The sequence below is a fragment of the Zingiber officinale genome, chromosome 3A, assembly GCF_018446385.1.
Source record: "Zingiber officinale cultivar Zhangliang chromosome 3A, Zo_v1.1, whole genome shotgun sequence".
NCBI classification, from domain to species: Eukaryota; Viridiplantae; Streptophyta; class Magnoliopsida; order Zingiberales; family Zingiberaceae; genus Zingiber; species Zingiber officinale.
This window is the reverse complement of record NC_055990.1, coordinates 132536569-132608657: the sequence shown is the minus strand read 5'-3', so window position 1 is coordinate 132608657 and position 72089 is coordinate 132536569. Positions and strand designations below refer to the sequence as shown.

Below are 72089 nucleotides of genomic sequence, written 5' to 3'. Positions count from 1 at the left end.
GGGGAGTGCTGTTATGAAAGAGAGGGGCATGATAATTAAAGGTAAGGAAAGGCTCCCTCCACTTAGAAGGAAAAGTTAGAGTTTTCTTCTACTACCTTCCATGAGAAGATGGTTTTGCCTTCTTCCTTCATTTAGCATAAATAGGAAAAAGAGAAAGGGAATTTCATTTTTACCTCTCTTCCTCCTTCCTTCTCCCACCGAAATCCCAAGCCTCCTCTTCCTCATTGCCGAAATCAAACAAGAGGTCTTCTTCCTAGGAGAACTTCACAAGCAAGGTTACTTTTCATTATAAACCAAGCGAAAGGAGGTAAGTATCCCCTCACCTGCAGTACAAGTAGTTTAAGACGTTTCTATGCTTATAGGTTACTTGAAAACTAAGATCTTGCCATATGAGTTTCGGGCATGATGAGGTTAAGGGACTATCTATGGATGTTAAAAGTTTTTATGCTTCATGTTGTTGGAAAATTTGGAATCCTACTCATTTAAGGTTTCGGCCAAGATGTGACAAGAGGTCTAGAGAAAAGTTTGAAACCTAACTATGCTTGTTTTATGCTTCCACATGATGTATGATTTTCTATACCATGTTAGGTTAAATTTCCATGTCTTATGTTGCCTCAAAAACCTAGAAGCTTATCCTTAGGTTTCGGCCAAGGAAAGAAAAAGGAACTAGAGAAAGTTTTAAACCTAACTACGCTTGTTTTATGCTTCCACATGATGTATGATTTTCTATACCATGTTAGGTTAAATTTCCATGTCTTATGTTGCCTCAAAAACCTAGAAGCTTATCCTTAGGTTTCGGCCAAGGAAAGAAAAAGGAACTAGAGAAAGTTTTAAACCTAACTATGCTTGTTTTATGCTTCCACATGATGTATGATTTTCTATACCATGTTAGGTTAAATTTCCATGTCTTATGTTGCCTCAAAAACCTAGAAGCTTATCCTTAGGTTTCGGCCAAGGAAAGAAAAAGAAACTAGAGAAAGTTTTAAACCTAATTTATGCTTGTTTTATGCTTCCGCATGATGTATGATTTTCTATACCATGTTAGGGTAAATTTCCATGTCTTATGTTGCCTCAAAAACCTAGAAACCTTACCTTTAGGTTTCGGCCAAGGAAAGAAAAGGGGACTAGAGAAAGTTGTAAACCTAAACTATACTTGTTTTATACTTCCTTATGATGTATGATTTTCTATACAATGTTAGATTGAATTTCCATGTCTTAAGTTGCATGAAAAACCTAGAAACCTTACCTTTAGGTTTCGGCCAAGGAAAGAAACGGGGCCTAGAGAAAGTTGTAGACCTAAACTATGCTTGTTTTATGCTTCCTCATGATGTATGATTTCCTATACAATGTTAGGTTAAATTTCCATGTCTTATGTTGCATGAAAAACCTAGAAATCCTACTTTGAGGTTTCGGCCAAGGTTGAATGTTAGAGTTAGAACCTCACTTATGGTTACCAAGGGACTCACTTGCTATGCTATGTAGGTTGCAAAAGTTTCATGCTTTAAATTGATTAAAGAAAAATTTAAAACATGCCTTCATGTTTCGGCCAAGATAAGAAGAATGAGGTTAAGAAGCTACCTAGGGTTCCTAAGGTCTTACATGTTATGATTAATGATTATGAGGACTTAGGTAATTGATTTCATGTCTCCATGTTGTTTGAAAATCTATGATGTATGTTTATATGTTTCGGCCAAGCATGATTTAGGGCTTGTAAGAAGTTTCAAAACCTTAACCATGCATGATGTGGACTCTTATGATATGATATGAATTTTATGTCACCATGTTAATTGTTATATGCACTTATGTCATCATGTTATGAATTCCTATGAGATACTATATGTTATGTGCACTTCATGTTATCATGTTATGTTTTTTTATGAGATGCTATATAATGTGCACTTCATGTCATCATGTTATGTTTTTATGATATGCTATATGTTATGTGCACTTGGTGCCATCATGCTATGTTTATGCAAGGCTTATGTAAGATGAAAAGCCTAAGAGATGCTTCCCTTAAGTTGGGATCAAAAGCACTCTTCATGATATGACAAGAACATGAAATGTTATGATATGACAAGAACATGATATGTTATGATATGACATGATATGACATACTATTTTACTTTGTATGGCTTGTACCAGGGATGGGCTCCTAAGTGCCCATAGGTCGATGGCGAATGAAACGGGCCTAGTAAAAGAGATGGGCTCCTAAGTTGCCCTAGGTCGATGGTCTATGAAACGGGCCTAGTTCCTAGTAGGTTCAAGATTAGCTACCTTGGATCTACTTAGGATGCGCGCATTTATGTATGTATGTGGTACAAAGCCGGGCCCTCATGTTGAGATTATGTTTAAGTACTTATATGATATATGTTTTCAAAAGAACATCTTGCATATTCTCATTCTATATGTACATGTTTTCAAAAGAGCATCTTGCATCCACATATCTCATGCTATATGATTCCTTATGCTTTAGAAAAATGCTCTATAGAGATATTTTCATGTTATGTGATCTTTATGCTTAGAAAGATGCCCTTGAGATATGATTATGATGTATAGATGTATATGCTACTATTTTATGCTTATGCTCCCACATGTTATGCTATGATATGTCTTATGCTCTCACATATTATGATATGATTTACCTTATGCTCTCACATGATATGCTATGATTTCCCTTATGCTCTCACATGTTATGCTATGATATGTTTTATGCTCTCACATATTATGATATGATTTACCTTATGCTCTCACATGATATGCTATGATTTACCTTATGTTCTCACATGTTCTATTTATGATTTGCCATATGCTATGTTCATGATTTATGGATTTTGTGAGTAGGAAAGAAACTTACTAAGCCTATGTGCTTATAGTTTATATTTCCTTGTACTGCAGAAAAGGGTAAAGAATGGCTAAACTAAGGGGAGCAGCAGGAAAGACAATGATGATGTGTGTGGAAGTGGCATGGTGGAATAGATCCATTTATGTTTTAGAACCTATATATGTCTAAACTTGCATGTGAACCATGTTTTGATTTCATGTTGGTATGCCTATGCTTAAGTTATGGAATTATGAATCATGTTCAAGTATTATGCATGAATACTAGTATGTAGCATATCCATCATGTTATATGGTTATAAATTAGAAAATTTTAAATACACCTTCCGCTGCCATGAATTCATATGCATATGTATGTCACGTAGTCCAAGTAACACCCGTCCCTTCTTAGAGTAGTACTAGCATGGGAGGGATGGGTGTTACAGAAGAGGTTCGGCCAAGGAGAAGAAAGAAAAAGGAGAAGGGAGAATAAGAAGGGCCGACCACACCAGGGAAGAGAGGAGGAGAATAGAATAGAGTTGTGTAAGGTGAGACACCTCTACCCCCTCTTTTATATTCCTTGGTCTTAGAAAATAAGAAAAATTTAAATAAAATCTTCCTTATTTTCTTTCCATGAAAAGGAAAATTTTAATTGATTAAAACCAATTTCCTTTTCTTAAAACATCATGGTCGGCCACCTCATAGCTCCAAATAAGGAAAGTTTTAATAACACAAGAATTAAAACTTCCTAATTTGTTTCCAGAAATTTTTAATAAAAATTTATCTAATAATTTTTCTCTTCATGGTTGGTTATAAAAGGAAATTTTATAAATTAAAATCTCTCTATTAAAACATGTGGATGATTTCCAAAAAGGAAAGTTATCTCTAAAATTAAAATCTCCTTTCAATCTACAAATAAGGAAAGATATCTAATTTTTCTCTTAATCTTTTGTAGAAAACTATAAAAGGAAATATTTAATTTTTAAACTCTTCTTTTAAATCATCGCTTCCACATAAGGAAAGCTTTTAAACAAAATAAAAAATCCTTTTAATATGATATGGCCGGCCACACCAAGCTTGGGTTCAAGCTAGGGCCGGCCACACAATCTTGGCTCATCCTATTTACTTGGCCAGCCCAAGCTTGGGTTCCAAGCTTGCTTGGCCGACCCCATTAGGATGGGTAAGAATGTGGGTAAGGGTGGGTATAATACTCTTTATACAAGAGGCTACGATAGGGACCGAGAGGAGGAATTGGTTTTGGTCTCCCGATGAAATTAAGCTTCTCGTGTTCGCCCCGAACACCCAACTTAATTTCATCAATAATAATTCATACCACTAAAGAATTATTATTGAACTACCGCACCAATCCCAAATTATATTTTGGGTTCATTCTTATTATGAGTGTGTTAGTCTCCCTGTGTTTAAGATGTCAGATGTCCACTAATTAATTGAGTTACTGACAACTTATTTTAATTAATATCTCAGCCCAAGAGTAGTTCCACTCATCCTTATCATCATGTCGGACTAAGTCCACCTACAGGGTTTAACATGACAATCCTTATGAGCTCCTCTAGGAAAAATTATCAACCTAAATTACTAGGACACAGTTTCCTTCTATAATCAACAACACACACTATAAGTAATATCATTTCCCAACTTATCGGGCCTATTGATTTATCAAGCTAAATCTCACCCTTTGATAAGTTAAAGAACTGAATACTAAATATATGTGCTTGTTATTATATTAGGATTAAGAGCACACACTTTCATAATAACTAAGGTCTTATTCTTTTATTAAGTCAGCATAAAAAGAACTTACCTTAAATGGTCATGTTCAATATACTCAGAGTGTACTAGTGTGATTTATTAGTCAAGATAAACTAATACCTAATTACACTATGACTATTCCAATGGTTTGTTCCTATCCATCTTAGTCATGAGCTACTGTTTATAATTTATAAGAACCGATAATATAATCTTCTGTGTGTGAGACCACACACCATGTTATCTACAATATAAACTAATTGAACAACTACACTTAGCATATAAATGTAGACATTTTTGACCAATGTGATTCTTTATTTCAAAATAAATGTTTATAAAAGCTAGGCTTTTAGTATACACTCTAACAATCTCCCACTTATACTAAAAGACTAAGCTGTCATATCTGCTATCATACATCTGATTCACATCCCCTCCACATGTCGATCAAAAGCTTTCGCTGAAATGGCCTTAGTGAAAGGATCTGCCAGGTTATCTGCTGATCCAATCTTGGCGACAACAACTTCTCCTCGCTTTACGATGTCTCGTATCAGGTGATACTTGCGCTCTATATGTTTACTCGCCTTATGGGCTCGTGGTTCCTTGAAGTTTGCAACTGCACCGCTATTATCACAATAAATTATGATGATTTTGGGCAAACCAGGAATTACATCTAAGTTCATTAGGAAGTTCCTAAGCCATACAGCTTCTTTGGCTGCCTCAGAGGCTGCCACATACTCAGCTTCCATGGTTGAGTCTGATACGTATTTCTTCTTAACACTCCTCCGTGCAATTGCTCCACCTCCTAAAGTAAACACATAGCCTGATGTAGACTTACTATTGTCCCTATCTGATTGGAAGTCTGAATCCGTGTAACCCACAGGGAGCAAATCATTTGCTTGGTATACTAGCATATAATCTCTAGTCCTTCTCAGGTACTTTAATATATGCTTTACGATAGTCCAATGTCCTTGTCCAGGGTTACTTTGATATCTGCTAACCATGCCCACGGCAAAGCATATATCCGGTCTCGTACACAGCATTGCATACATTAGGCTCCCCACAGCCGAAGCATAAGGAACTGCCTTCATGTCCTCTATCTCCTTTGATGTCTTCAGAGACATCTCTTTAGATAAAGCTATTCCATGCCTAAAAGGTAAGAAACCTTTCTTGGAGTTTTACATGCTAAAACGAGCAAGGATTGTATCTATATATGAAGCTTGAGATAGGCACAACATCCTTTTCTTATGATCCCTTATGACTTTGATCCCAAGAATATGTGCACATTCTCCTAAGTCCTTCATATCGAATTGTTTAGACAATCATACCCTTACATCTAATAACACTTTGACATTGTTGCCAATTAACAAAATATCATCTACGTATAGTACAAGAAATACCACAACGTTTCCGTTACACTTCTTGTATACACAAGACTCATCCGGACACTGAATAAATCCATATGATTGGATTACTACATTAAATCGGATGTTCCAAGATCTTGAAGCTTGCTTCAGTACATAAATGGACCGATTGAGCTTGCACACTAGATGCTCTTTGCCTTTTTCAATGAACCCCTCTGGTTTCTTCATATGGATGTTTTCTTCAAGACTTCCGTTAAGGAAAGCTGTCCTGACATCCATTTACTAAACCTCATAATCCATATGAGCAGCAATGGATAAGAGTATCCGGATAGACTTAAGCATAGCTACCGGTGAAAGGGTCTCCTCATAATCGATTCCCTCTTTCTGAGTATACCCTTTCGCAATAAGCCTTGCTTTGAAGGTTTCTACCTTCCAATCTGTCTCTCTTTTCCTTTTGTAGATCCACTTACATCCAATGACTTTTATACCATTTGGTGGTTCTACTAGCTCCCAGACCTTATTAGAATACATAGATTCTATTTCAGAATTCATCGCTTTTTGCCAAGATGCTGCATCTTTATCTTGGAGTGCTTCATCATATGTCCGGGGATCAGGTTTATGTTTACCCGGGATCAAGTCCGAAGACTCTCCCAAAAACATGAATCTCTCAGGTTGCCTCACAACCCTCCCACTACGACGAGGCACTGTCTGTAACTGTGCATCATTTGTGACACGTGTTGCAATTTCTTATGGTACTTCATCTTGTACTGTTGGTACTGAAGTAGACGTGTCCTCTCTCATTTCTTCTAGAACAATTTTACTTCTAGGCTTGTGGTCCATTATATAGTCTTCTTCTAAAAACTGGGCATTGGTGCTAACAATGACCTTCTGGTCTTTAGGACTATAAAATAAACCACCTTTCGTCCTTCTAGGATAACCCACAAACACGCAAACTTCTGTATGAGATTCCAACTTATCAGCATCTGCTTTCAGCACATGTACTGGACTACCCCAAATCCGAATATGTCTCAAACTGGGCTTTCGCCCATTCCACAATTCTGTGGGAGTAGAGGGTACTAATTTAGAAGGTACCAAGTTCAGAATGTGCACAGCTGTTTCCAGAGCATATCCCCAAAATGAATTTGGTAATTCTGAATAACTCATCATCAATCTAATCATCTCCATAAGAGTCTTATTCCTTCATTCTGCCACACCATTCTGTTGGGGTGTACCAGGTGCGGATAATTGGGTTTGAATCCCGACCTCTGATAAGTAATTCCTAAACTCTCCTAAGAGGTATTCGCCACCACGATCAGACCGTAGTGTCTTGATACTTTTACCAAGACGTTTATCCACATCAGCCTTGTACTCTTTGAACTTATCAAAACACTCAGACTTGCAGCGCATCAAGTAAATGTATCCGTATCTCGAATAATCGTCTATAAAAGAGACAAAGTATTCGAAATCACCTCTTGCTTGGATAGACATAGGACCACACAAATCAGAATGAACCAGTTCTAACACATCTTTGGCTCTATACCCCTTGGCCTTAAAAAGTCTCTTGGTCATTTTACCTTCCAAGCAAGATTCACAGGTTGAAAAATTTTCCACCACTAATGAACCCAAGAGTCTATCAGCTATAAGACTTTGAATCCTACTTAAGTTAATATGACCAAGCCTTAGATGCCAAAGATATGTTTGGTTCATCTCCGAAGGTTCCTTTCTCTTATTGGAATTAGAAGATGTGTTATTAATTTCCATTTGTTGCTTTGTGGAAGAAATTGGATTTAAAATATATAAATTGTCAACCAATGCACCAGAATAGATAATAACCCTATTTCTCTTTATAACCATATTGTTATTAAAAGAAACAGAATATCCATCCAAATACAGTTTAGAAACTGAAATTAACGGTGATTTGAGGTGTTGGTTAATTTAAATAGTATTGTTTGAGGAATCAATATTATTCTAAATTTAGAGTATTGACCAAAGTTTATTTTGTGATTCTTATGATAACTTTCAACCCACTGTTCATTATACTGAAAGAGAACAAACTTACTAGTCCCAATTATATAGATTGGAAAAGAAACCTGGACATTGTCTTAACTGTTGAGGGCTATAAGTTTGTAATGTCAGAGGTTTGCCCTAATGTGCCTAATGGTGAATCTACCCAAGAGGAGATTGAGCATCATAGGAAATGGGTAAAGGCAGATGAGATGGAAATAATATTTAAAACTATAAAAGGAAATATTTAAATTTGCATTCTTAATTTTCAATTTTTCATTTTCAATTTTAATCTTGTAGAGATCTTCTAATCGACAAGATATGGCTAAGGTTGATTTTAAATCCTTATTTTCATTCTCTAATTTACAATAATTTTTCGATAATAGTTTTATAAATTCAAACATTTTATCTGGAGGTAGAGATTGTACTTGACTTACCTTATTGATCTCAGAATCTGATACTCCCCCTATAGAGCTGCTTTATTTTGATGTTTCTCCCCCTCCATCGATGTTTTCTTCCGAAGAACTCCCCCCCTTCATCAATGCTCATCTCAGACGAGCTTTCTTTTTCTTCAGGTAGGTACTCGACTATTAGAGCTATTCCGATAATTTCCTCGGTCTCAGATTCTCTTGACGATGACTCGATGTCCATCAAGGAGTCAAATTTATCTTTTTTAGGTTCTTCATAGAGTTCAAGAACTTTTCTCAAAGTTCTTTTGCACTCTGATATTTGCCAATTCTATCGAGATCTTGAGTAGGTAAAACACTTAGAAGGTGGAACTCATCCTTACCATTAGCCATGAAGTTGTTGTGCAGCTCTTCAATGAAGGATCGAAAGCGCTAGAAGGGGGGGGGGGGTGAATAGCGCTCGTGGCTATTTTAACAATTTAAAACTAAGAGTAGAAACGCAACGGAAAATAAATGCAAACACATAGAGATGCAAGTGGTTTACTTTGTTCGGAGCCTATCTCGACTCCTACTCGAAGGCCCGCGGTCCTTGACCACTTTCGGTGGGCAACAACTATATGTCGGAAAGATAATTACAAGTTGGAGTACAATTAGTGCAATAAAGGAACTATACCAATGAAAAAGAGAACAGAGAACTTTGGAGTGATTCGTTGGAGTAGCAGAGCGTTGTTGAGGCGTTAGCAGCAGCACATGGAATAGCAGAGTTTTCTGTTCGAAAATCGATGATCTAAGCTGCACCTCGAGGCCTCCTTTTATAGCTCTGCAAAGTCTGATTCAGATCCCCAAGCTTCGGGATCAAGTTTGAGCCGACGCGGATCAGTCGACCGATCCCAATGTTCGGTCGACCAATCAGGCGATCTTCTCCCATCCGATTCGCCCGATCCTCTCGCTCCGCTGGTCAAACTTTATTTGAGGTTCGGTCGACCGATCACCGTTTTCGGTCGACCGATCAGCTCTCCTGACTCTGTCAACCTGGCCTGATCTAGTCGACGCCCAACCCTGGTTCGGTCGACCTATCCCCTGGTCGAGCCTGGTTCAACCTCTGGAGATCTGATCTGCTGGCTTGTGGGTTCGGTCGACCGATCCCAAGGTTTGGTCGACCGATCCCAAGGTTCGGTCGACCGATCCTGGTCAGTCCTAACCCTACACAAAAAGATTAGTTTCCTGCAAAACAGAGTTAGAAAACAAAAGATAATATATAGAAATAACTTTGACAGTCTCCAGACTGTCCGGGTCTGACTTCGGGTTTCCGACCGGAAACCCTAGGTCGACCCGACGCCTACTGTTCCCTCTACGGGGAACGCGTCCTCACCTACTCCACTCAGGAGATTTACCTGATGTCAGTCCGGTCCTCCAGACCGACTGGACTTTCTGCCTAGGGTTACCACCCCCTAGGACCTAGGGTTACCGCCCCCTAGGGTTTTCCTCCACCTAGGGTTACCTCTCCCTAGGACCTATGGTTGCCGCCCCTTAGGGTTTTCCTCCACCTAGGGTTACCTCCCCCTAGGACCTAAGGTTACCACCCCCTAGGGTTTTCACCCGCCTAGCCACAACTAGGACTTTTGCCTAAGTATTACTTAGGACTTTCCTGCAATCTCCATGAACCTTGTTAGATAACACCACAACTTAACTTTGAGCCCTTTGCCATAATCAAAACTCAGGTTCGATCATCTGGTGCTCACTGCACCAACAATCTCTCCCTTTTTGATTATGGCAACTTCGGGTCAAAGTTAAGTAAAACATAACATTAAATAAAGGAATAAATAATGGAAGTTAACCATGAGCATGAATGCAATTTAAAGTTTATGCTTCCCCTTTCATTCTTGATTTCTTAACTTTGACTTATCACTCCCCCTTTGACATAAATCAAAAAAAGGAATTAACACAAGAGAGAAATCATCTCTTTAATTTTAAGCTCCCCCTAAATGGTAGCATAGTTTAAGTACTTAGACTTTGATAAAAAAATTTGGTTAAGTACTTTAATTTAAAAGGTTTTTTGAAAATAATAGTTTTCTTAAAAAGAATTTTCTTTTAAAAAAAATTGTTTTGAAAACCACTTAGCTAAATTTGAACTGCTTAGCTATGTTTTCAGCTTAAAAATGATTGAGTTGAGAAAGTATCTTGCCAAGTGGCTAAGTTTAGAAGATAATTTAACTCAGTTTAGTTAGAGAAAACTTAATTAAGTACTTAGCTTTAGCTTCTAGAGGAGTCATAATTTAAAAGTCAGGTTATGAATAACTTTAATTTTAAAGCTAAGTTAAAAAATAACCTGAATTTTTGAAGATAAGGAAAAATTAGTTTTTAATTTTTAAGTCAAGTCAAAGATAATTTTATTTTAAAAACCAAGAAAAAATTACTTTAAGACCAACCCAAAATCACTCCCCCTTAATTAATGCCTTAATAACTTTAAGTAAGGTTATTCATTCAAATTCAGTTGGTCCTTAAGTCCAAGCATGAGTCAATATGTTTCAGACTATTTACTTTTGAGAGGTATCAGAGCCCTAAAGTTCATGCCTAAGTGAACTCAAACTGGTTTAAATATCAAGCATGTTGTTTTGCGGCCACATGTCTAACCATTTAGCTACTAGCTGATTACCTAGAGGGCAATAGCTTTCACTTAGTTAGTCAAGTTAAGTCACTAAATCCAGTTAGATTTGACTAGTGCTGGAAGACTTAATTTGATTACTGTTGACTTGGTGTTTAACGCCCAGACTCATATTGATGCACAGATATTAACATTCTTGAGTCCAGGCTGTACCCTATGCATCTCACGTCATTCTATGTTTTTCAAACACAAGCAAGGTAAGTCTAGGTGTTTGTGAGATGCTCTGGCTGAAACTTAGGGGAGCATGATTTCTAAGGTTGAGCCTAGGTTAAATCCACATTTTGAAAATCTAGTAAAAGCTGGAATTTTAAAACCAATATTTTCCTAGAATTTTTAAAAGGAACAAGATGATTAAATAAGAGTTTTGAAGTAAGACCACGAATTTGAAAATCAACACCTATTCTACCCAACACATTCCTATTTGTCTTCTAAGTGAGCTGAACTCAAGTTCAGGTAAGGGCTTTGTAAAGATGTCAGCTAGGTTTGATTTTGACTCAACATAGTTGAGTTCAATATCATCCTTAGCTATGTGATCCCTTACAAAATGGTGCTTTACTTTTATATGTTTAGTCCTTGAGTGATGAATTGGGTTTTTTTGTTAAATTTATTGAGCTTATATTATCAATTGAAAATTTTGTTTTATGATACTCCAGTTGATCGTCTTTAAGGGTATGCATCATCCATAGCAACTGAGATGTGCATTCACCTAAGGCTATATATTCAGCTTCAGTGGTAGATAAAGCAACACAGTGTCGCTTTCTACTTGACCAACTTACTAGGCATTGTCCTAGAAATTGACAGCTACCACTTGTGCTTTTTTGTCTAGCTTGCATCCGGCATAGTCTGAGTCAGAGTAGCCGGTTAGGTCAAGGGTGCCAGATCTAAGGTACCATAGTCCTACATTTAGGATTCCCTTAACATACCTAAGGATTCTTTTGACAAGGGTTAAGTGAGACTCTTTTGCACAAGATTGGTATCGTGCACAGATACCTACTGCGAAAATAATGTCTAGTCGACTCGCAGTTAGGTACAGTAGACTTCCTATCGCATTTCGATAGTATTTCAAATCTACTGATTTATCTTCTAAGTCTGAGTCAATTTTAGCATTTGTAGCCATTGGTGTGTTAATTATTTTTGAGTTCTCCATGCCAAATTTTCTAACTAATTCCTTAGCATATTTAGTTTGATAAATATAAATTCCATCTTTAGTTTGCTTAATCTGTAAACCTAAAAAGAAATTAAGTTCTCCTACCAGACTTATTTCAAATTTATTTTCCATTAGTTTGGTGAATTCTTTTAGAAATTTAGAGTTTGTGGAATCGAAAATAATATCGTCGACGTAAATTTGGGCTATAAAAATGTCATTTTCTAAGGTTTTTACGAAAAGGGTTGGGTCTATTTGACCTTGGTTAAATCCTTTTGATATTAGATAATTGGACAGACGTTCATACTAAGCCATAGGTGCTTGTTTTAGTCCGTATAGAGCCTTTTTTAATCTAAAGACATAATTTAGTTGTTCTAAGTCCTCAAATCCTGGGGGTTGACCTACATATACTTCTTCTTTAATAAGTCCGTTTAAAAATGTGGATTTTACGTCCATTTGGAATAGCTTGAATCCTTTGTGTACTGCATAGGCTAGCAACATCCTAATGGATTCAAGTCTTGCTACAGGAGCATAGGTCTCATCATAGTCTAACCCTTCTACTTGACTGAAGCCTTTAGCTACTAACCTAGCTTTGTTTCTAACTATTTCACCTTGATCATTTAATTTGTTTCTAAAAACACATTTGGTGTCAATTACGGATTTATTAATGGGTTTAGGCACTAATTCCCAGACCTGATTTCTTTCAAATTGGGTCAATTTTTCTTGCATTGCTAGAGTCCAATTTGGGTCTGGTAGGGTTTCTTCTATGGTTTTGGGTTCGATTTTTGAAATCAGGGCTATTTAACTTTGGTTTCTATAGGATGACCTAGTTCTGACTCTTAAAGTTGGGTCACCCAAAATTTGGTCAGATGGGTGATTTGTGCTTGTTCTTGTTGGTCGTATACCATTTGAGTTGGTGATTTGTTCTTCAGATTCAATAGGTTCAGGTTGAATTTCGTCATCTTCTCTGTTTATTGGGTTAGCATTTTCTGTATTTTCATTTTCATTTATTGTGTTGGGTAATTTATTTTCTTCATCAAATATTATATTTATTGTTTCTTCTACTTTTAGGATATTTTTGTTATACACTCTATATGCTCTATTGGTTGTTGCATACCCTAAAAATATTCCCGGGGTTGTTTTTGATGTAAATTTCCCTAAGTAGTCTTTAGTGTTCAAAATGAAGACTTTACACCCAAACACTTTTAAATAGTTTAAGTTGGGAATTTTATTATAATAAATTTCATAGGGTGTTTTATTTTGAAATTTTTTAATTAAAATCTTATTTTGAATGTAACAGGTTGTATTAACTGCTTCAGCCCAGAATTGATTAGATAGTTTATATTCGTTCAACATGGTCCTAGCAGCTTCTTGTAGGGTTCTGTTTTTACGTTCTACTAAACCATTTTATTGAGGGGTCCTAGGGCAGGAGTATTCATGTTTGTACCCATTTATTTCACAAAATTCAGTAAAGTTGTGATTATCAAATTCTCCTCCATGGTCGCTTCTGATTCTTTTTATTTGAGTGTCTTTTTCATTTTCTATTAGTTTACAAAAATTACAAAAGACTTCAAAGGTTTCATCTTTTGTCTTTAGAAATTTTACACAGGTGAACCTGGAGTAGTCATCGATTATAACTAAGCAATACTGGTTCTTGCTTAGTGACTTGGCTCCATGTGAATCAAATAGGTCTAGGTGAAGGAGCTCAAGTTGACAAGTGGTTCTAAATAAATTGGTTGACTTGTGGGTTGACTTGGTTTGTTTTCCTTGTTGACATGCATTACAGATTGAGTTTTCAATAACTTTTAATTTGGGCAACCCTCTAACTAGTTCATTTTGACTCATTTTTGAAATGAGTCTAGTGTGAGTGTGACCTAATCTTCTGTGCCACAACTCAGTTTCCTCTTGTTGTGTTAGAAAGCACTTTATTGAGGATGTTGGTAGATAAATGGTGTAGACATTATCTTTCCTAGTGCCCTTAAGTATAATTTTTGGATTTTCAATATGTTTAACTATACATTCAGACTTGGTAAAATTAACTGAGTAACCAGTATCACATAATTGGCTTATACTTAATAAATTAAAATTGAGATTTTCAACTAATAAAACTTTTTGAATAATAAAATCGGAGTTAAGTTCGATATTACTTTTTCCGATTACCTTAAGTTTACTATCGTTGCCGAACGCAACCGATCCTAGGTTCTTTAGTTTGAGCTTAGTAAATTTCAATTTATCTCCAGTCATATGTATGAGCTTAGTAAATTTCAATTTATCTCCAGTCATATGTCTGGAGCATCAACTGTCCAGTATCCATTGATTTAATTCCTGCACATAAAATAGTTGAATTAGATTTTTTTTCTCTTTGATCAAAAGACAGCTTAATTGAGGTAAACTCCCTAATTTTCTATTTTACCTAATCTAGGTTAATTATCAGTTAATCCTATGGGGGATTGTTAGATGGTTTGAATAATTAAAACATTAATCTTAAGGGTTTTGGGTTAATTAAAAAAATTTAAGTTAATTGAATTTTGAAAAATATTTTAAGTTAATTAGTTTTTAAAAAAAAATATTTTAAGTTAATTTAATTTGAAAAATATAATATTAATTATGAATTTGAATTTGAATTAATTATGAATTTAATTTTGAATTTGAATTAATTATAATTATGAATTTAATTTTGAATTTCAATTTATTAGTCATCTCACCCGATCTAAATTTTCAATCAGGGACTCTTATAATTTTTGTGAGATGAATTGAGGTTCAATTTTAGGATTATGTTTAACTTTGTGTTAGATTCAGGTTTAGCTTTGGGTTCAATAAGTAAGCATTCTTTGGATAAACTTCTGGGCTATGGTGAGTCACAAGGAACTCATTAAAGTAACCATGCCTTCGAGGTTTTCCAAATAGTCCTACCCATTGAACTTAATACTAAACCTTGGTCTAACTAGTTATGATCCATTTCAGGGTAGCTTCGGTCAGTTCCACTTGGCCAAATGCACCAGGTCAAAGCCATATCTTCCTAGACATGCGATGCTCAAGCTTCCCTAACGTACTATCACCCAAAAACTTCACCAGTACCGTGGGTCAAGTTAAACCTAGCCTATTTTATCTAACCTTAATTACCCTGCCGGGTAATCTACTCTTGTTTACCCATTTCGGGTAGATTAAGTTTGGTTACCCAGTCGGGTAGTTTAGTTGCGGGTGCCAGCTATTCTGGATCCTCCTTCTATTTGTAATTGAATTTAGAATGTTAAATTTAATTTCGAATTTTGATTGAATTTTGAATTTAATTTCAAATTTTGATTGAATTTTGAATTTAATTTCGAATTTTTAATTGAATTTTGAATTTTAATTTTAAATTTTGATTGAATTTTGAATTTCAATTTAATTTCAAATTTTGATTGAATTTTGGATTTTGAATTTAATTTCGAATTTTTAATTGAATTTTGAATTTTAATTTAATTTTAATTTAATTTGAATTTAGTTTTATTTTAATCGTTTTTCTTCTAGCTCCCCCTGGATCATAGCCTCGATATGGTCTATCGAGGTAATGTATTTGATCCTTAGGAAGCCAATATTGTCTGAGTCCAACTTGATTGATCAGGTTGGACTTGGCAACCCATGCTTGGACCATTTTTCTATTTGTTCTTTGTATGAGAGATAAATATGACTTATACTTCTTTTTCGATTTGTATCCTAGTCCAGTTCGATTGTAGATTGCCCTTTGTGTTCTAAGAATCAAGTCAAGATTCTTGGATCCCAAGGAAAATCGTTCTAAAGTTGACTTCAAATCCTTGACTTGACTTTTTAGGTTGGAATTCTCTTCCTCAAGTTTTTGAACTTGAGTTGAGGTTCCAGCCTGAACTGGATCAGTCAAAGATTCGTTATTAGTTGTTTCTTTAAGGAGTGTTACCTCCTTCAGAAGCGACTTGATTCGAATTTTGGACTTAGCTACTTTATGCATTAAATAATTAATTAAGCCATATAAACGATTTTTACTTACAGAGGAGTTTGGCCCTTTGAAAACGAATGCGGATCCGTGGCTTCTCTCGGACTCGGCTTCCGATTCTTCCTAGCTTCCGGATTCGTTGGTGTAGTCTCGGGCTGTCAAAGCGAGAAAATTCGTCTGCTCGAGTTCTTCGTTGTCGGATTCCTCGGAAGAAGACTCGTCCCATGTTGCTTTCAAGGCCTTCTTCCTTTTTGGTTTCTTTGGATCCTTTTGGTTCGGGCAGTTTGCCTTGATGTGCCCCTTCTGATTGCACCCGTAGCAGGTCACTTCGAATTTGACCTTTGAGCTTGGTTGGGCTTCTTTGGACTGGATGACCTTTCTGACATCCTTTTTGTTGAAGCCCTTCTTTTTGCAGAGTTTCTTTACTAGGTTGACTATTTCGGTTGTAATCTCGTCGTCATCTTCCGAATCTGGTTCTTCTTCTGACTCTGGTTCAGTTCTGCGCTTTATCTTTGATTCGCGCATTCTCCCTGTTCCTGCAACCAAAGCCAACCCTTTCTCGGTCGGGCGTGCATTAGTCTGTTCATGAAGTTCGAATTCTGTAAAAAGTTCATCTAACTTAATGGTAGATAGGTCCTTAGAAACCTTGTAGGCATCTACCATGGATGCCCATAAGGTGTTCCTCGAAAAGGCGTTTAAAGAGTACCTTATGATGTTCCGGTTATCTACCTTCTGTCCAATTGCATGAAGACCGTTGAGCAGATCTTGAATCCGGGCGTGGGGTTGAGCAGCTGTCTCACCTTCCTGCAGTTTGATATTAAATAATTTATTGAAGATTAGGTCTCTTTGATTTACTTTGGTGTCGGACGTTCCTTCGTGAAGTTCAATGAGCTTCTCCCACAGCTCCTTGGCACTGTTGAAGGGGTCGATGCGGTTAAGTTCTTTTTTTGATAGGCCACATTGGAGGGTGCAGGTCGCCTTGGCATTAGCTTCCACCTTCTTAATCAGAGATGTGTCCCAGTCCTCGTATGGTAGTGGCTTGCCGGTGCTATCAGTTGGTAGTTGGAGTCCGGTTTTGACGATCATCCAGACTTCAAAATGAGTCTGGAGATATGCCTCCATCCGACCCTTCCAGTACCTGAAGTCGTCTCCGGTGAATAGCGGGGGGCGGGCTGTACTGTAGCCTTCTTGAAGGGCCATTTTAGATCAACTATGAAGAAAAATAAACAACAAGAAAATTCCAGGACTTGGTCCTGGATTAGTAGTGCGGGAAGTAAAAAAAAATTGAAAACGAACTCGGGTGGTGTTGCACCAACCTCGAGCAAAAAACCGATTCGAGAAAAGAATTAGAATATAGCTATAAAGCTAAATTCTAATTGACTCCGAAATATTTGAAAATACCACGAAAAAATTATTTTGAATGGTGGTTGCATCGATTCAAAACGACCCCGCACTGATACCAATTGAAGGATCGAAAGCGCTAGAGGGGGAGGGGGGTGAATAGCGCTCATGGCTATTTTAATAATTTAAAACTAAGAGTAGAAACGCAGCGGAAAATAAATACAAACACACAGAGACGCAAGTGGTTTACTTCGTTCGGAGCCTATCTCGACTCCTACTCGAAGGCCCGCGGTCCTTGACCGCTTTCGGTGAGCAACAACTATATGTCGGAAAGATGATTACAAGTTGGAGTACAATTAGTGCAATAAAGGAACTATACCAACGAAAAAGAGAACAGAGAACTTTGGAGTGATTCGTTGGAGTAGTAGAGCGTTGTTGAGGCGTTAGCAGCAGCACACGGAATAGCAGAGTTTTCTGTTCGAAAATCAATGATCTGAGCTGCACCTCGAGGCCTCCTTTTATAGCTCTACAAAGTCTGATCCAGATCCCCAAGCTTTGGGATCAAGTTTGACCCGACGCGGATCGGTCGACCGATCCCAATGTTCGGTCGACCGATCAGGCGATCTCCTCCCATCCGATCCGCCCGATCCTCTCGCTCCGCTGGTCAAACTTTATCTGAGGTTCGGTCGACCGATCACCGTTTTCGGTCGACCGATCAGCTCTCCTGACTCTGTCAACCTGGCCTGATCCAGTCGACACCCAACCCTGGTTCGGTCGACCAATCCCCTGTTCGAGCCTGGTCCAACCTCTGGAGATCTGATCTGCTGGCTTGTGGGTTCGGTCGACCGATCCCAAGGTTCGGTGGACCGATCCTGGTCAATCCTAACCCTGCACAAAAAGATTAGTTTCCTGCAAAAACAGAGTTAGAACACAAAAGATAATATATAGAAATAACTTTGGCAGTCTCCGGACTGTCCGGGTCTGACTTCGGGTTTCCGACCGGAAACCCTAGGTCGACCCGATGCCTACTGTTCCCTCTACGGGGAACACATCCTCACCTACTCCACTCAAGAGATTTACCTGATGCCAGTCCGGTCCTCCAGACCGACTGTACTTTCCACCTAGGGTTACCACCCCCTAGGACCTAGGGTTACCGCCCCCTAGGATTTTCCTCCACCTAGGATTACCTCCCCCTAGGACCTAAGGTTGCCGCCCCTTAGGATTTTCCTCCACCTAGGGTTACCTCCCCCTATGACCTAGGGTTACCACCCCCTAGGGTTTTCACCTGCCTAGCCGCAGCTTGGACTTTTGCCTAAGTATTACTTAGGACTTTCCTGCAATCTCCATGAACCTTGTTAGATAACACCACAGCTTAACTTTGAGCCCTTTGCCATAATCAAAACTTAGGTTTGATCATCTGGTGCTCACTGCACCAACATTCAGTCCATTGATGCTCCTTAAGTTCTTTCCCTTCTTTGCTTTTAGGTATATCAAAACCATACTTAATTGTTAGTAAAATATTAAAATTAGTTTTAAAATATACCTCCATTTAATATCTCTAAAACGCGAAATCCCCCTTGAATACTGGTGGGTAGATGTTTGCACCAGCCATTTCTTATGCTTCAGTCGGTGGATAGTCCTTCTGAGGCAAATTGTTGGACCCTTGGTGGCCAGCTAGAGTGGGGGGGGGGTGAATAGTCTTACAAAGGAAAACAAGAAATCTTTCTCGAACTTTGTAGCTTTAACAAAATTAACATTTGCATAAAATAATTAAGAGACTAAAAAAGACGGGGCACAACGAATTACTTGGTTACAATCGGGGAGGTTATTAATCTAAGAAAGTGGAAAGCGTACTAATGTCTCCTTTGGGCGGAAAAGCATCTTACAACATTGATGGCTCACAATAACAAAGCTACAATCATGTATAATCAATTACAAGTGTTCTCCAATGTTCTCTAGTGTGTTATCTAACTTCTGGGACCAATGCTATATTTATAGCCCTAGTCGGGGTGCTTGGAGTGGGATAAGCTTTATCCTCATCACAACGGAACATGCCACATTGCATTTAGCTAGAATTCTAAGTCTGGGCATCTAGAGGGGTTCCGGGGCGCCAGGACTAAGTCAGGGCGCCCGGACCAAAAAGTCAACTTCTAGTTGACTTTTTGGTCCCGATTTTCCACTCTGGTTCCCCTTGCATTGGTCCGGGTCTTCCACTCTGGCTCCACTCACTTGGGTGATCTTGGTCATCCAAAATAGGGCTCACCCGAACCCAACTTTTGACCTGCTAGAGTAATCTTCCGCTCCTGGCTTCTCGTCCCTCGAAATCATCGTGTGCTTCCTTCTCATCTGCCAGCGTACTCTTCCGTAGCACCTTGTCTCTCGGATGCACCGAGCTCGTTGACTCTCTCCCGTGCCATCCTTCTCGCTAGCTGCATCTTTTGCTCATCTCCTCGGGCAATCTTTCGCTCCGACTTCTCATCCCTTGGAAGCACCTCGTCTCTCGGACTCACCAAGCCCGTTGGCTCTCTCCCGTGCCGTCATTCTTGCTAGCTGCATCTTTTGCTCGACTTCCTATACTCCTAAGTTCCTGTACACTTAGATATAGGATTAAAAACTAATAGGACATAACCTAACTTAGTTGATCACATCAAAACTATCTTAGGGTACTAACAAACCTCACTACACTTCTTCCAGGAGCTTACATTAACTCATCTGTCAAACATCTGGTGCTTCAGATTTGATTGAACTTTCTATGCTCAGTGTCTAATCACCTGATCCACTATGAATTTTTTTGTAATACTAAATTAGTACAACAACAAGAATAATAATACAAAATAATGTTGGTAAAACTATACTTAAGTTTACCAAAATCCTCTAGTCCAGTCAATCATGCACCGGAAACCTTTTGGTCAAAGAAATCTTAGAGTTCACTCTATTAGAGCAATCGGTGTCACCCCATATTTTGATATTTGGACAAATGTTTAAGTTAGGTTTATTATTGTATTTGATATGCCCTTGTGAGTATGTAGGATGTAGGTACAATAAGAAAAGTCCAAGTGAGATCTTGACAAAGGTGAAAGTCCAAGTGGAGTCTTGGCGGTGTAAGTCCAAATATATAATCTTAGAAACGTAAGTCCAAGTTTAGTTTGACAAGGATAAAGACCAAAGCCGAAGAAAGCTCTTGAAGGCAAGTTGTGAAGGATGGGGAAGCATCCGAGGGACGCAAGACTGATGGACGAGGCGAGAAAGTATGGTCATGAGAAGACGTGACAACAAGGACAAGGCCGAAGGAAGCATCTTGAAGGCAAGACATGAAGGATGGGGAAGCATTTGAGGGACACAAAGTTGATAGAAGATGGCAACCTACACTGTGTGAGATGGAAAATCAAGAGTTGAATTCAATTAATCTATCTTATAATCCATTTTTATTGAATCCAAATCAAATACTTTATGTGTAGGAACATAATAATTTGGACCAATGGATATTGAATAGTGAATATTCCAGACATATAACTGGAGATCGATTGAAGTTCACCAAGCTAAAACTCAAGAACTTAAGGTCAGTTGCATTTGGCAATGATAGAAAACTTAAGGTAATCGGCATAGGTAATATCGAACTAAGTTTTGATTTCATTATTAGAAATGTCCTATTAGTTGAGAAATCTAAGTTTAACATACTTAATATTGGTCAATTGTGTGACTCTGGCTACTTAGTAACATTTTCTGACTCTAAATGTATAATTAAAAATATCAAAAATCTTAAAATTATACTTAAGGGAATTAGGAAAAATAATATTTATACAATTGACCTACCAACTTCCTCACTCAAGTGCCTCTTGACACAATAAGAGAAAACCAAATTGTGGCATAGAACACTGGGTCACACTCACATTAGACTCATTTCAAAAATGAGTCAAAATGGCTTAGTTAGAGGTCTACCTAAATTAAAAAATTTAGAAAATATAATTTGTAATGCTTGTCAACAAGGTGTTAGAGTAGGTGCCCTACAAAGCCAACTATTGGTTAGAGCTTTATTGACTTTTGTAAATAAATAACTTTTCTTTTAATATAATTTAATTTAGTTTGACATTTACTTTATCTTTATACTCATGCTAGATGCATAGATAAAGTCCTTGAATATACTATAGTGAGATATGGTGGTACATATGATGGTCATCATGAAATACATCAATATTCACTGTATATTCTAAATTTGTTTGTAGTCGATTGGGTCACTTAATAAACAAGGATAAAGGCTGCTTGAGCTAGAAACTAGCATCTGTGATGTAGTGTACCATGTTTCATTGGTAAGGACATAGAGATGTTCAAACATACGGATGGGCGATCATATGATGAGTTCATCGAACATCGCCCTCACACAAACTTTCCAAGTGGTTATCATTTATTGAGTGGATAAGTCTTTGGTTGTGGTTGTAAACTAGTAGTGCTTATGACCCAGGACAACATTGAGACTCTATATGCTAAGGTTACACTTTGACTCATTTACCGACTCTATTAGGGTCATCAGGTGGTGAGATTGGATATACTAACGAAACAAATAGGAGTCAATATATTATAGTCAAGGATTCACCACACACCTACAAGTGTGGATATCCTCTGTAATATATTATTTTATAGTGTATGAAATATCTGATCAGAGCTATAAGATATATTTTAGGAAAGGAGTTTCCTAGTTACACATGGGATATCACTATAAGATATATCACATGATTGTCGAATTAATATACAATCCTTGATGTACCAATAGTTGTAGATTCGATCGGGATATATGAGATGAAGGGACCAGACTGTACGTTAATCATAATCGACTAGTTCTTGCAGGCATTATTCAATGATACCTAGGGAATCATGGGGCGGTGCTGCTAGACGCTCTTACCATGATTAATTGGGTGTTAATCAGAATTAGTTCTGACATCTTATAATTAAGGAGTTGACCATAGGATGAGGCTCTTAAGGGTATGCCCGAATAAATGACAAGTATAGTCCTAAATCACAAAGAGTTGTGAACCCAAGGCTAGTTGTATCCCTGTACCATTGAGGGTCACACAAGTATTGGTTTCCCTATTTTCCATTGAAAAAGTAAAATTCAAGTAGTTGAATTTGGCGAATAAAGTTTGATGTGATCAAACAGTGTGTTGATAAATAAAGTTTGATATGATCAAATTTTAGAGTGATTTCCAATCAATGGAAACAAGAAGAGTGGAAGAGTTCCACACAAAGTATATAAATTTGATTTATATTATTGTAATAGCGAGCATATGTGTTTGCCACATCAACGATATTGGATCATTGATATAATTACAATGAACTCACATAATTAGATTCTAGAAAAGTTCTAAAAATCTAATAGACTAAGATGGAAGAGATAATGGACCTTGAAAGTTCAAGCCAAAGAGGAAATGCAATTATAATTAAATTGCATCATGAGAAAATAAAGAAAATAGATTTAAAAAAAAAGGAAAAGGGAGATTTGGTTCAACATAGAATGAAAAAACACTACAAAAAAAAACAGGATTACCGACGGAATTTTCCGTCGTAATTCCGTCGGAAAAGTCATTTAGTGGAGGAATTATGACGGAAAATCAGTTGTCGAAAGATAATTTGTCGGAAACGGATATACCGACGGAATTTATATTTTCATAGTAAATTTTATCGACGGAATTTATATTTCCGTCGGTAAATCACACCGGAAATAGTGCTTCCGGAAGCAGTGGTTACCGACGGAAACAACGATTCCGTCAGTATCTATGGACGAAATTTATATTTCCATCAGTAAATAATTTTGTAAATATCGACAGAATCATTTATTTCGTAGGTAAACATCGACGGAAATATCATTTCCGTCGGTAAACCATTACGATAATTACCAACGAAATACCGATTCCGTCGGTAGAATAAAAAAAATTACAAGAAAAAATTTATATCCCTTTTTGTACCCTATTTACAATCCATATATACACTAAATTATCACAGACGATAACATTTCATATATACAAACACATACAAATAATCACATTCATACAATCACATACAAACAATCATATCCACATCTACAAAGACATTTCATACATCCTAATAATTCATACAATCCATACAAATATAAATAAACTATAACATCCATACAAACAAACTAATATAAATAAAAATGACAATTACAATCATCTAAAACAAACAAAATCTAAACAAATCACAATAATAGAAACAAACTAAATTATTCAAATATCCATATCTAAATCCATATTTACAGAATCAGATATTTAAATACATATCATGATAGAAAATACACCAAATAATACATCCACATACAATAGAAAATCCTGTAGAAAGTAAAATATAATAAAATATAATAAGATTTAGGAATACGATAAAATTTTTATAGCGATTTATGTATAACTAATTTTGATACCTGGATAGAAATAAGCAGATGATAATTATGATGATGATCAATATGTCAATAGGAACTCCTGCAACACACAATAATATAATATTTAGAAATGTGTAGTACTATAATGAAATGTTGAAAGCTCAAAAAAATATGATTAGATCTCTTAAAAATACTCAAACAAACAAAGAAGAATATTAATAATTAAAACTGAGTAGGAAAAACTACTTACAAAAAAATGATTCCTCCAAAACTCTAGTAAAAACTTCCTCTAAAAACCATTACAATGACACTTGTCAAATATGCAAGAAAGGAAGTAAGAGCAATGCACTAAAAAAACTATAATTTTAAACTAATTTTACATGTCAATTAAAAAAGATACCTAGATCATATTTTGAATATCTACTAGTCGTGACGAATTGTTCCTGAGAAAATGTAATACAATTAGAGGTGAGTAGATTATAATTAATATCAAAATAGAATAAATATATTTTGTAAGTTTTATAAGTGATAAACAAAAAAAAAAGGTAAGTTATAGTTGCACAAACCTAATCAGAGTCATGTGGGTCTTGAGTTTCTTGTAGAAGAAGAACTAGGGCGGGCCCTAGCTCTAGGATCTTAAGATGATTTAGAAGTCTTGGAAATTGATGAGCCTATTATAGTTAGTTATAAGCTAACACTATCCTCTAAAACAATTTTAGAATCAAAAGCTACCAGATTGTTTCGTTGGGAGAAGGATAAGGTGAAGATATTCTTACAAATAGATGAAGGTGGAACGAAACGAAAGAGGTACAACATTCAATGTGCAACAAATTTTACAGATGTGACAGCAAAATTTGTTGCATATGCAATGTTGTACCTCTTTCGTTTCGTTCCACCTTCATCTCTTTATAAGAATATCTTCACCTTATCCTTCTCCCAATGGATCAATCTGGTAGCTTTTGAATCTAAAATTGTTCCAGAGGATAGTGTTAGCTTATAGCTAACTATATTGGATGATATGTTGGTATAGTACCTAGTTTGGATTTTAGTTACATCAGAAGATGTGGTAACGAATTAAATGAAATCAAATAAGCGATGCCATAAAGGATTTTGAAGTTGAGGTTCAGCAGCTGATTGATATTTAGTTCATGGGTCAATACAAAATTATATCAATTGAACAAAACCCGTGTAACAAAAATTAGAATTCACAACTAACTGCATAGCCTCATCTAACTAGCATGTAAGCCCCATATAGGGGAGGATGTGTTGGTTCACACAAAGATAGTCTTCTCAAGATCACACCTAAATAATGTTATGAACAAATATGCTCTATAAGATCCTATCAAATAACACAAGTGATGTGTCATGATTCAACATTATGCTTATTCCATTTACTTACTGCATCAATAGGAGGAAGGATAAACTAGAAGGTACAACTATACAGTTGGACAAAGCATCATTTTCCATTATATGTATCTAACAAAATATTATATAATTTCAACCTCTATTTTCATGGTATTATTGAAACTTGATAATACCTAAAGAATATCGAGATGTGTAGTTTGTTAGATAATCAATATTAACAACCAAGAAATAAAATCTTAAACATCAAAAGAACAATCTCATAAAATTAGACATGCATTTATATTCACTGAACTGTAGTATCCTCACTCTTCCAACTTCATTAGGCCTTCAGCACAGCCGCTGACAACTTGCTGGCAGCCAACATAGTCGTCGGTCGATAGCTGCTAGCCGCTTGTAAGCGCTCGGTACAGTTGTCGGCCGCTTGCAAGCGCAAGACACAACCACTTGCAAGTGCCCGGCACAGTCACAGGGCCACTTGCTAGCAGCTAGCCGGCACATCCATCGGCTACTTGCTAACAGCCGGCGACCAGTGTGTTGGTGCAGCGGAGGCCGACAAGAGGGGGGTGAATTGCCTGAAAAATAAAAACTATACCCTCCTCGTCTTTCAACTCAAACAGATAGCAACAATAATAAAAATAAATAGCAGAAATAGAAGAGAGACAGACTTTTAACTTGGTTATAACCCAGGGGGTTATTAATCCAAGGCGTTCGAAAATCGCACTAGCAGAGTCTCCTTCACTGTAGGCGGAGAAGCCTTTTTTACACACTTAGAGCGCTCACTAGTTGTTAGGAATGAATACAGAATTGGTTACTAAGTTTTATTTTTTAATTCCTAGCTCCAGGGGCCTTTATATAGCGCCTGGAAAGTCTATCCCGAGGTTCCAAGGCGCCTCTAATGAGGTTCAAGGCGCCTCCAACTCGGTGAGTGGATAGAATTCTATCTGGTGCTCGAACGGTCATTTTGACCAGCTTGGAGGCGCCTCCAACAGTGTTGAAGGTGCCTCCATTGTTGAAGGCGCCTCCAAGATGGAGGACTGCGCAGGCACCTCCAGCACTTCCTTTAAGGCGCCTACAGCTAGCTCTTTATCTCTTTTTGACTTTGTTTCAGCTTCCAAAGCTCCGATAAACTTGGGTGATTGTGGCCAACTGAAATAGGGTTCGCCCGAACCCAATTTTTGGCCTTCTCCTTGAGCAGCCTTCCTCCTCGGCTTAACGTCCCTCGAATATCGCGTACGTTCTTCTCGCCCACCAGTGTACTCTTCCGTAGCTCTCTCATCCTTCGTACTTACCGATCCCGTCGGTTTCCTTCCCGTGTCGTCCTTCTCGCTAGCTGCATCTTCCACTTGACTTCCTGCGTTCCTAAGCTCCTGCACACTCAAACACAGGGATCAAACACAAAGTAGGACCTAACCAGCTTGGTTGATCACATCAAAACTGTTGGGTTCTTCGAGCCGCGAAAATCGCTTTTTCGCGTCGCGGAAACTCCGAAGGACCCAAAGCCGTAGATCCGTGCAAAGATTCGTATAAAAATTCGAAAAACTATTTCTTGTACGAGTTCAAAAATTGATCTACTACTTAGATCTATGAGGAAAAAGTGTTTACCCTTGATGCGCGCCCTACGCGAATCCCGCTCTTCCAAGGTGTTGCCGGATCTCAAGATCGTCAAGCGCCGGTTCTCTAGAAGTATCCACACGGACAACTTAGGTGGAGAAAACCTCACACAAAGGTGTGCTAGCACCTTGGTAAGGTTCGGCCAAGTAAGGAGGAGAGGGAGAGGGAGAGCTTGAGAGGAAGGAGGAAGAAGATGCAACACATGAATGAAAAATCAAATTCTCATTCACAAAACAAGTGGCCGGCCACTTTCAAAATTCACATTAATTGCATTAATTGCAATTAATATGAAATCATTAAGAGAGTGGCTTTGTAACTTTCATGAGGTGGCACCCATGATGATGTGGAACATCATTATTGGTCCACCTAATGTCAACTCACCAATGAAGTGGCAAAAGGTCAAGTCAAAATTGACCTTTGGTCTTCCTTCTCAAGTCAAGTCAAACTTGACTCAATCTCTACCATGGTGGATCTAATCCAACCATCTGATTCGAGCCAACTTAATATAATGAATCTAATTCATTAAATTAAATTGATTCAATGAGTCAAAATCTAAATTAGACTCATTTAACACATGAATCAACTTGAGTCGAACTCAAGTTAGCCCAATTAGGATTACTCTTAATCCAATTTGATTCATCAAATGAATCTAATCCTCTTGGTTCATCATATGAACCTAATCTCCATCTAATTGTCCTAAGTGTGTGACCCTATAGGTTCTTGTAACGTTGGCAATGCCCTAAACCCATTTAGGAGCATAAGTAATGAGCGGTATCTAGCAACACATCATTACTACCCAAGTTACAAGAATGTCGAGATCCGACATCACCTTGTGACTACCAATTGTGACTACTCACAAAATAATGACAAGTGTCCTTCTATCATAGACATCTAGATTGATCAATATGAGGCATAGACCGTGTCATCCTCTAATCAATCTAAATCTTGAACTCCAAGTAGACTCACTCGATCAAATGAGCTCAACATCTAATGTTGACTCATTTGGGCATAACCATGCACTTAGTGGTCTCACTCTATCAAGAATACCGATGTCGCTCCCGTCATACGGGAGGATAGATTCCATCTACATCATTCACATCCCTCTACATCGTTATATACCCAGTAATCGCCTTTATAGTCCACCCAGTTACGGGTGACGTTTGACGAAACTAAAGTACATAACTCCTTATGTAGGGATCCATGGTGACTTCAGGTCTAAGGACTAATAGTCATACTAATAGCTACATGAAAAAGTATATGACACTCATATAACGATCCATGATACTTTCTCATGGCGGGTCATTCAATATACATTCTCTAATGCATACCCATGTGTCAGCTTGATATCTCTATATCCATGACTTGTGAGATCAAGTCATCGAGCTGACCTACATGCTAGTCTTATTGTATTAACATTGTCCCTGAATGCTAATACTCGACTAGGAATGATTTAGAGTAGTGTTCCCTATATCATCTCACTATCGATTCAACTAATCGATTGATATAGGTATGAACCTTCTACTCAAGGACGCTATTATACTTAGTCTATTTGGCACTAATATAAATAAGTATAATAACCAAACAAATGCCTTTATTAATAAACAAGAATATGATATACATGAGTCCATACAATCATCAAATGATTGGCTCTAGGGCTCTAACTAACAAAAACAACCATGGGGTTCAACAATCTCCCCCTTTTTGATGTGCATCAACCCAAGTTCAAGTTAGGGTAAAAATAGACAAACAATAATTTTAAAGAAAATTACTAAACTAACATGTTAAGCATAAATTTGTAATAAATAAAATTGCAACTAATTAATTAAGAGTTAAGTAGGTTTTTTCAAAAATATTTTTAACTTTTTAAAAAAAAATTCTCTCCCCCTGAACTTGTATTTTTCTCTCCCCCTTTAATCACAGCAAAAATGGGGTAATAATTATATGATTTAGAAGAATATTTAGAAAATTTTAAGTTAGAAAAATTTCTGAGCAAGATGACTTTAAAAAAATATCTAAGCAAAAATAAATTTTTAGAGTTTTCCAGAAAAAATTTCTAAGTAACATGAATTTTTAGAATTTTTTAAAATAATTTCTAACTCAAAATTAATTTTTAGAATTTTTTTTTTTAAAAATGTTTGAAAAACTTTCAAAGCATTACTTACTTCTAGTTTAATGTTTTTTCAGAAAGTTAATTAAACATTTTATTTCAATATTTCAGCTTCCAGGTCGTGGCGAGGCACTAGGCCTTCTTGGTTATTGGAGCAACAACCACTTCCTTAGACAAAGCTTCATAAAGAAATTTTAACGTTTAATTTGTCTTCTGAAAGCCTTAAAAAAAAATTTTAATCTAGAAAGGATTTTGGAATCCAGTATAGATTCCTTCCTACTGGGTTATTCAAAAATTTAAAGGTACATAATTTCTGGGGACTTTCCTATGTCCCTAATGTTTTCTAATATACCAGTTCAATTTTCCATAAATTCTTAATTTTGATTTTGGAAATTTATTTAAGCATGCATCATTATTCTTCAATTTCTCAATTTTAACTTTTAATTTTTTCATTTTCTAATTTTAGATTATCATACATTTCTAGTGGGCATGCTTTTGCTGTTAGTTAAAGTCCTAGAGCCAATCATTTGATGATTGTATTATGGACTTCTTGTATCAGATTCTTATATAAATAAAGACATTTGTTTTGGTTATTATACTTACTTGTATTGGTGCCAAATAAACTAAGTATAATAGAGTCCTTGAGTAGAGGGTTCTTACTTATATCAATCGGTTAGTTGAACCGATAGTGATATGATATAGGGAACACTACTCTTAATCATTCTTAGTTGAGTATTAACATTCAGGGACAATGTTAATGTGACGAGACTAGCATGTAGGTCAACTCGATGACTTGATCTTACAAGTCATGGATATGGAGATATCAAGTTGACACATGGGTATGCATTGGAGAATGTATACTGAATGACCCGCCATGAGAAAGTATCATGGATTGTTATATGAGTGTCATATACTTTCTCATGTGACTATTAGTATGACTACTAGTCCTTAGACCTGAAGTCACCATGGATCCCTACATAAGTAGTTATGTACTTTGGTTTCGTCAAACGTCACTCGTTACTGGGTGGGCTATAAAGGCGATTACTGGGTATGTAACGAATTATGCAGAGAGATGTGAGTGATGTAGATGAGATCTATCCCTCCTATATGATGGGAGAGATATCGCTATTCTTGATAGAGTGAGACCACGAAGTGCATAGTCATGCCCAAATGAGTCAATATGAGATATTGAGCTCATTTGATTTAGTGAGTCTACTTGGAGTTTAAGATTTAGATTGGTCAGAGGATGACACGGTCTATGCCTCACATTGATCAATCTAGATGTCTAGGATAAAAGGACACTTATCATATATTGTGAGGAGTCACAATTAGTAGTCACAAGGTGATGTTGGATCTCAACATTCTTGTAACTTGGGTAGTAATGATGTGTTGCTAGATACCGCTCATTACTTATGCTCCTAAATGGGTTTAGGGGCATTGCCAATGTTACAAGAACTTATAGGGTCACACACTAAGGATAATTAGATGGAGATTAGGTTCATATGATGAACCAAGAGGATTAGATTCATGTGATGAATCAAATTGGATTAAGAGTAATCCTAATTGGGCTAATTGAGTTGGACTCAAATTGATTCATGTGTTCAATGAGTCTAATTTAGATTATGACTCATTGAATCAATTTAATTAAATGAATTAGATTCATTATATTAAATTGACTTGAATTAAATGGTTGGATTAGGTCAACCATGAGAGAGATTAAGTCAAGTTTGACTTGACTTGAGAGGAAGAGGAAGAGTCAAGTTTGACTTGACTATTTGCCACCTCACTTGTGAGTTGGCATTAAGTGGCCAATGATGATGTGCCACATCATCATGTTTAATACATGTGTGTGCCACCTAATGGAGGTTACAAATTCCCTTTCAATTTAATGTGGTCGGCCACATTAAATGAGAAGGAGTTACACATGTGTGGCCGGCCACTTTGTGAATGAATGGAATTCATTTTTCATTCAAGGCATTATTCCATCATCTTCTTCCTTGCTCCAATTCTTCTCTCCCTCTCCTCTCCATTGCCGAGACCTTCTTGGAGTGCTAGCACACTCTAAGGTTCTCCCTCCATCGATTTGTTCGTGTGGATACTTCTAGAGGGTTGTCTACTTTGACAACCTTGGGATTCGGCACCTTGGACGAGCGGGATTTGCGAAAGGCACGCATCAAGGGTAAAACTTGTACTCTAATGTAGTTCTAGAGTTTGTAAACTCGTACTCGTAGGTTTTTCGAAATTTTATTCTTCGCACGGATCTGGTGGCGGGGGTTTCGGGGTTTCCGCGACGTGAAAAAGCGATTTTCGCGGCCCGAAAGACCCAACAGTGGTATCAGAGCCACGTGCAAAGAGAGTACGAATTTAATTTGATTTTTTTATGAAAAATATAGGTTCTGTAACTTTCTGTAATTTTATGGTTTTTATGGATATTTTTCTCGTAGGAGCGAATCATAAGTGTTTCGACACTTGTAGGCTTCGACTACCGAGAAGATTTTTCCGAAACGGCAAGGTTTCGCACCAAAATTTTTTGGGACAGCGGGCTAAGGCGCTGTAGGATTTCTTAGGGACACTCGTGATGGTTAAATCGCGGGTAGGGGCGCTGTCCCTGGCCCCGCAAGGGGATTCATTCCGCGATTGCGTCCGAAAACCGCTAAACGAGACCGCCGGGAATTTTTACTCGTAAAAAAATTGTAAAAATTGTAGAAAAATTACAAAAAATTATAGAAAATACATAATTTAGACTTATGTATTATTTATATTATTTTGTGATAGTCATGGCCCAAAAAGACCCAATCTGATTGGAAATGTGTTGTAATTCATATTACGGCCTGCGCGCCGTCATTTGTGTTGTGTGTGTTGTATACTTGATACGCGACCTGCGCGTCGTGCCTTTCTCCATTTATTCTTGTTGTAAATTAGTTAAGACTCGAATGTAACTCGAGTTTCAAAATTGTAATGTACAAAATTGGAGCGGTGGAAGGCCCACTCGAGATGGAGTTACGAGGAGGGCGCGAGCAACACAAGGTGGTCAAAGGGAGGAGCTTGAGAAGCTGTTGACCTTAGGTTGGCCATCCGATCTTCTCATTGGCTTGAGAAGATCGTAGTAGGGCCATGACTAATCACAAATAATTTAATTAATTGCTTGTGTTTATGTGATGCATAATTAGTAATTAATTAGTGCCTAACGATTATATTAGATCTAAATCATGTACAAGATGCACCCTCTCGATTAGTTTAGATCTCAATCGCGTCAACTCAAATGGCTACCGTGTCGTGATACCTATCACTACCTCGATCACATGTGTTGTTGAATCTGCCAAAGCAGAGCAACACATATTATCTTGGTAGGGTACGGAGGGACAATCTTGGTCCCGCCTATCAACGCATGGGTGAGTAGAGACTCAATTTGATTGAGTACAACTAGTTAAATCGAGTTTAACTGTAGGCATTATTCCAACGATTGGAAAGATAGGACATAAATCACATTTATATTAATTCTTGGGCGTATTAGCCAAAGCTAACTCAAGTTTTAATATAACTGTAGATAATGATCCTATAAACAAGAGTTGCATAGAGATGTAATTGGTAAATCGTTACCTACCGATCATACTAAATCTTGGGCGTATTAGCCAAAGCTAACTCAAGGGTTAGTATGATGTGGATCTTGTCCCACATGAATTATAGAATTCAGTGGGAGTATCATTTAGTTAAAGGCCTAATTAAATGATTTAAAAGAATATGATATTTATTTTCTGCATTTTTCCTGTTGTAGATAACCATGACGTCGAATATGAATTCTTTCTCCTTGCGTTCTGTCCTTGAGAAGGACAAGCTCAACGGAGCAAATTTCCTGGACTGGCACAGGAACTTGAGAATAGTTCTCACCCAAGAACGTAAACTGTACGTTCTGGAAGAGCCCATTCCGGAGGCTCCTCCTGCCACTGCCATGCGAGCTGACCGAGATGCTTACAAGAAGCATCAAGATGACGCATTAGATGTGTCCTGTCTAATGCTCGCGACCATGAACTCTGAGCTTCAGAAGCAACACGAGTTGATGGGCACTTACGATATGGTTGAACATCTTCGTCAACTATATCAAGGACAAACGCGACATGAGAGATTTGAGATCTCAAGGGCACTATTTCAGTGCAAGATGTCAGATGGGACTCCCGTAGGCCCATATGTACTCAAAATAATTGGGTACATAGAAAATCTACAGAGGTTGGGATTCCCGCTTGGCCAAGAACTGGCCACTGACCAGATCTTGTAATCCTTGCCAGATAGCTATAGTTAATTCGTTCTAAACTACAATATGAACGAAATTGACAAGCCACTGCCCGAGCTGCTTAGCATGTTGAGAACTGCTGAGCTGAACCTTAAGAAGGCAAAGCCCCACTCTGTTCTGATGGTTCAGAAACACAAGGGCAAGGGCAAGCCCAAAGGCAAAGGAAAGTCCCAAGCCAAGGGCAAAGGCAAGGCACTGAAGCCTAAAGGAGGGGTCGCCAAGGATGCTACCTGCTTCCACTGCGGTCAGACCGGGCACTGGAAGAGGAACTGCAAGGTGTACCTGGAAGATCTTAAGAAGAAACGAAGTGAGACTTCCACTTCAGGTATATATGTTATAGAAGTCAATCTATTTATTTCTTCATCATGGGTATTAGATACCGGATGTGCTTCTTACATTTGTACTAATGTGCAGGCGCTGAGAAATAGCAGGGCATTAGCAAAGGGCGAGGTGGACTTACGCGTAGGCAACGGAGCACGGGTTGCTGCTGTTACTGTAGGAACTTATCATCTATCTCTGCCCTCTGGGCTTGTATTAGAATTAGATGAATGTTGTTATGTGTCTGCTTTAACTAAGAACATAATTTCAGTTTCTTGTTTGGACAAGAAAGGTTTCTCTTTTATTATAAAGGACAAATGTTATTTTGTTTATTTAAAAGATATATTCTATTGTAGTGCACCTCTGATGAACGGACTCTACATTCTAGACCTTGAAAGCCTTATCTATAACATAAATACCAAAAGGTTCAAGTCAAATGACCTGAACCAAACCTATCTCTGGCACTATCGCTTAGGTCATATAAATGACAAGCGCTTATCCCAGCTCCATAAGGATGGTTTGCTGGACTCGTTTGATTTTGAATCTTATGAGACGTGCGAGTCATGCCTACTAGGCAAGATGACCAAGACTCCCTTTAGTGGGCACAGTGAGAGAGCGACTGACTTGTTAGGTCTTATACATAATGATGTATGTGGCTCTTTCAATGTCGCTGCTAGAGGCGGTTATAGGTACTTCATCACATTTACTGATGACTTCAGTAGATATGGTTATGTGTACTTGATGACACATAAGTCTGAATCCTTTGAAAAGTTCAAAGAATTCAAGAATGAAGTACAGAACCAGCTTGGCAAGAGTATTAAGATACTTCGATCAGATCGAGGTGGAGAATACCTTAGCCATGAGTTTCGTAACTATCTAGCTGAGTGTGGGATTCTATCCCAACTCACTCCTCCTGGAACATCACAGTGGAATGGTGTATCCGAAAGGAGGAATCATACCCTATTAGATATGGTACGATCTATGATGAGTCACACAGATCTTTCGACATTCCTTCGGGGCTATGCTCTAGATACGGTAGATTTTATACTCAACCGAGTTCCATCCAAGGCCGTGATAAAGACACCATATAGGATACGAACTGGGAGAGATGCCCAGGTGTCTTTCATGAGGATTTGGGGTTGTGAGGCTTACGTTCGACGTCAAGTCTCAGATAAATTGGGACCCAAATCTGACAAGTGCTACTTTATTGGATATCCCAAGGAAACTAAGGGATATTACTTCTACATTCCCAGTCAGCACAAGGTAGTTGTGGCAAAGACTGGGGTCTTTCTAGAAAGGGACTTTGTTTCTAGAAAAACTAGTGGGAGTACGTTCGATCTTGAAGAAGTTCAAGATACATACCATAGCACTGAAGCCTCGATGGAAGTTGAACTAGAACCACAAAGTGTTGTGGATTATGTTGTTCCACAAGGAGTTGAGGAACAACAACCAGTTCAAGTAGACATACCTCTTCGCGGGTTTGATAGGGTACGTCATCAGCCTGAGAGATACTCATTTCTCTTGTCTGACCATGATAACGTTGTGCTCATAGAGGATGAGCCTACCACCTATCAGGAAGCTATGATGAGACCAGATTCCGAGAAATGGCTAGAGGCTATGAGATCCGAAATGGAATCCATGTACACCAACCAAGTATGGACTTTGGTTGATCCACCTGAAGGGGTAAAACTCATTGGGTGTAAGTGGGTCTTTAAGAGAAAGACTGACATGGATGGACTTATCTATAAGGGTCACTTGGTAGCTAAAGGTTTCAAGCAAATTCATGGTATTGACTATGATGAAACCTTTTCTCCAGTAGCGATGTTTAAGTCCATTCGGATCATGCTTGCTATTGCAGCATACCATGACTATGAGATATAGCAGATGGATGTCAAAACTACGTTTCTGAATGAAAACCTGCTCGAGGATGTGTACATGACACAACCTGAGGGTTTTGTAGATCCACAACATACTAGCAGAGTATGCAAGCTGCATAGGTCCATTTATGGACTAAAGCAAACTTCTCGGAGCTGGAATCTTCGATTCGATGATGCAATCAAATAGTTTGGTTTCATCAAGAATGAAGATGAACCTTGTGTCTACAAGAAGGTTGTAGGGGATATAGTTGTCTTCCTCATATTGTATGTGGATGACATACTGCTCATTGGGAAAGACATCCCTTTGCTACAGTCTGTCAAGACTTAGATAGGGACATGTTTCTCAATGAAGGACTTAGGTGAGGCATCCCACATTCTAGGGATATAGATCTATAGAGATAGATCTAAGAGATTGCTTGGCTTAAGTCAGAGTACATATGTTGACAAGGTACTCCTACGGTTTGCCATGCAGAACTCCAAGAAGGGATTTCTGCTGATGCCACATGGCGTGAGTCTTTCGAAGACTCAAGGTCCCTCTTCTAGAAAGGAGAGAGACCGCATGTATCTGATCCCTTACGCCTTAGCCATAGGATCTATCATGTATGTCATGCTATGTACTCGACCTGATGTCTCGTATGCTTTGAGCATGATGAGCAGATACCAGTCAGATCCAGGTGAAAGTCACTGGATAGCGGTCAAGAATATTCTTAAGTACTTAAGAAGGACTAAAGAATATTTCTTGATATATGGAGGCAATGATGAGCTAGCTGTAAAGGGTTACAATGATGCCAGCTTCCAAACCGATCAGGATGATTATCGATCGCAGTCAGGGTTCATGTTTTGCATTAATGGTGGTGCTTTGAGCTGGAAGAGTTCGAAGCAGGACACAGTCGCTGATTCTACGACAGAAGTCGAGTACATTGCTGCATCAGAGGCAGCAAAGGAGGCAGTTTGGATCCGCAAGTTCATCACTGAACTTGGGGTGGTTCCTAGCATCGCTGACCCCATTGAGCTTTATTATGACAACAATGGAACTATAGCACAGGCGAAGGAACCTCGCTCACACCAGTGGACCAAACATATACTACGGCGCTTCCATCTCATTCGAGAGATTATCGAGAGAGGAGATGTGAAAATTTGCAGAGTACCCACAGAGGCTAACATCGCAGATCCCTTGACCAAGGCTTTGGCACAGAGAAAGCATGATGGTCACACTAGGTCATTGGGACTTAGAGCCTACACTGATTGGCACTAGTGCTAGTGGGAGATTGTTAGTTAAAGCCCAAGAGCCAATCATTTGATGATTGTATTATGGACTTGTTGTATCATATTCTTATATAAATAAAGGCATTTGTTTTGGTTATTATACTTACTTGTATTGGTGCCAAATAAACTAAATATAATAGCGTCCTTGAGTAGAGGGTTCTTACCTATATCAATCGGTTAGTTGAACCGATAGTGAGATGATATAGGGAACACTACTCTTAATCATTCCTAGTCGAGTATTAACATTCAGGGACAATGTTAATGCGACGAGACTAGCATGTAGGTCAACTCGATGACTTGATCTCACAAGTCATGGATATGGAGATATCAAGTTGACACATGGGTATGCATTGGAGAATGTATACTGAATGACCTACCATGAGAAAGTATCATGGATCGTTATATGAGTGTCATATACTTTCTCATATGACTATTAGTATGACTACTAGTCCTTAGACCTGAAGTCACCATGGATCCCTACATAAGTAGTTATGTACTTTGGTTTCGTCAAACGTCACCCGTAACTGGGTGGACTATAAAGGCGATTACTGGGTATGTAACGAATTATGCAGAGGGATGTGAGTGATGTAGATGAGATCTATCCCTCCTATATGACGGGAGAGACATCGATATTCTTGATAGAGTGAGACCACGAAGTGCATGGCCATGCCTAAATGAATCAATATGAGATATTGAGCTCATTTGATTTAGTGAGTTTACTTGGAGTTCAAGATTTAGATTGGTAAGAGGATGACACGGTCTATGCCTTACATTGATCAATCTAGATGTCTAGGATAGAAGGGCACTTGTCATATATTGTGAGGAGTCACAATTAGTAGTCACAAGGTGATGTTGGATCTCAACATTCTTGTAACTTGGGTAGTAATGATGTGTTGCTAGATACCGCTCATTACTTATGCTCCTAAATGGGTTTAGGGGCATTACCAACTTTACAAGAACCTATAGGGTCACACACTAAGGACAATTAGATGGAGATTAGGTTCATATGATGAACCAAGAGGATTAGATTCATGTGATGAATCAAATTGGATTAAGAGTAATCCTAATTGGGTTAATTGAGTTGGACTCAAATTGATTCATGTGTTCAATGAGTCTAATTTAGATTATGACTCATTGAATCAATTTAATTAAATAAATTAGATTTATTATATTAAATTGGCTTGAATTAAATGGTTGGATTAGATCAACCATGAGAGAGATTAAGTCAAGTTTGACTTGACTTGAGAGGAAGAGGAAAAGAAAGAGTCAAGTCCTATTTGCCACCTCACTTGTGAGTTGGCATTAAGTGGCCAATGATGATGTGCCACATCATCATGTTTAGCACATGTGTGTGCCACCTAATGGAGGTTACAAATTCCCTTTCAATTTAATGTGGTCGGCCACATTAAATGAGAAGGAGTTACACATGTGTGGTCGGCCACTTTGTGAATGAATGGAATTCATTTTTCATTCAAGGCATTATTCCATCATCTTCTTCCTTGCTCCAATTCTTCTCTCCCTCTCCTCTCCATTGCCGAGACCTTCTTGGAGTGCTAGCACACTCTAAGGTTCTCCCTCCATCGATTTGTTCGTGTGAATACTTCTAGAGGGTTGTCTACTTTGACAACCTTGAGATCCGGCACCTTGGACGAGCGGGATTTATGAAAGGCGCGCATCAAGGATAAACTCGTACTCTAATGTAGATCTAGAGTTTGTAAACTCGTACTCATAGGTTTTTCAAAATTTTATTATTCCCACGGATCCGGTGGCGGAGGTTTCGGGGTTTCCGCGACGCGAAAAAGTGGTTTTCGCGACGCGAAAAAGTGGTTTTCGCGGCCCGAAAGACCCAACATTTGCTAGGTTCAATTTTAATTCAGCATTTTCTTTTTCTAATTTGAATAAGTCTTTAGAAAGAGACTTAATAAATTGAAACAATTGAGTAGGGGTTAGATTACGTACCTGACTTACCTGACTCGGTGATGCTCCCCCTTCATCTATACTCATTTCAGAGCTTGACTCTTTTTCCAGCTGATGGTTAGCCATTAGTGCTAACCCAAAGAAGGCTTCAACGTCTGATTCGGAAGAAGACGAATCTGACCAAGTGGCCTTCAGGTTCTTATGCTTGGAGGATTCTAGTTTCTTGTACTTTGTCTTTTCCTCCTCTTTTTTCCTTTTCTTTAATTTTGGGCAATCATCTTTGATGTGCCCTTCTTCGTTGCAATTGTAACAATGAACTATTCTTTTTCTTTGTCGATGCCTCTTTGTCTGCGATCTAAATTTATCAGAATTAAAAAACTTATTGAAATGCTTTACCAATAGTGCTGCTTCCGATTGGTCGATCGAGGCTTCGGAATCAGAATAGTTTGTTCTTGCCTTCAAGGCAATGTTCTGACTTGCTTTCTCCACTTTATTGGGCTCTGCAAACCAAGATTCGTGAAGTTCAAATGTAGAAAATAAATTTTCTAAAGTACTTACCTCGAAGTCCTTAGAGATGTAATATGCATCTACTAAGGAGACCCACTCTGGAGTTCTGGGGAAGGCGTTGAGCGCGTACCGGATCGAGTCACGATTTGATATTTCTTCTCCAAGATTGCTTAGTTGAGTTATTAGCTCCTTAATTCTTGCTTGGAGTTGCGCTACCTTCTTGCCGCTGTTCATCCGAAGGTTTGTTAACTGGGTCCGGAGGATGTCGCGCCTCGCTAGCTTAGCTTCCGAGGTACCTTCGTGAAGCTCTAAGAATTTGTCCCAGAGGTCTTTAGTGGAATCGTAGCTCCCGATCCGACTTACCTCCTGGGGCGGCAACACGCTGAGTAGGTGGAATTTCGTCTTTCTGTTGGCCACGAATTATGCCTTCTCTTTCTTTGTCCAGTTGAATTCTTCTTTGTCTTTTGGAACTACATAACCATATTTCATGATTAAACAAATATCAAATTCGGTCTTGAAAAATACTTCCATCCGGCATTTCCATGTCGCGAAGTCTCCGTCGAACTTCGGGGGATGAATATTCGCTCCGGCCATCGTCTTGATCGTTGTGCTTCAGTCGGCGGTTAGTCCTTCTGAGGCGGTCTGGCTCTGATACCAATTGTTGGTGCAGCGGAGGCCGGCAAGAGGGGGGTGAATTGCCTGAAAAATAAAAATTATACCCTCCTCGTCTTTCAACTCAAACAGATAGCAACAATAATAAAAATAAATAGCAGAAATAGAAGAGAGACAGACTTTTAACTTGGTTACAACCCAGGGGGTTGTTAATCCAAGGCGTTGGGAAATCGCACTAGCAGAGTCTCCTTCACTGTAGGCGGAGAAGCCTTTTTTACACACTTAGAGCGCTCACTAGTTGCTAGGAATGAATACAGAAATGGTTACTAAGTTTTTTTTTTAAATTCCTAGCGCCAGGAGTCTTTATATAGTGCTTGGAAAGTCTATCCCGAGGGTCCAAGGCGCCTCCAATGAGGTTCAAGGATAGAATTATATCCGGTACTCAAGCGGTCATTTTGACCAGCTTGGAGGCGCCTCCAACAGTGTTGAAGGCGCCTCCAACAGTGTTGAAGGCGCCTCCATTGTTGAAGGCGCCTCCAAGATGGAGGACTGCGCAGGCGCCTCCAGCGCCTCCTTTAAGGTGCCTACAGCTAGCTCTTTAGCTCCTTTTGACTTTGTTTCAGCTTCCAAAGCTCTGATAAACTTGGGTGATTGCGACCAACCGAAATAGGGCTCACCCGAACCCAATTTTCGGCTTTCTCCTCGAGCAGCCTTCCTCCCCGGCTTAACGTCCCTCGGACGCCGCGCACGTTCTTCTCGCCCACCGGTGTACTCTTCCGCAACTCTCTCGTCCTTCGGACGCACCGAGCTCGTCGGCTCCCTTCCCATGTCGTCCTTCTCGCTAGCTGCGTCTTCCGCTCGACTTCCTGCGTTCCTAAGCTCCTGCACACTAAGACATAGGGATCAAATACAAAGCAGGACCTAACAAACTTGATTGATCACATCAAACAACCACGGGGTTCAACACAGTGACCAGTGGCAGGCCACTTGCTAGCAGTTGGCGCAGCCACCAGTATGCGGCTGGTGGTCGGCAAAGCCGCTAGCTGTGTGCTAGTGACCGGCGGAGAGGAGAAAAACAGGGAGGAGAGGAGAGAACTTACCTGAAGATCACCGGAGAGCAGAGATCGCATCGGAATCGCTGAAGAGGAGAGATCGCACCGGAATCACCGGAGAGGGGAAAATCGAGTGTGCGAGAAAAGAAGGGTCAGTGCCCTAATTTTATCGAGATTAGCGATAGAATCTAAATTCCGTCGATAATTAATGACAGAAATTTCATTCCGTCAGGGATTACTAACGGAATTTAGATTCAGTCAATAATCCTGATATTTTGCAACAAAATTTTATTTTTTCGGGATTACCGACAGAATATAATTTCTGTTGGTAATCCTTGACGGAATGAAATTTCCGTCGGTAATTACCGATGGAATTTAGATTCTGTCGCTAATCCCGAAATAATCCTGATATTTTAATTCCGTCGGTAATCCTGATATTTTAATTATGCTTTACGGGATTACCGACAGAATTTAGATTCCATCGGAAATTATCGACGGAAATTATATTCCGTCGGTAATCCTGATATTTTGTAGCAAAATTTTATTTTCAGGATTACCAATGGAATATAATTTCCGTTGGTAATCCCCGACGGAATGAAATTTTCGTTAGTAAAATTAGAATATTATCGACAAAAATTTCATTCCGTCGGTAATATTTTCTAACGGAATTAAAATTTCGTCAGTAAAATGATGGAAACTATTAAAATAACAGGATTATCGATGGAATCTAATTTTCATCAGAGATTGCTGACGGAATATAATTTTCGTCGGAGTTTACTGATGAAATAATATTCTGTTGGTATATTCTGTCGGTATATTCTGTCGATAAACCTGATTATTTTTTAGTGGAAAAATAAAGAAAAAAATTGTTTTTCTTTTTCCACCATCTCCACGTTCTCCACCTTCACCACTTCCATCACATCTAATTATACTCACTTCCACATTCTATACATTTAAAAAGAGATGAGAAGGAATTTTTTTTTTGGAAAATACGACAGCAACATTTTTTGAGAGAAGTACGAATAGGTTGTTTCTTTCATGGAGTGTCTTTGGTGGAGTGATAATTCAGTCAGCAAGTTCTTCATCTTCTTATTGGAGTATTTTGGCTGGCACCTCTTAAAGAAAGAAGATAGAGATTTTCTTCCTCTCTTCTATCAAAAAAGTCCTATCTCTTTATTGTTGCTTCTCCTCTTCGAAAAGTATTATTGCCGCCTACCTTCTTGTAGAATTTTAGAAGACGTTGTTAGGATCCTTCGTACGGAGGCTAGAGAGGGGGGTGTGAATAGTCGACCCCAAATCGTCGTTTCTTTCTACAAAACGTGTTAGCGCAGCGGAAAATACAAAGAAACGAAAGAGAAGAAAACCAAACCTTAACACAAGGATGTAACGAGGTTCGGAGATTAGGGCTCCTACTCCTCGGCGTGTCCGTAAGGTGGACGAGTCCAGTCAATCCGTCGGTGGATGAGTCCCCGGAGAACCGGCTAATACAATATACTCCTTGTGGGTGGAGAAACCTCGCCACAAACGTTTGCAACAGCAAATAAAGAGTACAAGAACAGTAAGAAAAGCAATACAATATGAATACAATAGCACTCTACCAATTGCTTGCTTTCTTGTCGACTGGAGGTGAAGCAGCAACTTCACAACCCAAACGCAGCAGCTGGTCGACGACTGGAAGCTCACGCGAAGCTTCGGAGGCGAGCTCAATCAAAGCTCAGTTGAAGCAGAAGCTTTAGCAGCAGAAGAACAAAAGTTCTAGTAGAAAAGAAGATCGAGAGTTGTTGCACAGAAGATGCCCTCGTCTTCTTATACCTGCGAAGAAGAAACAGCGAAGAAACTAGCCGTTGCGTCACAACGGCTAGAACCCTGATCGGTCTGTGGACCGATCAGGCAACATCCTGATCGGTCTGCAGACCGATCAGGGAAGCAGCCTTCGCTTCTGTTCCGTCCCTGATCGGTCCATGGACCGATCAGGAAACATCCTGATCGGTCCACAGACGAAGCTAGCCGTTGCGTCACAACGGCTAGAACCCTGATCGGTCTGTGGACCGATCAGGCAACATCCTGATCGGTCACCAGACCGATCAGTTATCACACAGTAGGCTACTGATGTGTTACTGATCGGTCACCAAACCGATCAGAATATTCGAGGTATCACTGGATCGATCACCAGATCGATCTAGTTCATGATTTTCGCCCAAACCAAGTCCAAACCAACATCCGGTCAATCTTGACTTGTTGGTACTTCATTCCTAGCATCTGGTCACTCCCTTGACCTGCTAGAATTCTCCGCCAAGTGTCCGGTCAATCCCTTTGACCTACTTGGACTTTCCTCAACACCAGATGTCCGATCATCCCTGATCCATCAGGATTTTCCCTTGCCTGGCTTCACTCACCCGGACTTTCACCTGGCTTCACTCACCAAGATTTCCACACTGCCTAACATCCCAGTTAGGACTTTTTCACTGCCTGGCTTCACTCACCAGGACTTTCCAACTGCCTAACGTCCCAGTTAGGACTTTCCCACTGCCTGGCTTCACTCACCAGGACTTTCCACACTGCCTAGCATCCCAGTTAGGACTTTCCCACTGCCTGGCTTCACTCACCAGGACTTTCCACACTGCCTAGCATCCCAGTTAGGACTTTCCCACTGCCTGGCTTCACTCACCAGGACTTTCCACACTGCCTAACATCCCAGTTAGGACTTTCCCTCGTGCCAAGCTCCCTGCTTGGACTTTCCACGTGCCAAGCTTCCTGCTTGGACTTTTCCCGAATCACGGTCAACCAGGTCAACTTTGACCTAAGGTTGCACCTACAATCTCCCAAACACCTATTCTTGTCAAACATCAAGAATACAACTCTCTTCTCGTCAAACATCGTCAAACATCAAAACACAACTCGAGTCAGGTCAACCCGAGTCAGGTCAACCAGGTCAACCTTGACCTAAGATTACACCAACAGACGTAACCCTTTGTTGAGGGCTATTAGACATCCCCTTGTGAAGGGGTAATTAGGCGGCCCCTTCCTCATCTTCGAGGAAGACGTTTCGACTGTCTCAACGAAAAATGACATTTTATCTCTAGTGCGATCAGGTGTTGGAAGGAGGACTCCAATAGTGGACCGGATTAGACGAAGAAAGTATGAGCTCATGACAACAACGAAGAGTTATTTCATTACAACCAGAACAGAGAACAGTTAGAGTCATCTCGATTGTTTTGAAAGTATATTTATACTTGTACATTGATTTATATATATATATTTTGATGCATGCTTTAATAGTTTTATTTAGATTTGCTTAAATAATCTAATATGCTTATTTTAGATAGTTTAGCATGTCTAAATAAAATAATTAAATTAACATTATATGAATCAATCACATGATAGCTTATCTTTGTTATGCTTTTAGGATCTTACTTATACGGTTAGATTGTAATGCATGCTTAGATAAATATCATACTTATGTTTGTTTTAAAAATCATACAAACATTCCTTTGATTTAATTATTAAATCACAAATAAAATTTTTAAATTTCTGTTGTACATAGGAGTGTAGAAACATGATATCCAAATTTCGAATTCGACTTCAATAGTGGTATTAGAGCGAGGTTATAGTTGTTTATCGTATAAACTTTTAGACAAAAATATATATGTTCTTGCTAATTATTTTGACCACATAAAATATTTGGTAACATATTATAGTGAAACATGATTTTACCTATAATAATTAGTTTACCAAAATTGATTATAGATAAATTGATTTATCAATTTAGTTGATAATCTCATGGTCAAATTTAAAGAAACATAAATTGATCAATTAATTAATTGTTAATTAATTGATATAAAATATTTGATATTATGTATACCATGCAAGAACGATAATCAAATGACTCTCAGTGATTATTTATCCTTAAAATATAATATATTTGATATATAGTATTAGATATATATATATATGTTATTTTATAACATAGTTGCTTAAATCCGACAAATATACATAAAACATATTATATCTTCCGAGTGATGATATAAATATTTAAATTAAATCCCTCATTTTGAATATGATTCAAAATTTATATCAAGCCATAAAGGGAAAAATAAAATAGTATATTTTTCACTGCCTTCTGTTAATGGTGGTTGCATGATGAAAGCTACCCGTTGTCAGTATCTGGCTCATATCATTAGGGAGGCTTGTATGTCGGAAAGCTGTCTTCCACTAACATAAGTGATGTAGATTGGGTGGAACTCCCATGACTTCGGCTCATATCATTGAGGGAACGCATGACAATCGCTCATTACAATCTAACATTGATGGGTCGGCTTGACACACAAAGATAATCGGCGTCATATTGGGCCATTATCAAACATGAGGCGAATTACATAGAGGTTGCATATGATGTAATTGAGTTCTACCTTTTGGGAATTATGATTGGCTAATGTTATTTAGGGATCACAATTGGTTAATTGAGCTCTATGTACTCGCTAATTGAGATGTAACGGTCCTTGCCGAGACGTTACAGTCAGACCCTGTAACGCGTTCCTTCAAGGGAACAACCTAGCATTAACACAATAGCTTAATGGATTCATTCATTTAATATTTGTCATAGTTTGACGCTGGCTGGCAACCTAATGCAACCCTCCTCCTTTATCCGGACTTGGGACCGACCATGACCGGTCCTCATGGGCGGAGTTATATATATATAGAGAGAGAGAGAGAGGATTGATATCGCGCGCGCCCGCACAGTGCGCGACTGTGCGCGCGCGCACGATATCAATCGGATTTTTTTTTATTTTTTGACTTTTTTTAATATTTTAAATTAAAAAATCAATTAAAAAATAAACATTTTATTATATAAATCTCTAATACATTACTATATCCCCTCAACCTATTACAATACTCAATAAATACTTAAATTTATTTTATTTTAATTTCTTTTTTAAACTAAACACTATAATCTAATTGGGAAACCTAAACCCCAGAGGTAAAATCTAAAAAAAAATAGCTATACTATAACTCAAAGCCTGAACGCTAGAGGTAAAAATCTAAAAAAAATAACTTTAATATTATAACCCAAAGCCTGAACCCTAGAGGTAAAATCTAAAAAAAAAATAACTTTGATACTATAACCCAAAGCTTGAACCCTAAATAGCTTTGATACTATAACCCAAAATCTGAACTCTAGAGGTAAAATCTAAAAAAAATAGCTTTAATACTATAACCCAAAACCTGAATCCTAGAAATAAAATTTTAAAAAAATATTTTAATTATTTTTTTAATTAAAAAATTAATTATAAAAAAAATAACAAAACACAGACATTTTGAATTAAAAAATAATATTTTTTTTATATAAGTAACTACGTTAAGATATCCCCTTAACATATTACAATACTCCATAAATATTTAAATTTATTTCATTTTTAATTTTTTTTTTTAACTAAATATTATAATTTAATTGGAAAATCTAAACCCTAGAGATAAAATCTTTAAAAAAAATTAACTGAAAAATTATATCCCAATTAAGATGTCTGAACCCTACTAATAAAATCTTAAAAAATATATTTTATTTATTTTTTTAATCAAAATTTAAAAAAATAAAAAAATCATGATATACTGTGCGACTCGTACAGTCACGTACTGTGCGTATCGCGCAGTATATCAAAATCGTATATATATATATATATATATATATATATATATATATAACGAGATCTCAAGTTTTCCAATCCTATGAGGATCACACTTTATATATATAGTAGTAGTAGGTTTGATTCTGTTATCAACCTATCAATAATAACATAATATGGGTTAATGACTTGAGATCTCATTGCTTTCAGTACAACGTTGTCCCCTTAGTTCCTACAGAAGATCCTCCTTCCGTTTCTTTTTCTCAGGATCATCGAATTTTGAGGACGAGATTGAGACGATAACAAATCTACTATATTAAGGTCACATTTATTTTGGTCATCATCTATTTCATTTAAATTGATTTCTGTTGTAAAATTTATGCATGATTCTTTTCAAGTTCATATGGATGCTAAAATTTCAATGTTAGAATTCATGATCAAGAACACTTGCGACTTACTAAGAATCGTAGCTAATCAATTGGAGAAAGAGCACACCCATGGACTGGGTCGAAGGCTTCTTCTTAAGATGTTGCTTGTTTTCTTGTTGCTTCTTCTCTTATTGCTATGGTTTTCACCTTCACTTGGGTCGTTAGTGGCATAGATAGTCCTAGCTTACAATGGCAATGGTGCTTGATATTGGTAAGCATCTATGGAGTTGCACGTGCTAGATTTGTGACAGGAAAGGGAATGAGTTCCAATGTCATAACACTAGGCCTTAAATGAATCCATGGTTGATGAGTAAATTTGATGTTCAATTTGATAAAAATATATTTATCTTCGTTCAATACATATAAAATTAATTAAATAAATAAATATAAATATCTAATATAGAAATTATGAATTATTCATAAATAATATTATGTCCATATTCATGAATAAAGTTGTCAATTATGCTTGATAATAAATCTTTTTATCAAAATTATCAATAAATAAAAAAAACTCTCTCAAAAAGAATAAATAAGCATGTAATACTTCACGGATCAATCAAACAAGTTTCAAACATAAAAATTTTAAAAAGTTTATCTCGACTTAGCTGGTTTACAAACCTACACACCGGAGTGACAGGCATGCTATGAAGTATGAACTGTGGAACATAGGGCACTCTACTGACTTTTTCTAGGAAATATTGTCTCCTTAACAACAGGGCCGTCTCAATCATGCTTGAAATCCCTAGGTGAAAAAAAAATTAATATTTTTTAAATAAATATTATTAGAAATATTTAATTTTATTAGTTATATTAAAAGGTGGATCGACTCTACGACCAAGCTACAGTTGGCCACTAGGGGAGAATATTTTTCTTGGTTTTGCCGAGATTCGACATCTTGCCTACTGTAACAATATCTACCCCGTATTAGTCAACTCCACCATGTCCCGGAGCGACATTTAATTTTGTTAGTAAAATTTAAAAAGATAGTTTCATATATTACCAATGATTAATTATGTAATTGGAAGTAGTGACCAATTAAGTCACATAGAATAACTTTATCTTATGTCTAACCTCACTTTTTTATTATTAGTAAAATTTAAAAAATAAAAAATATTTTATATTAACTAATTTAGAAACAAGTAATAAACTATTGTAATACTATCAATATACATTATAATTATAATTTTTTTTAAAAAATATCAATCATTTTTAATTTCGAGGAAGGAAAGTCTCGACACAATAGTAAAATTATTGTGCAACCTAAAGAAAATAGATTCGAGTACTCGATATAGTCATTACGTATAATAAACTCTTTCTCAAAATCCTATATTGACGGAAGGTTTGTGAACTAAACCTTTTTATTAATTTTAACTTCGATAAATTATTAATAAATTTATTTATCCAAAAAGATTTAGTTAAAAAATATTGTGAATTATTAAAAAAATTAAAAGAAAAATAAAATTTAATAAAGAAATAATACTACAATATTAAATATGCTTTTTACTTTAAAAAATATTTTTATAAAAAAATATTAATTAAGTATAACCAATAAATATTTTTAATTTATTAACAAAATTTAATTTTGATTAATAAATTAAAGGTTTATCAGTAAAAAATTTACTAATTAAATTTTAATTAAAAAATAAAAATAAATTATCAAACAAATCTAATTTTAATAATAAAAAATTAAATTTATCAATTAAATCTAACCCAAGTAAAAAAATTTTAAAAAATTTAGATTTAATCTATAAAAAAATTTAAAATTTTTGACCAAATATAATTTAACTGGTAAAAAATTAAAATTACTGGTGAAAATAAATCTCAACTAAAATTTATTTTAGTCATAATTTTAAATATTTAATATTCAAACTCATATATTTTTAAATTAATATTTATATTTAATTTATATATGTATATATATATAAAATTTGTAGGCCTCAATATAATAAAGAGCTCTAGGCATAGATGATTGTAGTCTATGCCTTGAGCCGGCTCTCCTTAACCAGCTCTGACTTATTTTCCTTGTCCTTGAATGAATGTAAATGCCAAAAAAAAATGCTGCTGTCATTTGGAGTTGACAGCAAAGGCCCAAATGACAGCAAAGGCCAATCAAATTCTTTATCCATTACTTGTTCTGAGACATGACAGTGAGTTTTCTCCATTTGTGGATGTGCGCCAAGCAATGTTTTAGGCAACAACTGCTTGTTCTTTGTTCCTTATGTTTGTTGTTGTCGTCCTCGCTACTGGAAAACATGATTTTGGGCGAGAACTGCTGTTGTCTACATGCTCCTCGCCAACTTCCTTTCAAACAATAACTGTGATATAAACTTCTTTCAAACTATTGTTTAGAGAAATTTAGAGATGAACTTAGAGAAGCAAAATCAGAATCAATCAAAAAATTTTAAAAACTAGTTTAATACCTTTCGGTTAGGAAATGCTACCTAGTTATTTGATTAATTACTATAGAGTTGTAACTGTAATTGTAACTGTTTGGAAACAACAACACTTTGTTTGGGATTTGAAGGTAGATTCTCAACTAAATTCTAGTTGAAAGAATTCTAGATTTTATGCAGAGAAACAAGATCGTATCTTATGGAAAAGTTCTTTGGGATACCAGTTGATAGATATATACTATACTTCTTATAGTTTTTTCACTAAGGTCAAGCCCGACCATCCAAGATGCTTCCTTGTATCTGGGCCTTTGTTTGGGTTAGGAATGAATTAGTTCATGTCGCACCTCACAAGCCATGTCTTGCCATACGAGTCACATTGGACGAGCGCAACTGATTGACACATTTTCTTTTAAGGGTTAAAGGTAAAGAACTTAACTAATATTTAGGTGGTCTAGTAGTGAATTGTGAATAGGTTAGATTCAAAGGAAAGGAAGAACTTTTAGTCAAAAGTTAGATTTAAATTCATATAATAATTATTATTAAAAATAATAATAATTTTAGTTAATTTTATTAACTATATCTTGGATGATCGGTTCGGTCCTACGTACAAAAATTCTCCACTGATTATTAGAATAAATCAAAAAATATATATGCCGATCAACTCAAAAATTTAACATCTTTTAGTTACGTCCTTATTTAAAGGAATAATTATTATGAAAAGGGGTTCAACCGATTCCATTGAGAATAATTTCATAATTTTTTTTTAAAAGAAAACTTTCTAAAACCATTGAATTTGGAGCCGGCTCTTCTAGATGATAAAAGGAACATCAAAAGTCATGGAAGAATATTTGATTGATTGCATCTTTTTCTTAGTAACTTTATTTTCTTGCTTTAACAATGAAAAAACTGTATTTCGACAATTCCTTTTTTTATCATTTTAAGTTGGTTGATTTCATTAGAAAGTCCTACCGTGATTTTTTTTGGAGGAGGGGTGTTTGTATAAGAGTTTTAAAATGTAAGGAGTAAATTAATAACTTCAAAAATAAGTGTCTTTAGAGAATTAAGTACACTATAAGGGCAAAACTAAAGATTGTCTTTTTAAGTAACGTGTGGGCATTATTAATTAATAATCTAATTATATTCATATTATAAAAAAGATCTTGAAATTATTTAACCCTTTTCTTCGTGAAGATACTCATACTTCATTCACTAAGAATTGTTATTATGTATTACTCTGTTGATAAAGTTTGATTAAATAAATTACAATTGTTATTATTTTAATTAATGTTATTTATTAGTTTTATTTTCTATTGTTAAATAAAAATAAGCCTGCCACAGATTACTGATTTCGCTATCTAAACTTTCTTCTTATAATAAAAAACCGTCTACTTTAGTTGTAATCAGACTTGTCCTTTGTTGATCATGAGAAGGGGCCTCAGCCACGACGTCGACTCCTGCTCCTCCTCCGCCGCCCTTCTCCTTCTCCTCCATCTCCTTCTCGCCACTCTCTTCTCGATCTCCGGCGGAGCTGACACCTTAACCCCAGATCTACCTCTTCTTGTCGATGGAAGCACCACCTTGACCTCCGCCAGTGGCACTTTCCAGCTGGGATTCTTCAACCCCAGCGGATCCACAAACCGCTACATCGGCATATGGTATAACAGGATCTCCCCCCAAACCGTCGTGTGGATCGCCAATCGCCGAAGCCCCATAACCACCCGCTCCGGCAACCTCTCTTTGACCACCACCGGGACGCTCGTCCTCACCGACGGCAACTCCAGTATCCTCTGGACTTCCGGCGCGCCGGATTCATCCCTATCGAATCCCGTCGCGCAACTCTTTGATGACGGAAACTTCGCCGTCCATGAATCCGGCAGCGGTGGTTCTGACGGTTTCGCGTGGCAGAGCTTCGACTTCCCGACGGACACGCAGCTTCCGGGCATGATATTGGGGCGAAGGAGGCTCAGAAACGGGACCGACCTTGACATCAACATCACGGCCTCGACGAGCGATAGCGATCCCACTCCGGGCCCATTCGTCTACGGCCTCGATTTGCGGGGAGACCCGCAGCTGTTCATTTGGTCCGGGACGGAGCAGTACTGGCGCGCGGGGCCGTGGAATGGCGGGTGGTTCAGCGGTGTCCCGGAGATGGTGGACACAGCCAACGGACTCCTGAGGTTCGATGTTAGACCCAATCAGACGACCTACTTTCGCAGCGATCAGTCTTCTGCTCTGTTGAGATTTGTCATTCATTCTTCTGGCACTGTAGAGCTCAATGTGTGGTTAGAAAGTCGGCAATCTTGGAATAGGATTTGGTATGCACCCAAGGATCTATGCGATTCTTTGTCGTCCTGCGGCCCCAATGGCTATTGCCGCCAAATCATCACGCCACAATGTGTGTGCTTGCAGGGGTTTCACCCGCGTAGTCCCACAAACTGGCGACTCCGAGATGGGACGGGTGGTTGCCTGAGAACTACGCCGTTGGATTGCCGTAATGGAACCGACGGGTTCGTCATCCTAAGAAACATAAAACTACCAGATACCTCGACGTCGATGGTGAGCGCAAGCTTGAGCCTTGACCAGTGCAGGTCTTTGTGCTTGAATAACTGCGATTGCACAGCTTATGCTGCCTCAAACATCAGCGACGGTAGCAACGGTTGCATAACGTGGACAACCAGTCTCACCGATATCACAGTGTATCAAAGTAGCGTAGGACAAGATCTTTATGTCAGGCTCGCGGCAGCTGATTTAGGTGCGTTCTTATCTACTATTCCACTTAGTTTGAACAAATTGAATGCTCAATTTTGTATTTATACAACGAAGTTTACCCATCTTCCAGAGTCTGAGCCTTCATCTGGTCGTCGTCAGAATCATTTTGTTGTTATTATTGTTACTCTTACTGTGTCGATTGTTGTTCTCTCCTGTCTTGCTTTCTGTCTTTGGAGGAGGATGAAGAAGAGAGGTACCCTTAATGCTTATTCTTTTAACTAGTTTCAATTCTTGTTCACAATTACCTGGAGAACATCAATTTATCAAATTTGTATTATATTTGATATGTTTGTAGGTGCTGATATTATTGAAGCAACAGAAGAAAATGACTTAGACCTTCCATTATTTGATTTGGGCACAATTAGAAACGCAACATTCAATTTCTCATCACAGAACAAGCTTGGCGAGGGAGGTTTTGGCCCAGTATACAGGGTATATAGATTATTATGAATTGTTTCATAAATTTTATTGTTGGTTTTCTTGCTTTTACCTGGAAAAGATATCTTTCTGTTTATTTTGATAGAAACAACTAAGATGTCTAAAATGACTGGGTGCAGGGTAAGATAGGGGAAGATCAAGAAATAGCCGTGAAGAGGTTGTCTAAGACATCAACTCAAGGTTTGAATGAGTTCAAAAATGAGGTGACATTGATTGCAAAACTGCAGCACAGAAACCTTGTTCGACTTCTTGGTTGTTGCGTTCAAGAAGAGGAGAGGATATTAGTCTATGAATACATGCCTAATGGAAGCTTAGATATCCTCTTATTTGGTTAGTAAAATTCTTTTTAAATCAATTCCTTATTTATATATTGAACCCCTGGTTATCTAAAACCATGAGATGTTATATAGCCTTGAGGTCATAACTGCTAGTAGTCCTTTTCCAGATAGAAAGAAGAGAGAAGTTCAATGGTAGATTATTCCTAATGATTTGGAAACTCTTGAACTTAGGGATGGACTTTGGAATAAACTTGTTACTATTTTGTGCTTTTGCGAAGGTTGAGTTTCCATCTCAACTTAAAAACAAAAAGCCTGCTTTATTTGATATATCTATATATATTTTGATAAACTATATGGAGCGTCGGTGTGGTCCATGTATGCTTTACAACTTTGAAATCTCCCCTTAGTCCCTAGGGGTGGTGTATGTGTGGTACATGAAAATTCAGTTAACAAAATCAGATAGAATGTTTTTTTTATTCTACTTTTTATATCAGGATTATGATATTACTAGAGGGAATGGAGGGAACATTTTGAAGATGAATGGAGATATACATGGGAGACCCACAACTCTAGGGTAGCGCATGACTGCATGTAGTCTAACTCTATTTTTGGCTCAAAATGGCAAGATCATAATTATTGAATAATTATGCACTAAATTTTAACCTAGACGTCTGCCCAACTTATTTAGATTTGCTTCCAGCTTTTTGTCAATGGAAGATAGTTAAGGCAACTTACTTTGAGTTGAAATTCTGTTAGCAAACTTTATAAATAAGCTCCTTCTAATAAGTGATGTAAAGATCATTTTATTTAGTCACTGACCACCTTCCTTGCATTAGATATTCAAGAACTTGATCAAATAATAAATTTATTACTACTTTTTTATTTAGATGAAGTTAAAGGCACTATCTTGGATTGGCGAACACGATACAATATAATAGTTGGAATTGCTCGAGGACTTCTTTATCTGCATCATGATTCTAGATTTAGAATCATCCATAGAGATCTTAAAGCTAGTAATATTCTTCTTGACAAGGATATGGATCCCAAAATATCTGATTTTGGCATGGCTAGGATATTTGGAGGGGATGAATCAGAAGCAAATACCAGAAGAGTTGTTGGAACATAGTAAGTAGATATATTTGCGCTTACCATTAACTTTATTAATCTGGATGGTAGAAGAAATTATTATAAATTTACAATTATTATTGCAGTGGATATATGTCACCTGAGTATATCATGGATGGAATCTTTTCAATGAAATCAGATGTGTTTAGTTTTGGTGTGTTGGTACTAGAGATTATAAGTGGCAAAAAAAATAGAGGAGTTTATCATGGGTCACACAATTCGAATCTTCTAGGACATGTAAGTGCAAGAAACTTTCTTTATCCTTTATGTAAGTGGTTTCCCCTTATTATTATGATGCTAACCAATTCCATTTTAGATATGGAACATGTGGAAGGAAAGCCAATGCATGGATTTTGTGGACAAAAACATTGGGTATTCTTTTTCAGAGATTGAGGTCTTGAGGTGTATAAAAATTGGACTTTTGTGTGTTCAAGACCGGGCGGAAGACCGACCAACAATGCCTTTAGTGTTGACAATGTTGAGTAGCACCGGAGATATTGCTCTCTTACCGGAGCCTAAGCAACCGGGTTTCTTTTCTAAGCGAGACTTGATGTCGGAAGTTTACTTGTCATCATCAATGAGCAATCATCAAGACTCATCTGCCAGCAACCAAATAACAATCACGAATATAGAAGGTAGATAGGAGTCGGTCATTTCTAAATGTACTAGAATGGATAATAAAATATAATGTATAAATAATATAGGCATTTTTGTAGTGGCAGTTCTATGATGTAAATCTTTTGGTATAAATAGTAGTAATTTTGTTTGGTATAAATGAGCAGAATAATTTTCCTACTCTCTAGAACTTGAATCAAATGTTCGACAACTAAGTTAGTAGATTAACAAAGTTTTGATATTGAAAAAAAAAACATTTCCTAAAGCCAATTCTAAGGTAGATAATTGAGGGTGATCCACCTTCATATTTATGGGTTCTCATAATTACCTTTTCAAAAAGAAATAATTAGTATTTTAAGTTTATCTATTTTTTTATAAGAAAATTTTATTAATGAATGAGAATAAACTATGGGTTAGGATGTCTCGGGGCCGTGTTGTGTTTTTCAATGGATAATTAAGATATTTAAGGTTTGAAGTTCACCTAAAAATATTAGTCATTTGGATGAATTTTTATGAGTATTTTTAAAATTATAATGAAAAAATTTTATGAGATCGAATCGATCATATTCAGAATTAGTCAGTTTGAAAAATTGTATATCTAAATTATTAAATAAAAAATCATTCATATGCGCTTATATCTTAATGAACATCTTGATCTGACACTTCACCTTTAAAATTAAGAGTGAGTAATCGGTTTAAATTGAATCGACTGAATCGATTAAATCAAAAATTGAAATGATCGAATTTTTTCCGAACCAATCGAACTGACCAAACTTTTTTTAAAAAATTAAACCGATCGAACTGATAAAGCATCGGTTAATTCAGTTTTCGACCGAAATAATTGAATTTTTCACTTTGGTTTGGTTTGATTTGATTCCGGTTTGGTTTAGTTTAGTTTGATTAGTTTGGTTCCGGTTTGATTCGGTTAAACTCATAATATTGATTCGGTTTGATTCCAGTTTGATTCAATTTAATTTAGTTTGGTTCCAATTGAATTTGGTTCAACTCATAATATCGTTTTAATCAGTTTAATCGAATTTTAATTTTCAAAATTGAAACTAAACCGATATTTCTAGAAAAAAAATTAAATTTTTACATTTACAAAACTAAATTTTTAACCTCGATCAATTAATTTAATTTAATCAAACTTTAACTCACCCCTAGTTAAAATTATATCGATTTTTAATGAATTATATGAGATACACTAGGCCGAACATGGCTAACACTTTTGCAACCATGCCGTTCCCGTATTCACCCTTATTTCTATACCCCTATATCTCTTTACATTAACAAATTGAGAGGGAGGGCCAATACTATACGTTAACTTGTTGACTGTTATTATCATTCTTTGGAAAAAAAAAATTAACTTGTGGATGCCAATGTTGTGTTGACTTTGAATATGTCTCCATGTTGATTGTCCAATCAAGTTTCCGTAACCCAAAGGGCTTCAGCTTCAACTTTTTCTTGGCTTCCACTTTCATTGCTATTGTCCCAAAAATTCCAAGTTTGAAAGTGAAATTTCCTTGATAATAGGGTAGACTGTACATCATATATCGCTTAGGATCATTTTCCACCACAGGCACCTACCCCGAACAAGTGAATCCTAGACATTCCAAATTGTTCATTCAAAAGACTAGTTCTTGGGCTTGACCATTTCAGTCGGCTAGTCAAATTGGATCATTCCTACACTGATCGACGTCAAACTTTACGACTATGACCGAACTTTGCTTTCTCGTCAACTTTTTATTCAAAAAATAAATGCGGTAATCGTCGACATGTAGTGGTTGTTACTTTCAAAAGTCGGAGATTTGAGGTCTTGCGGGAGAAAGACAATAAGGGAAAACTTGTATCGTGAACAAGGTGTTTGGATGAATGTTGGAGTTATTCAGCACTAAGAATTAAGTTGGAAGTATTTTTGTGAGTCCAATTTTTGTGAGATAAACATTCATTCAAACAATGCTGCACAAGTTGAATAAAAACTTGCAATTCACCTTCCTCTTATCAAACCAAAACCCTTTCAATTTGTGCATGTGTATACCATAAAGAAAAAAATACAATAAAAATCTTTATTCTTTTACCAAATATAATACTTGTTAGGAAGTTATCATTTGACATTTATGCCAAGAGTATTGAGTTGACTGATTGGGCCATGGTTCAATTGGGTCAGTTAGGTTAATGGATCAGTCGAGCTGGGTTGAATTGGCTGATCAGGTTAGTTGAGCTTGCGGTGACTAGGCAAGCAAATCAAGCTATTAAGGGAGGATCGGGTGGGTCAATTTAATCGAGAAGAGAGGGTTAAGCTCTTAGGGAGCAAAAGTTGGATAGATCAATTAGACCGAGCTAAGCAGACTAGTAAGATCAGACAGGTCAAATGGATCATGTAGATTAGAAGAAGCGAGTAGACCAAGTTAAGTGCACTGATCAACTCGAGTGGGATGAGTCGATTGGATGCAAATTAATCAAGTCAAATTGGCTAAGTTGGTCAGGCAAACCACTCAATCCTCATTCATGCTATAGAGATGAAATATTTCACCCCATTCCATGTTTGAAGCTACAAAATGGGTGGAATAGAACCAATCATTCTTCCAAATGTTCATCACACCAAAAATTAACCATTACAATGGAATCAATCAGGAATAAACCACTTCAATACTTTTTCTTTCCATTCCAACCTATCAAACATGGCCTGAATTTATGATTTGAATAGCAAAGTAAAATTGATAACACTTATTAACGCGATAACCTCCTCTGGAAACAATTCCTTCCAATTTAAAAATTAAAGAGAGAAGGAAGGTTTTAAACTGTGTTCCATGTAGTCCTAGAGGAGCACCAGTTTGCAACAAGATGTATAGAAATGAGATTCCAACATACAAAACCATAAATTCTTACTGAGATTACAATAATCTGAGCTATAATTATCTGAAATTTCATATGGTGCATTAGTGAAGCTTAATACACAGAATCATGGAACAGTGATCAATATTAGTCGCAAGGCAACTGAAGGGCATAGACCAGAAAGCTAAAACTACAACAAATCAGTCGCACATCATATCCGAAGTTGCAAGCAATGCAGAGATTGCACAGAGGTACAGGAGCATTCCGTGCCTTGATCGTGGGGGCGAGGAGCATGTTACCTGTGAGGTTACCATGGCATACAACAGCTTCCAACGTTTGAAGACCATTTGATATGTGGTTTAGTTTGCCTCTCTGAGATATCCTTTGGGCCTAAAGGTTGCACCTAAAGGATGTTACATTCAATCATTGTTCCAAAGAACTAAAATGTAAAATTAAGTTATACATTCGCATTCCAAATATGCTCTACATTTTATGCTTCACACTAAAGCAATAGAAACATCTACAGATAGGAGTCTAGTAGATTAAAATAAAATGCTGTGGCTAAGAATTTTTTCTTGTCTCTTGTTTTGTTATCCAGAATAATTCTATTTGAATAGAAATTGAAATAGCATTACATAAATTGACTTAGGATGATTATAATGTATTGGTAGAAGTTAATCAGTATGAGTTTGTATATGGTTTTCATTAGTATGGGAGCTAGGAATGAATAGAATAACCAGATTGATATGCCAAATGAGTATTTCCAGATAAATGAATTAAAATAAAATCATTTAATGGAACATTTCTATATCAATTCCATTCCTTTTATCTGTTTCTTTGGATCCATATAATCAACCCAGATTTGAACACAAATCAATTGATTATGCAAGTGCTTCTATCCGAGTCTTTTCAAATCTTTAATAAAATAATATGGGCACAGGCAGTTACACTTGTTAACATAGTTCAAGTGATTGAAATATAATTGCATATCATCATAATCAATGTTTTTGACAACTATTTGGAGTCAGCTACATCCCTCTATGAGCTTATCACTAGTCTATGTTATCGAAATAAAACAGACATATGTAAAGTAGAACTAATGGTCAGAAATTCGAATATGATGGTCCATGAAAGCAGTGCACTGATTAATGTTTATGGTGGTCGGGGCAGACCCAATAAATACATAATTATCCCAACTAAGGCATCTTGTTCGACAATCATAAATTATAGAATGAAGTAAAGAATACATTTAGCGGGCCAATTTGTATCCCCTTGTTATTTTGTTGCCTTTATTCCATCTGTTTCTTTTGATTACAAATAAATCCCCCAAAAAAAAAACCTTACAGATTTAACACAATTTAGTCTCTTTTTATCCGAGTCATCCAAATTTTCTAAAAAAAACTGGGTGAGCGAAAATATGCTGAAGGCCCACAATGAATGAAAAAACTCTTATTGAATGAAAATAATGAGCAGATGAAAGCACATATGAACTCTTATAGTCTTATTGAATGCATTTGCATATATTTTCAACAGGTGGCATAAAGAATCAGGCAAGTTCATTTGCATCTCCAAATTACTTACTTTCAATTAAATGACAAGAATGTATCATGCAAATTCAACCTAGAAAGTGTCAGTACCAAGAAGAAACTTTTACCTGTCAAGCATAAAATTTTTAATCTTGAAAGAATCAGAAAGAGTTCATCTCAAGGCAGTAAGTCCTCCTCTTCATGAGCATCTTCGTTGCTGTTCTATATGGCTCTTCAAAGCAATCTTGGATCCAGCAACTATCTGAGAACTCATTGGAACCTGGTATGCAACCACCTACTTCCTTCGGCCGCTCATCACTTGGTTTGATAGCCAACAGGGTTGCACCGTTCAGCACAAACCCACCAGGCAACTCAAGCTGGTGGGCATACCACAGGCGCATGCTTAGCGCTGGCAAAAGGGTCCGCTGCGAGCTCCCTGAGGCCACCACTGCTTTTAACCTTAGTTCTAGCAGCTGCTGCCGGTCCATGGTCAGCACTCCTTGTCCGTCAGCATCCGTCAGGACCAAGCACTCCAAAGGCTCATGGTCGACCACAATAGGATGGAAAAGATAATGGCGTGCCGATGCAGCAATCAACGAGCTAATGGTCCATACGACCCTCCGCTTTAAGCTTCCATTGGCGTAGAACGACTCCGGAATGCTCTCACAATCATCACCTCCACAAGCATCATCGGAACTAAGACTGAGGCTAGGATTCGCGGATTTAGGGGAAATGGATGGTGAAGAGGCCACGGAGGAGGCGCCAAGGATGACGCAGCGATCGAGGGTGGATCCGAAGTCGGCCCTCCACTTCAAGAGGACGCCGTCATGGTCATCGAGCTCGCCGTCAGGAAACTCGATACGGAGGCGACGGATTTCTCTGAAGTTCTTCAACACCTCGGTCGGTGAGTGGTGGGCAACGGTGGAAGAAGGCAGCGAAGGAGAAGAGGACGAAGGCGATGATGTCCTGGAGACGGTAGCAGACGCAGGGAAGGGGGAGAGGATCTGCCCAAGAGCCTGAAGCGGCTTGACGAGCCCACCTAGGACGAGACGGGCGAGGTGGGATATGACGCCAGTGGGCTTCTGCGACAAGACGGCGACACCGCTTGCCACGGCATCAGAGGACAGGGAGGCGTCGTCAGAGATGACGCAATCGACCCGGAGGACGACGTCGTCGACGAGAGGTACCACGGCGAGGAAGCGGCGGGACACGACGCAGCACCGCCCCAATTGCTTGATATCGCCGACCAGATTGAAGATCAAAAGGAGCACCGAGTCAGGAAGCTGGTCGAAGTGATCGATCCCCTCGTCCACCGACTCCGCCGGCGGCGGATCCGGGCGGCGCCTCCGTGACCTATCCAGATCCGCCGATGGTAGGGCGCCATAAGAAGACATCGGATCGGAAAACTCGCGCAAATCGAGTTAAGAATCCTTAGAAGCCGATCGAAAACCCTAGAGAGGTTCCATGAGGCGATCAGAAGTGAGAGAAGCGCAATTCCAGAACCTAAACGGAACCCTACCTCTGAGATTTTCGGGCGCGAGCACGGTTCTTGAAGCAATGGGAAGAAGGAGAGGAGAGGGATCAAACCATTGAAGAATCGGAATTTGTAATCGCTGCCCACGAAGAAGAAACGCGAGGCAACCAGGAAAAAATAATTATATAGAAAATGTTTCAGTTTCAAAAAAAAAAAGTATAATTTAAAAAATCTATTTTTTTTTTTTTTTTGGTTAAGTTGGCGTTGGGTATCCCGTATCCGTCTTAGCCGATTAATAATGATTAATCCGGTTCTATAGTTATTTTTTACAGACCCGCTCACAACTGACATCCATCAACCAAAGAAATTGACCAGGCATTTTCACACTGTACCATTGTCCCGAGGTTAAAAAACAAAGCAAAAAAAATCGGGTGTTATATAACTGATCTATTTAGCATGACCATACTAACATAATAATAATAACGAGTGAAATCCCAAAGATCTTAATCGGTGAAATCCCAATTTGAGGTCTACAAGTGAAATCTCAAAAACTCACAAGCACCTACTGTGCAAATCTCAAATGCACTATAGGTAGGTAGTGGGATAAAAAATTAGGAATATTACTATTAGATATTTAATATACATCAATTAATACTTAAGTGATTGATATGGTCTTACGAAATTTTTTCATCGGTCAATGAGTAGTGAGTGATCCATCAATAGTATTTTTAAGTATTAAGAAAAATTTATCTATTAATTTATTGAAATTGATATTCTATCTTTAAATGTTTGAAAAAATAAAAAAAATCATCTGTTATACCATTGCCTTGAGTAAAAAAAAATAGAAAATAAGAATCTAAATTCTTAAAAAAATTTCAGTTTGTTATAACTGTTCTATTTAGCATGCAATTTGACCATATTAACACAACAACAATAACAAGTGAAATCGCATAGGTAAGGTCATAATTGATGAAATCCCAATTTGAGGTCTAAGAAGTGAAATCTCAAAAATTCCTAAGTACTTCAAATCCTAGATACGACATATTACAAGGTATTTTCTGTTGGGATGAAAAATTAAGGGTATTGGTTGCTGGATGAGGAGTTGCTCGTGCTTCCAAATTTGCCTACTGGTCAGGGTAATCTGTCGAGTTGGATCATCAACCTCCAAAATTAGCCGGATAGAAGGCCATATACCTGAATTTCAAAAAAAAAAGACCAAATCTCAAAAATGAGCTCTTGACAAGTGAAGTTCTACTGGAGGTCTGATAAGTGAATGTCTGGAGATGAGCATTTGGCAGATGGAAGGCGCCATAGGAGGTATGACAAGTGAGCGCTTGAAGGTATAACAAGTTCCATAGTGAGGTTTGACAAAATTGATGATGATTCTCAATATGTTTGAAGGGATACCGACTTAGTGAACTTGAATTGAACATGACTCAAAGGTTGGAGGCTTATCGAGGTGAACTCAAGAGATGGAACAACATCAACTACATTTTACATGTGGCAAACTACATTTTACATTTTAGATAGAAAATTTTCTATTTAGGTGCAAACTCATCATCAAGACATGTGAAGTGAGAGATCGAGCAAACTACATTTTACATTTTAGATAGAAAATTTTCTATTTAGGTGCAAACTCATGTGGCAAAAGACGATTCGTTCACCCTAGCACCCCCCGCCAACCCGTCCTTAGGTCAACACGGAGGAGGTAAATCACGGGTGGCTACTAGCCATTAGTGCAAATGGCCAAGACATGGGGAGGTGTTGGAGCAATCCCAATGGTCCGTGGGACCATGTGTTTTGGTGTTTGGGCAAAGAGTTTAAATTAGGATTGCCCTCGTTATTTGATATGTGTACTTGAGTTGTGCAGGACTGCAGGATACACATGTGACTCAGGTTGACGGCTTCGGGTCCGGTGAAGGATGGAGCAACCGAGGGACCGTGGACAAGGCAGCAAGGACAAAGGCCGAGGGAGGCGACTTCGAGGCATACGCGAAGGATAGCATTGGGGACGAGCCGCGGGCTTGAATGCATCCGAGGGACGAGAGTCAAAGGAAGTAGGCCTGAAGGAAAGAGGTCAAGGCTACAAAGAAGAGTCAAGTGAGTCGTAAGGGTCCGAGTGCGAGAGAAATGTACTCAGGATGGGAAACCTTAGGTTTAGGGTTGTACCAGTCGACTGGTACTGGGATCAATCGACTGGTGGTGAGCACAGAGAGCTTCTGTGGCCGAAACGGCTGGGATCAGTCGACTAGTAGAGAGCCGTTGAGAGAGCCGTTGGGCTGGTGAAGATGAAGAACTTCCTCGAAATGGACTGGGACACCATGATGGTGATCAAGGAACCATTTGAAGTCCCAAGAGACAAGAAAGGAAAGAAGCTCCGACCCCGACATTGGACGGAGGAGCAAACCACATGATCGGAGGAAAATTCAAAGGTAATATCAATATTGATTGAAATTTTGCCTTCTAACGTGATAAGTCGTGTAGGTGAATACAAGAACACCCACGAGTTGTGGAGCAAGGTAAAGAACTTTTTACCTACACATGATGAGATAAAGCCCAAGGAGATGGGCTTAGTAGCTCGAGAAGAGGAGGAGGAGCAACCGGAAGGTGACGAGCACTCAACTTTCGAGGAGGATGAAGAAGCATCGTCAACATCCTCAAGGGTTGAAGAAGAATCCAAGACGGAGGAAGAAGAGATCTTGGAGGTCAACCTAGTGAGCACCTCCACCGAAGCAAAGTCAAAGGACCACATCATTTGCTTCGGTTGCAATGAGAAGGGACACTACAAGAGTAGGTGTCCATTGAGTAAGAAGAAGGTATCTCCTAAACTCAATTCAATTCATTTTGAATCTAATTTGAGTTGTAGGAAGAAGAAGGAGAAAAAGCACATAGTGTGTTTCACGTGTGGTGAGCGAGGTCATTACCACACCAAATGCCCAAAGAATAAAGAAATCAAGAAGTTGGCGCATTTGAAGAAGGAGGAGAAGAAGTGGAGGAAGAATGGAGGCTCATGTCAGGGGGGAGCTCCAAAGGTAAAGGGTAAGGTAAATCCTAATTTAAATTTGAAGTCAAATTTAAATTCTTCCATACATGCTAGGAATAATTCTTATTATTTACCCATGCAAAATTTTGGATTTAAATATCATGATAGGAATAGGGTAAATATTGATCATAACCCTAGGAGACCTATGCATGATAGACCTAGGAAAGTTAAATTCTCATTACCTAAGGAGAAGAAGGTAATAGAGAACCAAGGCATTAATCCCAAGAAGGGGAGACATATGCCTAGGAAGGGTAGGTCTAGGAATGTCTAAGGTGGACAAATTAACTCTAGGGTTAGGAACCTAGAGAAGGAGAATCAAGCTTTAAGGGGAAAGTTTGATAAGTTAGAACAATTCCTTAAGAGATTCAATGTTGGATCTAAGGAATTAAGTATGGTGTTGGGTAGTCAAATACCCAACAATGATAGATCGGGCTTGGGATACCGATCTAGTCCCTCCAAGACCAAAAGGAGACCATGTGCTAGGGTGGCACATGATAAGGGCAAGGGAGAGTCATCTAAAGCCAATGAGAAGAAATATGCTAGGGTTGCATATGATTATGGCAAGGATGATGTGTCCAAGGTGCACCACTGTGGTTTAGCTATAGTGGAGAAAGCATCTAAGAAGATGGCTAAGGCTAAGAGCTCTAGGGGGAGCTCAAAGAGTTAAATTGGGACCCATGGCCAATGGATCTCAGGTGCATACTACTTGGGAGTCTAGAGGAGCCATGGAATGTGTCAAAAGGTTTGGAGATGGATTTGAGTCTCAACCTTAGGGTTTTGGCACAATTGGGTTATGTTTCATGCAAGAAATATGGCATTTGGAGTCATATTGCATGATATTTGGTTTTAGATATATAGATGCCATATAAACCAATGCTAGGGATGCATTGTGGGTTGGTATGGGCAAATACATCAAGAGAAAGTCAAAACTAGGACTTTAGGTCAAGGTTCAATTGAACCATTTAGCTAGTTTTGGATTTTATGTCAATCTTGGGATTGGTGATAGATACATTTTGTAATGTATTTTTCCCAAGTATACAAGGGTACAATAGACCTCTCCACAAAATTTGAGAATTTTTGGAGGTCTAGGGAATTTCTGGTGCATTTCTGAAGTTGGCCTGAAAAGGCTATTTTTTTTCAAAAATAGGGTACCATTCGACTGGTACAGATACCAGTCGACTGGTAACAGTAGATTTCGACCACAGAATGCTTCTGTAAGGTTGTGTCGAAGGGGGCAGTCGACTGGCACTTGGGGCAGTCGACTGATACTAGTCTGAAAGTGTTTTTCAGCGCTGATCTTGACCATGTCAATTCGTTTAGATGTATGAGATCCATTGGGGATAAATACATGAGTTTAGGGTCAGTTTGGATGATAAGTTTTCAACAATTGGGATATTGTTGAAGAAATATTTGGATGTTAGGCAAAGGGGGAGAAGTAAGGTTTAGTTGGGAAAACCTTAAGTGCCTTTGCGTAGGGGGAGCCTTGTGATAGGTTCTTAAAAATCCCTGTGGGAAAATCCTAGATCATTGGGGAGCTTAGGTGTAGGGGGAGCCTTGGGATAGGTTCCAATGCATGATGCATTCATTCAGCTGTTGCCAAGTGTGTAGCCTTGGCAACGTAAGTCCATTCGGCGGTGTAAGTCCAAGTGTGTAGCCTTGGCAACGTAAGTCCATTTGTTATTAGCATTGTTATTTGCTATTTGTTTTCCCTAATGATCCGGCGGTTAGAACACGGGACCCCATAGCGAGGGGTCAACGCCACGTGGAAGTCAAAGGGCCAGGTGGTCCATCGGGGAAGGGTGAGCCGACCGGACTCATGAGAAAAGGGCAGACCGACCGGCCGACCGGAGAAGGATGAGTCGGCCGCCCGACCGGCCGACCGATGAATATCCGATAATAAAAAGACGCCCTGACAGGGATCGGGGTTCCGACGCTCGATTGAACAGTAACGAAGGGCTGAGCAGATGTCATGATCGTCCAAAGGCAATGTAACATACTGCTAGTAGTCCCTACACAACATCTTACCGAAGATCTCCCCAGCATGCCGATGGAGAGAGAAGGCCGGACGTGAAGTAAGTGTCGTCCGGCCAGGCGTAAGAAGAATGTCGGCCGGACGGACGCCCCGTCCCGCCGGCCGGACGGACGCCCCGGCCTGTGGTCGGTAGAGGAGGATGAGAACATCTTATGACAGTTGTCAAGTCCTATGGCTAGGCCATATTCCAAGTCTGACAACGAGGTGTTCTGTTGTCCCATCGAAGACGTACTTGGACTGTAGCAGTATGGCGTCAGGTAAGCTTTCTGACAGACACATACCGAGGTATGGGCTGCGGACACGTATACGCCTCGGTGGACGTGCAGGAGCTCTTTCACCACTCTATATAAAGAGCCTTATACTTCACCGGAGGTACGCGTTGGACACCTTTGGAGCCACTTTTTTCATTACTTGCTTGCCTGACTTGAGCGTCGGAGGGTCGCCGCCGGGAACCCCTTCCCGGCCCGACTTCTGTGCAGGTTCGCCGGAGGTTCGTGCAACCAGTCGAAGATCCACGTCAGCAGCTGGGGAGCGCCACGTGCCCAGCTCCCATTGATTCAGCATTCGGATAGGATCAAATTGGCGCCGTCTGTGGGAACGCTCCTGCATCCGAACGGAAACGATGGACGAGGCTGGACGACAACACACGGTGACGCTTTCCACGGAGGAACTCGACGCTCTGATCGAGTAGAGGGCCGCCAAGCTTGTGGAGCAAAAACAGAAAGCAACAGCCGAGCGACCGGAGCAGCAAGCAACGTCAGCGTCTGGTGGTCGAGCGGAAACACCACCTGCCACCGTTGCATTTCATCGGGCCCTATTTCGCACCCCCGAAGCCGCACGCACTCATAGAGATCGGAGATCTTCTTCGGATGAAATGCCGAGACGAGATGATAGAAAAGGAAAAGCCCCTCGAGCGGACTCATCGCCCGAGTGGATTAATCGCCAATTTTCAGAGGCTATTCTATGAAATCCTCTGCCCAAGCACTACGTGCCTCCGACGATCGGCGAATACAATGGAACCACCGATCCGGATGATCATTTGGGCAAGTTTGATAACACGGCAACCCTGCATCAATACACAGATGGGGTGAAGTGTCGGGTTTTCCTCACCACCCTATCTGGATCGGCTCAACGTTGGTTTCGGAGGTTGCCGGACGGATCCATCACAAGCTTCAAGGACTTTCGGACGGCCTTCCTCCACCACTTCGCAAGCAGTCGGCGCTATCAAAAAACCAGCGTTAGTCTGTTCACCATCAAACAAGAAGCCCGTGAATCGCTCCGAGCTTACATCCAGCGGTTCAACAAAGTGGCCATGGATATTCCAACGGCCACCTCGGAGACCATGATGAATGCCTTCACACAAGGCCTCGTGGATGGGGATTTCTTCCGATCGCTCATTCGAAAGCCGCCCCGAGACTATGACCACATGCTACACCGGGCCAACTGTTGGAGTGTATACTGAAAGCCTAAGCTTTGTAAACATTTATTATGAATAAAGAATCACATTTGGTCAAATTGTCTACATTTGTTTGTAGTTGTTCATTTAATTTATATTGTAGATAACATAGTATGTGGTGTCACATACAGAAGATGATGTTATCAGTACCTTATAAATTATAAACAGTAGCTCACGACCAAAATGGAAAAGGAACAAACCATTAGAAGGTCGTAGTGTAATTAGGTATTAGTTTATCTTGACTATATAATTACACTAGTACACTCAGAGTGTATTGAGTAGGACCATTTGAGGTCGTTTCTTTTATACTGACTTTATAAAGGAACAAAGACCTCAGTTATTATGGAAGTGTGTGCTCTTAATCCTAATATAATAACAAGCACATATATTTGATATTTATTTCTTTAATTTATCAATGGGTGAGATTTAGTTCGTTGAATCAATAAACCCGATAAGTTGGGAAATGGTATCACTTATAGTGTGTGTTGTTGATTATAGAAGGAAACTGTGTCCTAGAGATACTAGGTTGATAATGTCCTCAAGAGGAGCTCATAAAGATTGTCATGTTAAACCCTGCAGGTGGACTTAGTCCGACATGACAATAAGGTTGAGTGGTACTACTCTTGGACTTAGATATTAATTAAATGAGTTGTCAGTAACTCACTTAATTAGTGGACATTCGATATCTTAAATATAGGGAGACTAACACACTCATAATAAGAAGGAGCCCAAAAATATAATTTGGGATTGGTGCGGTAGTTCAATGATAGTTCTCTAGTGGAATGAATTATCATTGATAAAATTAAGTTGTGTGTTCGGGGCGAACACGGGATGCTTAATTTTATCAGGAGACCAAAACCAACTCCTCCTCTCGGTCCCTATCGTAGCCTCTTATTTATATACCCACCTTCTAAACCCACCCAATAGGGGCCGGCCAAGCTAGCTTGGGAACAAGCTAGGGTCGACCTAGGTATAATATTGGGTGGCCGGCCCTAGCTTGAACCCAAGCTAGTGGGGGCCGGCCAAATTAGATTTAAAAGGGATTTTAATTTTAATTTTTATTATGTGGAAGAAATAATTTATTAAAGAGAATTAAAATTAAAATATCTCTCTTGTAAAAGATCTACAAAAGATTAAAGAAAGAGATTAGATCTCTTTCCTTATTTGTAGATTGGAGAGATATTTTATTTTCTCTTTAAAAATTATTCACATGTTGATAAAATTAAAATTATAGAAATTTCCTTTTATCAACCATGAAGAGATTTTAAAGAGAAATTTTATTTTTTTAAATTTCCGGAAACAAATTAGGAAGTTTTAATTGTTGATTAAAACTTGTCCAATTTGTTCTCCAATGATGTGGCCGGCCATTAGAGATTAATTGGGGAAATATTATTTTATTTTTCTCAATTAAATCATGTCAAGGGAATTAAGGAAATTTTATGGTAATTAAATTTCCTAATTTGCCTAGGCCAAGGAATATAAAAGAAGGGGTAGGGGTGCCTTCATGAGACACAACATCTATTATTTCTCTCCCTCTTTTGTTCCTTGGTGTGGCCGGCCAACCTCTCCCTCTCTTCCTCTTGTGGTGGCCGAACCCTACTCTTCCATTGGAGCTCTTGTGGTGGCCGGATACTACTCGGAGAAGAAGAAGAAGAAGGAGAGAAAGCTAGCATCTCTTGGAGCTTGGTTAGTATTTTGATTTTCTTCCTTGGTGAAGCTTCCTCTTTGTTGGCCGAACCTAGCTAGGAGGAGAAGAAGGTGATTGGTGGTTTCTCGTCTCGGAAGATCGTTGCCCACACAACGTCCGAGGTTAGAAGAGGAATACGGTAGAAGATCAAGAGGTTTTTCTACAAGGTATAACTAGTAATTTTTATTTCCGCATCATGCTAGTTATTTATGGAAATAATACCAAATACAAGAGGCTTACGTTCTAGTATTTCGAATATGTTTTTCGATGTTGTGTTCTTTTGTTTTCTTTCTTTTCCTTGTGATTTGATTGTTCTCTTTGGTTAACCTAAAGTTATTTTAGGAAATTAAATATTAGCTTTCTATTAAAGGTTTTGTCTAGTCGGTGGTGGTTGCTCTCATATCCAAGAAGGCCATGTGTCTCGCCACGTCAGTACTGGGAACCTTTTATGGAAATTAATATTTAATGGAATTAATAACTTAAGGAGACTTGGGTCGAACGTGTTAAGTTCCGCAGAGATCCAAGTCAAAACCTAAAAGAACAAATAGATTAAGTTTTGGATTAAACGTGTTCCGCAGCGATCCAAAATTTAATTTAAAAGAACACATGGTAGCTAGGAAAGGTTCGACCTTTGTACAAAATTTTGCAGTGGAACCTATAGGTTTTCCGAGTAGCAACCAACAATTGGTATCGAGCTAGGGTTTTGCCTCGTGTATTTGGTATTTAGTTTAATTATGCACATGTCATACATAATTTAGGCGGGATAATAGTAGGATGTGCTAACTTTGTGGATGCAGGATCCAACTATTATGGGTTTTAGTTAATTATGTGTGATTGGACCCTTGGACATGTCAAGGGCAATTTATATGTGTGTGCATGATTGTATTAAAATACAGCAGGAGTTGTATTTAGTTTTATTAGGATTTTATTTTGATCTAGATACATGTACATTCCTTTTATGGAATATAGGATCAAAATGTAAAATTCTATTTATGTCATGGATCGAATCTTGCAAAGCGTGGAACCTTCTAAGGACCAGAGGCGCAGTGGAACTAGGAGCAAGATGGATCCGACATCTAGACCCGGTGTCTTTGGCCAAATATGGCAGCAGCTTGGGATGACAACACACGGAGTACAATTAAGAGATAAAAGCCATAATAGTTGAAAATTAAATTTTCTATTTATTGCTTTTATATTGTGCTGTGTGTGCATGTTAGTTTACAAGTTTAGTAGGCTAGCATAGTTAAAATTCCTCATTTATAAATAACTAAGTGGGAGAGGGATTTTTAAATAAATCTCATGGTCTCCATTACTGGTTTGTAAGTGATGCAAACAAGCTTGCGCGTTGGCTCTGAGTGCCTTCCTCCATAACGGATGAGCTTGTTTGTGGATCACTAGAACAGACTTCCATTTTTGGATGACTATAGGAAATTAATTAAGAGCGTGTGATCTTCCCCAACGGAAGGGGCATAATCTTATTAATGGACTTAGTGTCAAGTAATGGTATACACTTAGACACATATAATAGTATCCTCCCCAATGGAGTCACTATTATTATTTGTGTGACCAAATAATACCAACTATTAATTTTATTTGTCAAAAAGTTAGGTTAACAAGATAATAAAATTAATGGGTTAAAACCCTTCTTTTACAAATGTTGAATTTGTATACGTCCACACTAGCGTGACATACAAAATTCACGTTGTGATGAGGTGTTGGTTAATTTAAAATAGTATTGTTTGAGGAATCAATATTATTCTAAATTTAGAGTTCTGACCAAAAGTTATTTGTGATTCTTAGGATGACTTTCAACCCACTGTCCATCATACTTCAACAAAATAGACTTACTGGACCTAATTACATAGATTGGAAAAGGAACCTGGACATTGTTCATTACTAAGCTATAAATTTATATTGACTGAACCTTGTCCCGATGCACCGGTGAATCTACCCAAGAGGAGATTGAATATCATAAGAGATGGGTAAAGGCGATGAGATGGCGCGGTGTTACATTTGGCTTCAATGTCAAATGTATTGCAACATCGAGATCAAGATCAACAACTTATGATATTATGAACAATCTCAAGGAGCTCTTTGGTCATCAGGATAGGGCTTCTAGACAAGAAGCTATAAGAAAGATAATGACAACCACCATGCAAGAGGGTACTCAAGGGATCATATCCTAAAGATGATGGCTTATCCGAACGAGATCTGATCCTTGGAGGAGAAATTGATGGGAAACCCAGATCGATATGATCCTCCAAACGCTACCTAGAAGTTTTGAGCAGTCACTGAACTATAATATGAATAAAAGGATTTATTCATTAGGGAAACTACTGACGAACTTCAAGCAGCAGAAGGATTATTACGTCACAATTCTCAAATTCACTTTCTTGAAAATGGTTCTACTTCTAAACCGAAGGAAAGAAGAAGAAGAAACAAGTCGGCTCAAGAAAGAAAGTGAATAAATCTCAGTAGGATTTAAAGCTAGAGTGAAGAAGCCAAGGGCAAGTGCTTCATCTGCAAACAGACTGGGAAGGCGGACTGTCCTCGTAGGAACCAAAACAAAGGTATATCTCATGCTCGGTTGTTGAAACATGTTTAGCGGTGTTATCTACCGACACCTGGTGTGGGAGCCACTCATCATGTCTGCAATTCCTTGCAGGGTTCCAAGAAACCGACTATCTGAAGGGGAGATTACCATCTACATGGGCAATGCTACTAAGGTGGCAGCGGTTGGAGACGTCTACTTGTCTTTTAGTAGAAATAGAAATTTGGTTTTAAGAAATTGTCTTTATGTACCCAGTTTTAGAAAGAATTTAATTTCAGTTTCTAAACTGTTTATAGATGGATATTCAGTTTCTTTCAGTAACGATGTAGTTATTAAAAGAAATAAAGTGATTATCTGTTCTGGTGCATTAGTTGGCAATTTGTATATTTTAAATCCAATTTCTTCCACAAAGTAAAACATGGAAATTTATAACTCATCTTCTAATTCTAATAAGAGAAAAGAACCTTCAGAAATGAACCAAGCATATCTTTGACATCTAAGACTTGGTCATATTAATTTAAGTAGGATTCAGAGGCTTATAGCCGATGGACTTTTGAGTTCATTAGAGTTGGAAAATTTTCCAACTTGTGAATCTTGATTAGAAGGTAAAATAACCAAGAGGCCGTTCAAGGCCAAGGGGTATAGAGCCAAAGAAGTGTTAGAGTTGGTTCACTCTGATTTGTGTGGTCCTATGTCTGTCCAGGCAAGAGGAGGTTTTGAATATTTTGTCTCTTTCATAGACGATTATTCAAGATATGGATACATTTACCTAATGCGCCGCAAGTCCGAGTGCTTTGACAAGTTCAAAGAATACAAGGCTGATGTGGAGAAACGATTAGGTAAAAGTATCAAGACACTACGATCTGATCGTGGTGGCGAATACCTCTTAGGAGAGTTTAGGAATTACTTATCAGAGGCTGGGATTCAATCCCAACAAAATGGTGTAGCAGAACGAAGGAATAGGACTCTTATGGAGATGGTTAGATCGATGATGAGTTATTCAGAATTACCAAATTCGTTTTGGGGATATGCTCTGGAAACAGCAGTATACGTTTTGAACT

The 72089-nt window shown here is 38.2% G+C and overlaps 2 protein-coding genes across 6 annotated transcripts; one reads left to right on the top strand and one right to left on the bottom strand.

Moving 5' to 3' along the window:
- The first annotated feature begins 50588 nt into the window (after window positions 1-50588).
- On the top strand, window positions 50589-54584 carry LOC122052467 (receptor-like serine/threonine-protein kinase SD1-8). Of its 3 annotated transcripts, XR_006132017.1 has the most exons (7): window positions 50589-51951; window positions 52039-52161; window positions 52264-52400; window positions 52526-52736; window positions 53756-53809; window positions 53896-54046; window positions 54126-54584. XR_006132017.1 is itself a non-coding variant. In XM_042613998.1 (5 exons), the coding sequence occupies exons 1-5, from the start codon at window positions 50622-50624 to the stop codon at window positions 53808-53810; spliced, it is 2040 nt and encodes a 679-aa protein (XP_042469932.1). In that variant the 5' UTR covers window positions 50589-50621. The 3 variants fall into 3 exon arrangements, 1 of the variants encoding a protein (XP_042469932.1); XR_006132018.1 differs by lacking the exon at window positions 54126-54584 and having other exon boundaries at window positions 53718-53809; window positions 53896-53990; XM_042613998.1 differs by lacking the exons at window positions 53896-54046; window positions 54126-54584 and having other exon boundaries at window positions 53572-53810.
- A 2630-nt stretch (window positions 54585-57214) lies between these two features.
- On the bottom strand, window positions 57215-60428 carry LOC122052468 (F-box protein At5g46170-like). 3 transcript variants are annotated; one of them, XM_042614001.1, is made up of 3 exons: window positions 60305-60428; window positions 58914-60236; window positions 57215-57662 (listed from the first exon to the last, which is right to left on the bottom strand). In XM_042614001.1, the coding sequence occupies exon 2, from the start codon at window positions 60177-60179 to the stop codon at window positions 58947-58949; it is 1233 nt and encodes a 410-aa protein (XP_042469935.1). In that variant the 5' UTR covers window positions 60180-60236; window positions 60305-60428; the 3' UTR covers window positions 57215-57662; window positions 58914-58946. The 3 variants fall into 3 exon arrangements, with proteins under 3 accessions (XP_042469935.1, XP_042469933.1, XP_042469936.1); XM_042613999.1 differs by having other exon boundaries at window positions 58914-60414; XM_042614002.1 differs by having other exon boundaries at window positions 57215-57649; window positions 58914-60414.
- Between the last annotated feature and the right edge of the window lie 11661 nt (window positions 60429-72089).

Excerpts from the sequence above, each read along its gene's own strand:
- LOC122052467 (XM_042613998.1), top strand. The coding sequence starts at position 50,622 with ATGAGAAGGGGCCTCAGCCACGACGTCGACTCCTGCTCCTCCTCCGCC. Across the intron at positions 52,401-52,525 it reads GTTTTGGCCCAGTATACAGG|GGTAAGATAGGGGAAGATCA; the intron begins GTATATAGATTA and ends GACTGGGTGCAG. Across the intron at positions 52,737-53,571 it reads CTTAGATATCCTCTTATTTG|ATGAAGTTAAAGGCACTATC; the intron begins GTTAGTAAAATT and ends TTTTTTATTTAG.
- LOC122052468 (XM_042614001.1), bottom strand. The coding sequence starts at position 60,179 with ATGTCTTCTTATGGCGCCCTACCATCGGCGGATCTGGATAGGTCACGG.